Source organism: Urocitellus parryii, chromosome 9, assembly GCF_045843805.1.
Source record: "Urocitellus parryii isolate mUroPar1 chromosome 9, mUroPar1.hap1, whole genome shotgun sequence".
Classification (NCBI taxonomy): domain Eukaryota; kingdom Metazoa; phylum Chordata; class Mammalia; order Rodentia; family Sciuridae; genus Urocitellus; species Urocitellus parryii.
In genome coordinates this window covers 143,275,944-143,346,736 of record NC_135539.1, presented here as the reverse complement: position 1 = coordinate 143,346,736, position 70,793 = coordinate 143,275,944, and the positions used below count along the sequence as shown (strand labels likewise).

Sequence of the window (70,793 nt, the reverse complement as noted above, 5' to 3'; positions counted from 1 at the left end):
CCGCCCTGAAAAAAAAGAACATGAAGAACGTGGACAGTGCTCAGTGGACACTTCCTGAAAGCCCGCTGTGTGTGGCCTGGACATATAGGTGAGGAGCAGCGGCGGGGAAGGCAGACGGGCGGCAGCGGGGCTGGGAGTGGGACAGGCCAGACCTCCCAACTGTGAGCCGCGGTGTGTGGCTCTCCTTCCACAGGCAAGGCCCCTGGAGAGTACAGGGCCCACCCGACCAAGAGAAGAAACAACGTAAACGCAGGCCACCTGACCCTATGGTCCCCACCGCACATGTGAGCTGTGCCTGGCAAGCCACCTTGTTCCAGAGTCCGGGGACCAGGGACGGGGCGGGGCCCCAGTCGGCTCCACAGTGGAGAAGGTCACAGACCCAAGTCAGAGGGGCGAACAGGCCTCCTGAAGGGGCAACACCGACACCCAGGCCTGGGAAGGTGGGGGACACTGCCCAGGCCAGCCGGGCAGAAGGCGAGCCGGGCAGGTGTGCGGGCAGGTGGAAGGGCAAGCTGGTGCCGCTCTGTCAGGAAGGGCACAGCGGGCAGGGGTGGACACGAGATGCAGAGGGTGGGCAGGCGGCGGCGGGACGGCCAGACTGGACCTTTAACTGGGAATGGGCACTGGTAAAGGCCAGCCATGTGGTCTAACTCAGACCTCGGGGCTGGAGTAGCCCCGTCCAGACTTCCCTCCAGGGCACCGCCGCTTACGTGAGCAGGACTTTCCTGTGAGGACGGCGTGGGGGACAGTGTGGCCACACCAATGCTGCCCTAAGCAGCAGGATGCAGAGAGTGACCTCCAGGTCATCGTGAGACACCCTCCAGCAGCACTTTCTGCGTCACCCTTGGTCCCAGAGCTGAAGTGCCACCTGGCTCCAGGACAGGCTGCCTCTAGGAGAGGCTGCCTCCAGTGTCCCACAGCTCAGCGGGGCTGCTCGGATCTGGAGCCCAGTCAGGCCAACATCCGGCCTGGGGAGAGGGCCCTGCCGCAGCTGCCGCTGCACCCACACGTGGGTCTGCCTCTGCAGAGGGTGTGCAGCTGGGGAGGAGATGCCTGGGAGCCAGCTCTGCTCCCACCAGCTGTGCTCCACTGCTGTGCTCCCACTGCTGTGCTCCCACCAGCTCTGCTCCCACCAATGTGCTCCCACCAATGTGCTCCCACCAGCTCTGCTCCCACCAGCTCTGCTCCCACCAGCTCTGCTCCCACTGCTGTGCTCCCACCAGCTCTGGTCCCACCAATGTGCTCCCACTGCTGTGCTCCCACCAGCTCTGGTCCCACCACTGTGCTCCCACAGCTGTGCTCCCACCAGCTCTGCTCCCACTACTGTGCTCCCACCAGCTCTGCTCCCACCAGCTGTGCTCCCACTGCTGTGCTCCCACCAGCTCTGCTCCCACTACTATGCTCCCACCAGCTCTACTCCCACTGCTGTGCTCCCACCAGCTGTGCTCCCACCAGCTCTGCTTCCACAGGCTCTGCTCCCACCAGCTCTGCTCCAACCAGCTGTGCTCCCACTGCTCTGCTCCCACTTCTGTGCTCCCACCAGCTGTGCTCCCACCAGCTCTGCTCCCACAGGCTCTGCTCCCACCGGCTCTGCTCCCACCGGCTGTGCTCCCACCGGCTCTGCTCCCACCAGTTCTCCTCCCACTGCTCTGCTCCCACTGCTGTGCTCCCACCAGCTGTGCTCCCACCAGCTCTGCTCCCACCGGCTCTGCTCCCACCGTCTCTGCTCCCACCTGCTCTGCTCCCACTGCTGTGCTCCCACCAGCTCTGCTCTCACTGCTGTGCTCCCACCAGCTCTGGTCTCACCAGCTCTGCTCCCACAGGCTCTGCTCCCACCGGCTCTGCTCCCACCAGCTCTGCTCCCACCAGTTCTCCTCCCACTGCTCTGCTCCCACTGCTGTGCTCCCACCAGCTGTGCTCCCACCAGCTCTGCTCCCACAGGCTCTGCTCCCACCGGCTCTGCTCCCACCAGCTCTGCTCCTACCAGCTGTGCTCCCACCAGCTCTGCTCCCACCGGCTCTGCTCCCACCGGCTCTGCTCCCACTGCTGTGCTCCCACCGGCTCTGCTCCCACAGGCTCTGCTCCCACCGGCTCTGCTCCCACTACTGTGCTCCCACCAGCTCTGCTCCCACAGGCTCTGCTCCCACCAATACTGCTCCCACCAGCTCTGCTCCCACCAGCTGTGCTCCCACCAGCTGTGCTCCCACCAGCTCTGCTCCCACCGGCTCTGCTCCCACCGGCGCTGCTCCCACTGCTGTGCTCCCACCAGCTCTGCTCCCACTGCTCTGCTCCCACCAGCTCTGCTCCCACCAGCTCTACTCCCACTGCTGTGCTCCCACCAGCTGTGCTCCCACCAGCTCTGCTTCCACAGGCTCTGCTCCCACCAGCTCTGCTCCCACCAGCTCTGCTCCCACCAGTTCTGCTACCACCAGCTCTGCTCCCACAGGCTCTGCTCCCACCGGCTCTGGTCCCACAAGCTGTGCTCCCACCAGCTCTGCTCCCACCAGCTCTGCTCCCACTGCTGTGCTCCCACCGGCTCTGCTCCCACTGGCTCTGCTCCCACTGCTGTGCTCCCACCAGCTCTGCTCCCACAGGCTCTGCTCCCACCGGCTCTGCTCCCACTGCTGTGCTCCTACCAGCTCTGCTGCCACAGGCTCTGCTCCCACCAGCTCTGCTCCCACCAGCTGTGCTCCCACCAGCTCTGCTCCCACCAGCTCTGCTCCCACAGGCTCTGCTCCCACCGGCTCTGCTCCCACTGCTGTGCTCCCACCAGCTGTGCTCCCACTGCTCTGCTCCCACCAGCTGTGCTCCCACAGGCTCTGCTCCCACCAGCTGTGCTCCCACTGCTCTGCTCCCACTGCTGTGCTCCCACCAGCTCTACTCCCACTGCTGTGCTCCCACCAGCTCTGCTCCCACAGGCTCTGCTCCCACCAGCTCTGCTCCCACCAGCTCTGCTCCCACCAGCTCTGCTCCCACTGCTCTGCTCCCACTTCTGTGCTCCCACCAGCTGTGCTCCCACCAGCTCTGCTCCCACAGGCTCTGCTCCCACTGCTATGCTCCCACCAGCTCTGCTCACACAGGTTCTGCTCCCACTGCTGTGCTCCCACCAGCTCTGCTCCCACCGGCTCTGCTCCCACCGGCTCTGCTCCCACCGGCTCTGCTCCCACTGCTGTGCTCCCACCGGCTCTGCTCCCACCGGCTCTGCTCCCACCGGCTCTGCTCCCACTGCTGTGCTCCCACCGGCTCTGCTCCCACCGGCTCTGCTCCCACCGGCTCTGCTCCCACCGGCTCTGCTCCCACTGCTGTGCTCCCACCAGCTGTGCTCCCACCAGCTCTGCTCCCACAGGCTCTGCTCCCACCGGCTCTGCTCCCACCGGCTCTGCTCCCACCGGCTCTGGTCCCACAGCTGTGCTCCCACCAGCTCTGCTCCCACCAGTTCTGCTACCACCAGCTCTGCTCCCACAGGCTCTGCTCCCACCAGCTCTGGTCCCACAAGCTGTGCTCCCACCAGCTCTGCTCCCACCAGCTCTGCTCCCACCAGCTGTGCTCCCACCGGCTCTGCTCCCACCGGCTCTGCTCCCACTGCTGTGCTCCCACCAGCTCTGCTCCCACAGGCTCTGCTCCCACCAGCTCTGCTCCCACCAGCTGTACTCCCACTGCTCTGCTCCCACCAGCTGTGCTCCCACCAGCTGTGCTCCCACCAGCTGTGCTCCCACAGGCTCTGCTCCCACCAGCTCTGCTCCCACCAGCTGTGCTCCCACCGGCTCTGCTCCCACAGGCTCTGCTCCCACCAGCTCTGCTCCCACCAGCTGTGCTCCCACCGGCTCTGCTCCCACTGCTGTGCTCCCACCAGCTCTGCTCCCACCAGCTGTGCTCCCACTGCTGTGCTCCCACCAGCTCTGCTCCCACTACTATGCTCCCACCAGCTCTACTCCCACTGCTGTGCTCCCACCAGCTGTGCTCCCACCAGCTCTGCTTCCACAGGCTCTGCTCCCACCAGCTCTGCTCCCACCAGCTGTGCTCCCACCAGCTCTGCTTCCACAGGCTCTGCTCCCACCAGCTCTGCTCCCACCGGCTCTGCTCCCACCGGCTCTGCTCCCACAGGCTCTGCTCCCACCGGCTCTGCTCCCACCGGCTCTGGTCCCACCGGCTCTGCTCCCACCGGCTCTGGTCCCACCGGCTCTGCTCCCACCGTCTCTGCTCCCACTGCTGTACTCCCACCAGCTGTGCTCCCACCAGCTCTGCTCCCACCGGCTCTGCTCCCACAGGCTCTGCTCCCACCGGCTCTGCTCCCACACGCTCTGCTCCCACCAATACTGCTCCCACCAGCTCTGCTCCCACCAGCTCTACTCCCACTGCTGTGCTCCCACTACTGTGCTCCCACTACTGTGCTCCCACCAGCTCTGCTCCCACCAGCTCTGCTCCCATCAGCTGTGCTCCCACCGGCTCTGCTCCCACCGGCTCTGCTCCCACCGGCTGTGCTCCCACCAGCTCTGCTCCCACCAGCTCTGCTCCCACAGGCTCTGCTCCCACCGGCTCTGCTCCCACCGGCTCTGCTCCCACAGGCTCTGCTCCCACCGGCTCTGCTCCCACCGGCTCTGGTCCCACCGGCTCTGCTCCCACCGGCTCTGCTCCCACCGGCTCTGGTCCCACCGGCTCTGCTCCCACCGTCTCAGCTCCCACTGCTGTACTCCCACTGCTGTGCTCCCACCAGCTCTGCTCCCACCGGCTCTGCTCCCACCGGCTCTGCTCCCACCATCTCTGCTCCCACTGCTGTGCTCCCACCAGCTCTGCTCCCCACGCTCTGGCTCAGCCCACAGAGCTGCGGCGCTTCCTTCATGAGCGGGAAGCAGCACCCCATGCCCACCTCCAGGCCAGGCCCGCTCCTAGGAGTGGATGGCTCAGAGCCTTAGAGGCAATTGGCAGTGGGCAGGGCCTGCCCTCGCCTGTTCCCCTTGCCCCCGGCCCTCTCCCATGACCCTTGGGGACAGTGGGCCCTCTGAGCCCTGGGGTGACTCAAGCAGCTGTGCATCCTCTTTCCCCCGCAAAGTGCCCAGCTGAGCCACTGACCTGCATGACGCCATCCAGGCAACAGGAATGTGAAGGAGTTGGCTAGGGAGGGACGGGGACGCTTCCAGGAAGATTCCTTCACTTCTCGGAAGACACAGGCCAAGATTCCTGCTTTTCTCCACCTCTTTACAGAGTGGGGACCTCAGAACCCGGGGGTGTCAGCGGGGTCTCCTCAGAACCCCAGGGATGTCAGCTGGCTGTGGGGACCAGGCTGCTGCAGGCTAACTGTCCTGGCTCCTTGGACCAACCCTGCTCCGGTAGTCATGAAAATAATTGCAGCCAACAGACGGTCCTCTGCCGGGCTGTCCTGCGGGCCTCCACTCCGCCATGTCACGACTTCACGGCAAGCCTGTAGCACACGGCTCTAGGTCACTGCTTGACGAGGTCCAGCCACTGGCAGCGCCCCAACACAACAGTGCCCCTCCCTCCCGAGTGGCCTCTGAGGCAGGAAGGCCCTCGGGTCCTTCCCCTGAGGAGCCACAGGCCCTGGGGCCACCTGGCTTTTAGTCCTGATTTGCAGAGGGGTGTAGGCCTTGGAGCAGGAACCCACGGCCCTGTCAAGGTGAGGGCAGGGGCCCGCGTGCCCACTGAAAGCTGGTCTATGTGCCCTGAGTCGTCAGCAGACTGGAGGCTCCAGTTTAAACTGAAGCTCCTGTAAGCTCAAAGAAAATCGGAACAAAAGCAAGTCCCTGGCCCTGCGGGTCAACACAGGCCCCGGGAGAGGGCTGTCCCCTGCGGCTCTCCGTCCTTCTCAGACACCAGCCTGCACACAGCCCTTCAGCCCCCAGAGAGGCTTTCGGTTGTCCTGAGTAACGGAGGACCTGTGAGGAGCCCAGCTCCAGAGGGTGGCCTGCCCCCGCCACGGCCACAGCACTGTCCCGCCAGCCGTCCCCACTCCCAGCTGCAGCAGCACTCAGCTGCCCCCACGAAGGAGCCCTAACAGCACAGCGACCTCCATCCTGAGCCAGAGCTCCTGTCCTCGTTAGCTGCCGGCTTCAGAACGGGTGTCATGGCCCACAGTGTGGGCGGAAGGCCACCCAGCAGCCCAACCACCCAGGCTCAGATCGAGGTGACCACACGTGACCCCGGCAGCAGTGACTTGCTCACCGGGAGCCCTGCTGGCGGCTTCCACTCGCGAGTTTGGTGACTGTCACTGCATTCTTTCCACGGCCTGCCTCTGCTCTGTGGGCTGTCTGTCCACCCAGCCTGACGGATTTCTTCCCTCTCCCCGGCCCCTCCTGCCCTTCCTTCCCAGTGTCCTCAGATTGAGTGACCACTGAGCAGCCTGGTGGACTCCACTCATTGGGGTTCTCAGCGGGTGGGCTGGGGGCGTGGCTGGCAATGTCTCGGGGGTTGTGCGCTGTCACACCTGGAGGTGCTGCAGGAAAGCACCGGCTCCCTCCCTGAAAACAAGGCAATTCCGAGGGACACAGCCCTCAGAAGGGTGACCTGTGGAACCTCAGAGCCTCAAAGGCACAACCATGCACAGCATGGAGCACCTCACAGCCAGGGAGCACCTCACAGCCAGGGAGCAGCACACACCCAGGGAGCACCTCACACCCAGGGACCACCTCACACCCAGGGAGCACCTCACACCCAGGGAGCACCTCACACCCAGGGAGCATCACACACCCAGGGACCACCTCACACCCAGGGAGCACCTCACACCCAGGGAGCACCACACAGCCAGGGAGCACCTCACACCCAGGGAGCACCACACAGCCAGGGAGCACCTCACACCCAGGGAGCATCACACATCCAGGGAGCACCTCACACCCAGGGAGCACCTCACACCCAGGGAGTACCACACAGCCAGGGAGCACCTCACAGCCAGGGAGCATCACACACCCAGGGACCACCTCACACCCAGGGAGCACCTCACACCCAGGGAGCATCGCACAGCCAGGGAGCACCTCACACCCAGGGAGCAGCACACACCCAGGACCACCTCACACCCAGGGACAACCTCACACCCAGGGAGCACCTCACAGCCAGGGAGCATCACACACCCAGGGACCACCTCACACCCAGGGACCACCTCACACCCAGGGAGCATCACACACCCAGGGAGCACCTCACACCCAGGGAGCACCTCACACCCAGGGAGCACCACACAGCCAGGGAGCACCTCACACCCAGGGAGCACCTCACACCCAGGGAGTACCACACAGCCAGGGAGCACCTCACACCCAGGACCACCTCACACCCAGGGACAACCTCACACCCAGGGACCACCTCATACCCAGGGAGCACCACACACCCAGGGAGCACCTCACACCCAGGGAGCAGCACACAGCCAGGGAGCACCTCACACCCAGGGAGCAGCACACAGCCAGGGAGCACCTCACACCCAGGGAGCACCACACAGCCAGGGAGCACCTCACACCCAGGGAGCAGCACACAGCCAGGGAGCACCTCACACCCAGGGAGCAGCACACACCCAGGGAGCACCTCACACCCAGGGAGCACCACAACCCCAAAGAAGCTGCAGACCATGGAAGATGACAAAACAGGCCACAAAACCATGTGTGCAGAGCCTATTTCACAATCGACTGCACCACCCAAAACCGCTGGAGGCAAACACGGCAACAGGGACTGTCCCTGGCGGATCAGGTCCCTGGCACTGCTCCTTTTACTCTCTGTCTCATCGCTGGGAAAACCAGACACGTGGAGAAGCTGGCGGGCTCCTTGGCCGGACGTCCTCTCCATCCTTGCCCTGTGCAGAGGGCCCAAGGAGTCCGCCCAGGGGAGGCCTGTGCTCCTGACGGACTGTCCACCACCACCACGCCACCGAACACCCGAGGGTCCAGTGAGCCTGGGCACCAGTGCGGACACCCCGGTCTGCTGGCCACTGACCACATGGCACGAACCTCGACCCGCCCTCCTTCTCCACGTGGGGAGTGAAGGGCCAGGTGGATCCTGGCCAGGGGCTGAGACCTGCACACCACCTCTGCCAGGACAGGTTTGCAGCACCTGTGGGGCCCAGAGGGGCCAGCAGGGACGGTCCCCGCTGAACCAAGCACATTCAGCCGCTCCCGGTGCCGCTGTCTGCACTGCCCAGGCTGTCCTGTCCCCTGCTGCCCCTCCGTCCTGCACTGTGAAGGAGTGAGGGACCCCGTGTGGGCGCCACGGTCAAGCTGGGGCCATTGCCCAAGTGAGAGCCCACGGGCCACGTGGGAGGAACGGGCCCAGCCTGCTGCACCTGTCCTTCCTGGGCTCCGCGCTTCACGGGAAAGGAGGGCCCGCGGTCTCCAGGCCGGTCTCTGTTTTGTGCTTTTAAGCCACGGAGCTTACAGAAAACTGCAGTCACGCGTCCCTTAAAACAGGGCACCATGCTGAGAACCTGTCACCGGGCCATTTCGTCACCGCGTAAACACGGCGGAGAACACGGCACAGAACAGACGCGCACTGCTGCCGCCCTGGACGACGAGGACCCGGGTGTCCCACGGGGCCCACTGTCCACCTGAACCCAGGCAAGGGAAGCAGGGCTCCGGGCCAGGAGCCCAGAGCCGCGGAGATGGCTGGACCCCGCCCCGAGCGAGGCCTGGGAGTCGGGGACCAGGACCTGCCTCTCCGGGGCCCTGCACTCCCCGCGGCCAGCTTACCGGTCGATGGCGATGACCCCGAGGGTGAGCATGCTGGCCGAGCTGATGAGCAGGTACAGCAGGGCGGAGAAGTTGCACCACACGACCCCGAAGATCCATTCCCTGCGGACGGAGCTCGTCACCACGAAGGGCAGCACCAGCACCGACAGCAGCAAGTTGGACAGCGTCAGGCTGAAGACGAACTTGTTGCTGAGGGTGAGGAGGTAGGACTTCTTGTACAGGGTGACCACCACCACCAGGTTGCCCAGGCAGACGAACACGGCGATGACCACGATGGCCACGAACTCGGGGACACCGCTGCCCCCGGGCCCGCTCTCCGCCGCGGGGAGGTCGCTCAGCTCCTTCCTGTGGCCGAGGGAGGAGTTGAGGCTCATGGTCAGTGCGCCTCAGCCTGGGGTGGGCACAGCATGCTGGACGGCTGCAGAAACAAGACAGGACCGGGGACAGGAGGGGCCTCGTCACACATCACCTGCCTGCAGCTGGCAAGAAAGGCAGCAGAGGCTCGGCCGGGAAGTCCCAGGCTGCCCCCAGCCAGCCCCCAGCCAGCCTCCCCAGCCAGCCTCCCCAGCCAGCCTCCCCAGCCAGCCCCCAGCCGGCCTCCCGGTGTGCTCCCTCCCCCGTGTGTGGCTCCCTCACTCTGGCCTGAGGACTTCTGCTTCAGCCCCAAGTTTGGGTCTGCAGAGCCGAAAGGCCCCGTGCTAAAGGCTCAGCCTCCACTTGGTGCGACTGGGAGGAGTGCAGCCTTCCGGAGGCAGGACTCATGGGAGGATCAGGGCATTGGGCGTGCCCTGGAGGGGACCACAGAACCCCCGTCTCTTATCTTTCACCTCTGCTCCGCCACGGTAGGCTGCCTTGCTGTGGGCCCAAAAGTAACGCGGCCACCTCCAGAACTGAGAGCCAAGGTGAGCTTACCCTCTGCCCTTTTCCTTTTTTTCATACTGGGCATCTGACCCAGGGGCGCTTACCACTGACCCACACCCCCAGCTCTGCTTTGTATTTTATTTAGGGACAGGGTCTAACTTAATTGCTGAGTGCCTCACTTTTTGCTGAGGCTGACTTTGAACTCGCCATCCTCCTGTCTCAGCCTCCCAAGCTGCTGGGATGACTGATGTGCACCACTGGGCCCAGTTCCCCATTCCTTTTAATTTTTTATTTTGAGACAGGGTCTTGCTGAGGGTCTTGCTAAGTGACTGAGGCTGGCCTCAAACTTGCAATCATCCTGTTTCAGCCTCCCAACTTACTGGGAGCCTGTCATCATGAACGGCAGCACCAACATGGACAGCAAGAAGCTGGACAGAGCATGCACAACTGTGCTGGCTTTTTTGATTTTTGGCAGTGCTGGGGGTCATACCCAGGGACTCAACGTGTACTAGGTAAGTGCTCTACCCCTGAACTACATGCTCAGTCCCAAACCTTTTTTCCTTAGAAGTTGATTATCTCAGGTATTTCATTATAGTAACAGAAAGATGACTCACAACCGGCCTATCCATTTTCCCAAAGCCAGTTATTCAAAACCTTTAATGTGCTTAAGAATCACCTGATGTACCAATTCAAAAAGCCAGTTTTTAGGTGCCACCACTACAGATTCCTGTCCTGGAGATCAGGTACAGCTGGGAATCTGCACTTTGAGCAAGCCAGTGGGCGCAGTGACCCCATTACAAGTGTCCATGGGGGACACTGCAGAGTGCTGCTTTAGGCTCTGCTTCTCGGGGGGATACTGAACTGAAGAGGTGGCACCACCTCGGAGCCACCAGAGGTGCAGAAACTCAGAGCCACTCTGACCCACAGAATCAAAGTCTGCACTTGGGCCCCGTCCTCAGCTGATTCCTGCACCCGTGGGACCAGATCACGGCAGGAGCAGTTCTGGCTTCCCCAAGCAGCGGTCACGTACAGTCCGCGGGGGACGCTGCACCGCTCTCAGCAGCCATGGGAGGGAGGACGAGGACCGGGCACTGACCGCAGGTGGGTCAGCAGAGGCCCATCTGAGGCCTTGCCCATAGACGGCGAGGTGCAGACTCTGCGCTCAGGAAAGGGGCTCGGGATCCCGGCTGCCACTCAAGCCTCACACAGCTCCACGTCAGATCCCACAGACTCAAGTTCCCCCAAAACTTTCATCTACTTCAGTCAGCCGAAAAGCCCTTTCCCCACCTGCTCTCCTTCTCCACAGACAGAGGACACCAGGAAGAAGCAAAGACAGTGTCCTGCAAGCCACATGACAGAACCCCGGGGCCCAAACCGCCTCCACTTAGCCGCAGGACAACCCCCTTCCTGGCGGGCCTGTGGCTCTGTCCCAAGACCCATGGCCACAGGAGCCCACAGGGGAAGAAGCAGGCCTGCCCCTGGCAGGGGTCACAACACCTGCTGGACAGCTGCCCTGCAGAGGGCCCATCTGCCCACGCTGCTCCAGGCTGCACCAAGCAGTGGCCTCCCCGCTCAGAAGGACCGACCAGTCCCTGGGGATGTCTGCCTCCCACCCTCTACTCATCCGTGGCCCCTGATGTTAGTCCTTCATCTCTGATGTAAGTTGCAAATGCTTCTCTGGTCTGGTCAGGGTAGGCCCAGGGGGGCCACCTTCTCCATGATCGGGACAGTCTCCTTCCGGGTCACTCTAGGAAAGCATTTCTTGTACTTCATGTAAGTGTGTGGTCTACAAAGACCCAAGTTAATACATCCACGGATTTCTGGGAAGGCAGATGTCCCCCATCTTGAACATATGGAATCGATGTTTCTCAGCCTAAGTACAAAACATTATTTCTACCAAATTTTATTTTGTACACTCAGCTCCTGATTCCAGGCTGTTAAAACCCTCTGCATGTTGATTTCGGTTTCCCAACTTCTTCGTCGTTACTCTGGCTTTGCACCACGAGTAGACTCCATAAGGGCACTGCCCACCCGTGTCTTTGGAAGTTGTTCCTGTAATTGGCAAGCTCTGGATTTTGTGGGCTCTTATAACTAAATTATTAATTGGTACTCAAAATAAAGCTTCCACATAAGCCTGTTACTCCAGACTTGCCTTGCACAGGGGGAACAGCGCGATCAGAGAAAGAGACAAAGGAAAAACTGTCAGAAAACATTTGCAACTCACACCACAGATAAAGGACCAATCACTCTAATTTGTAAAGAATCCCTTCAAAATCCAAGAGTACAGGGCTGGGGTTGGGGCTCAGTGGTGGACGGGTCAAGAGCGCAGTCGGCACGGGCTCTGCAGCCAGCCCACGGCTGTGCATCCACGTCCCCCCTCAGTGCGTCCATCCCAGAGTAGGGGCTTCGGCCCAGCCTGACCTGGGCCAGGTCCGGGCTTCTCACCACCAGCCCCCCCGCCCGCCCCCCACGGGCTGGCTGCAGCTGCGTCCCCCTCCATTCTGCTTTCACCTCTGGGCCGGCCCCGTGGACTGTCCCCTACTTGTGGATGGATTAACCAGCCTTTAGCAAGTCGGACACATTTCAGTGAGACACAGTCTCTCCTGGGCACCTAGGGGCCTCCCCGGGCCTCCCCAGGGGAGGGAGGGGCTCAGGCCAGGTTTCCACCGCAGGCTCTGGGAAGCCCCTGCCCCGACCCGGGGTCCCAGCCAATCCCAGAGGCGAAAGGCCACTCCCGTGGCCCTGGCACAGCTGCCCGAGTGGCTGGGACGACCCTAAGGCCAAGAGGCTGCTCGGCAGGCCCTGCTCACAGGAGGGCCTGGGGCGCCTGCTTCCCGCGTCCAGTGTGTCCACAACCCACCCACTCTTCACTTCTTCCCCCGGCCTCGCCCATGGCTCCCGCCCTCCAGGAGCTCAGACCCGAAAGCCCAGGTCCTGCTGCCTCCCGTTCTCCCACACCCACTCTGGGCCAGCAACCTGCCCAGAACCTGACCACGTCTGACCACATCTCAGCCGCCACGCGCCAGTCCAGGCTCCGGGTTAGGAGGACAGCTGCCACCAGTCCACCTGCTGAGCCCTCCCCCACTCTGCACAGGTAGCAGACAGAGCCTGACGAGGCAGCCAGCGTGGGGACAGGAACACTGCCCTGCAGAGTTCTTACCTAGACCCGCAGCGCCGACACCCGCTCTCACTCCTGCTCCACGCGCACTGGTCTCACTGTTTCTCCAGACGTCACGCGGGCCTCACCCAGGGCCTCTGCGCTTGCTGACCTGTGCCCAGAATGCCCTCACCCCACATAACTCTGCGGGTCGTTCTCACGCCCAGGTGAGCAAAACCCTCCCAGGGCACGCTGCGCCACTCGTCACCTGGCCTCCCGCACAACACGGCTCGGCCCCTTCAGTAGGTTCTCTGGACAGCACGTGCGAGTGCTCCGGTGTTTATCAGGTTAACCTCTCCCTCTCTCAGCACTGCAGAATCCGTGAGGACGAAGGCGGCCTGGTCTGTGGACACTCTGGTCAGATCTAGGACAGCGGCTCCGCCCAGTGGCGTTCACTGCGTGATGGACAGACGTACAAGGGAACCACAGGAGACCCCTGGACACGGCAGGGTGTCCCGCAGCAGCAGGGCAGGCGCTAGTACTTCCGTCGGTGCCCCTTCTCCTCTCCCCACCAACAGAACTGACCGGCGTGGAGGACCACGGCACCTAGGGAAGGCTTGCAGAGGCTGCTGGCCATCAGGCCCAGCCCACAGGTGTGGAGAGCTGTGGCTTTGGCCCTGTTCCTTCCCGTTCTCCCAGGGGAACTCACACCCACGTGTGACGGTGAGCAGCCATTTTCTGGCTTCGCAGTGGAAGTGTCCCACAGTGCAGACAGAACCCCACAGCAGCCCGAGCCTGGATGAGCTGCGGAGCCGCTGGCCGGCCACGCCAGCCACCCCTACCAGGGTGAGTCCTGCAGCAGTTTCCTTTACACGCTCAGACATACCCCGAGTTCACACACCGTGGGCGTGAGGAGAGCCACGCAGGCGGAGGTGACTGCTGTGTGGCCGGGAAGCGCTGGTGCTGGGGCCTCGCGCCCCATCCGTCGTCCCAGCCCTGACCTGGTCAGCCTTTCCCAGCAGAACCCTAAACAGAATCAGAGATCCTGATGTCGGAAGGAGAGGGCCTCTGGGAACAGCCCCTTAGAAATGAATCGAGCCCCAGCCAATGCTCTGCAAGGGCTCGTCCTGGAGGGTGGAGCTTTCTGAATTGGTGGGTTTCACCACTTAAAATGCCAACTCTCTGTATCAAAGTTTTAAGCAAAATTCATGCCAATCTGTCATAGATTCATCTATATTTTAAAGCAAAGTCCACAAAATGGTAATTTGCATAATGATTCAAGGTCATTAAGTTCCAAGATGCATGGCATTTTGGTTCAGCGAAGACCTGCGCTGTCAATCGGGTGCAGCTCTTTCTTTGGAACCTGGGAGGAGGCTGCAGGAGACCTGCAGCAGCGACCCCTCAGACTGACACAGGCAGTGCCCTCTGGCTAGCACCGACTGTGCCCTGCACGGTGCCCATCTCTTTCCAATGCTGAGCAGTCCCTCTCCCTCAGCAAAGAGTGCTGCTCAGGTGGCAGCAGGTTGAGAGGAGTGTGGAAGGAGATGGTGGCCGTGCAGGGCACAGCTGGTGCTGCACCTGCAGAGAGGTGGGCATGTGGGTGCAGTCGGTGCCAGCAGAGTGTGCTCAAGTGCCAACTCTGCCCATGGAGGAGGGCTGCGTGGGACTGCCCAGGAGGACAGCATCCCCACCCCTGGGCCACCTCGCTTCCCCTTGGATCCACCTCCTCTATGAACCATCCTGCTGCACATCCTCAGGTCAGACGCTCCCAACCGTGGGGGCCGGTGACTGTGAGCGGCCTTCCCGACCAGGACGCCGAGCACTGTCCAAAGACCAACAAGTGACAGGACACAAATCTGCACGTTGCAGAGGTCCACGGATGCTCTTTGGGAAATCCACTTTTTACACTGACATTGATTCAGCTGCTTTTCATAATTAGGCACCTTCTCCAGTTTGGAATACCAAAAAGGGCAGGAGAGGATCCACGGCCCAGAAAGCTCCATCCCCGCGTGAGCCATTCCCGGTCCTGGGCACTCGCCTCCTTTGTCACCGGTTCAAATACCATCAGCCTCAAGGCCACCTGAGGAAGACTTTCTGGAACATTCTACATACAATGACCCTTACTACCCCTACTGGCTACACTCTCCCTTTTATATTTTAGCTATTCTTTCAGAGAAGCGTGTCTTCTCATAGTACGAGGTTCTACTCTAGGCGAGGATGCTTTTCTTCCTTCCAGATGTTGGCAAAAGCTTCCTCAGTTCCCCTCTGAATTCCCAGCAGCACTCTGCTGTTGGGAATATAAATATTTATACTCCCCGACGCACTTAGGTCCACTTAGGCCTGATGTCAATAGAGAGAACGCGGGCTTTGGACTCCTCTCCGAAGCTGGATCGGAATTCCGCGTGACCTTGTGAGTGTCTCTTAACCTCTCTGAGCCTCGGAAGACAGAATTAACGCACTTTCAGGACTGCTGAGGGATGTCTGCGCTAAGGTAGATAAGAGCATCGGCCTAGCGGCGGACAGAAGATAAACCGCAAAATGTTTCAGTGAGTCCCTGAAGACGGGAAGAGAGAACTCAATTCCCTCCCCCCGACTTCAATTTTTAAATAAAGCCAAAGCGGTTTCTCCGACCACTTACCTGGGTGGAAGGGAGAGGGAAGGAGCCTCGCAGGAATGTGACGCTCCGCTGACTCCACTGGGGGCTCAGGGCCCGGGGCTCGAGGTGAGGGAGAGAAGCACTGCCTTGCCCAGCTGAGGCAGGTCCCCCAGGTGCCAGCCTCCCACGACACCTGCACCTGTGCTGGGGGCTGGTGTCCCCTGCTGGCTTTGGCCACATGAGAGAGAATCTCTTCACTCAGCAGAAAAGCTCGAGTGACATGAGTGAAGAAGACCAGGGTGGCGGGGAGCGTCTGAAGACGTCCCAGCAGGAGACTCCAGGGGACATCTGGGAATGACTGGGCACGTTCTGGCTTGTCACACAGCTGCAGGTGGCTGCTAAACACCCTGTGCCCGGGGACAGTCCACGTGGCAAAGGTGAGCAGCCCAAGGTGTCGCTGGTGCCCAGACTACAGGGGAAAGGTCTCCCTGTGAACCTTGGTGGACACGGGGGAAACACAGTGTCCTTCCATACCAAAGGCACCGCCCCAAGGAGGCAAGGGGTGGAGAGCAGGGCGGGAGACCACCCGCACCACCAGGCGGACCAGTAACTGTTCTGTTCACGCCCTCGCACGGCCACGCGAACGCACACCCGTTTCTATAATTTAGAATATCATTTTTAAATGGCTTCTGGGAGAAGTTCTCCCAAGTACATCTTCTCTGACGGCCATGGTGAGACAGATGCAGGAGGAAGGCAGGTGTCCACTCTCTCCCTCCTCGTGGCAGCCACTGCCACTGGTTTCTGGACCCTCCCATATTCTTATCTTCCAGTTAGCCTTCCCCTTCTCATTCCTCACTGAGCGGCCCCAACGATATTCACTGACCCCTACTCTCTGCTCAGCTCCACTCTACAACTGGGGCATAGCATGGAACAAGACATGCCAAAGCTCACATTTAACGAGAGGGGACACCGGCAGGCAGCAAATAATAAAAATGCAGAATAATTCTAGGTCAGCAGGTGCTATGAAGGAAAATAAAACAGGGTGCATTAGCCTGTTTTCTATGGCTACAATGAAATACCTGCAGCTGGGTACTTTATAAAGAAAAGAGGTTTTTAGCTTGCAGTTTTGGAGGCTGGAAATTGCAAACAACACGGCACTGACTTTGATTTGGGGTCCCTGACTGTGTCATGTCATGGTGGGGGGCACCTGGCGGAAGCACATTAGAGAGGAAGAGATGACGTGGAAACTCTGGGACAGGTCACTCTCCAGGGAACTACCAGGGTCCCACTGAATGACACTGATGCCTTCCAGGGGCAGGCCCCCTGTCCTCACTACTTCCTGTGGGGCTGCACCCCTGAGGACCCCAGCCCTGAACATCCCCACACCAGGAACGAGCTTCTAAGACCTGAACTGTAGGGGAGAACCCACCCCACCTACAGCACAGGGTCCGGGAGGGAACGGGTGGGTGGGTTGGGACTGGGCAGTCAGGGAAGGCTCTCAGGAGGCAACACTGGAATGGGGACCAGAAAATGCTGCAAGGGACTTCAGGCTGAGAAAGAGCTCTGTGAAGGTCCCGAGGCCGGGGCGCACGCGGCCTCTCTAACGAGCAAGAAAGAGGGGGAGCTGGAGGAGAGCCGAAGACTCCCCAGACACTGGAGCTGGCACACAGCCGCGTGGCCGCGGGACGGGAAGCCACTCTTCTGCTCTAACAGGGGCTCACACTGCTGCTGGGTGAGGCCTGCACCCAGGAGGCCAGCGAGAGGTGGAGGCTTGGTCGGGTGGCAAGGGGTGACAAGATGCAGCAACCTCCCAGAGCTGAGAGGCCTCCAGGTAGCTCCTTCCTCGGGTCCATCTCCAGACAACAGGACGCCTGAGAGGGTAAGTGCGCTCCCCACAGTCACAGGCCTGATTGCAGCCCATGCCCATGCTTCCTGCTGGCCTTACCCAGCCGCCCCAGCCGTGACGGCAACTTGGAAGACTGGCGGGGAGGGAGCCGCGGAAGGTGGTCCTGGCCAGGTTCCAAATAAAGACCAGACCCAAGGGGCTTCCCTGGCTCTCTGCAGCATGGGACACCCCAACTGCTGTGGTCTCCCTCTGAGACTCCCCCTTCCCGGGTCCTGGTCCTGCTCCAGCCCCCCTCCCTCCCCAGCTCCTCCCCAGTCTCCCTGACCCCCACCATCCTGCCATCTCACTGTGTCTTCTCGGCTCACCCTCAGAGGAGACCAGGAGCAGCCTCCTCAGCTGTCCACCCCACACTCTGCCTTCGCCCTGCGTTTCCTCTGGAGAGCCCCAACTCCACCCACCCACTGCCTCGGTGGACATGGACACATGACCTCTGCCCCCCATCAGCCTCATCCAACTGCCTGTCACTGGGGCAGAGCGGAGGGGCCCAGCAGACCACTGCTGGTGGCCCGGAGAAGACGTTCCAGTGGACAGGCACCTGCAGGTCCCCTTGCCCTCTCGGGGAGCCCGAATGCCAGGGGCCACCTCATGGAGCGTTAGGAAGGTCGACACAGAAGGTGAGAACGTGGGTCCCGAGGAAAGCACTTGAACCCTGAACCCACCAGGAGCCAAGCGTAGTGGGGCCCCTGTGGCAGCCAGTGACCTTCCTGTCGGCGTCAGTCCTTGTGGACTGGCTTTCCTACCTCTTGTCGGAGGAAGGGGCCTTTTGCATGAGATCCCGCCTGTCTCCTGAGCTCCCTCGCTCAGCCCATTAAACCCCAATGACTCCAGACTCGCCATCGACATCCTGGGCAGCACGCCAGCGCCCAGAGTCAAGTCACCCACCTGCTAGATGTCTCCTCCCAGGTGCCACCCGGGCACCCGGAATGAGACTGGTACAAAGCGGAATTCGGCATCTCTGCTTCTACCTTCCCAATAGGCTCTTCTCCATGTTCTTGTCTGTCCTAGAAAAAGCACCACCAACCACCCGGACTCTCCAGACAGACAGCTAGGGTGTCCTCGACGGTCTTGCCAGGTAACCCCAGCAGAGCTACGGCCCCGACTGACACTTTCTGACTGTGTGGCCTTGGGTAGACTAACGAACCCCTCTGAGTCATGAATTTCCACGCAGACTCTCCAGTGGTCTGTTCCACTCCCGTCACAGATGTCCAGGCCACCACTAAATTCTAGCTCACAACTTCGTGCTCACCGCCATCACCCAGCTCAGAGCCTCACCCTCTCCCCGCCATCAGCACCAGATGTTTCCATCCCGTTGTCTTCACTGGCGCCCCCACTCAGTCTGTCCTCCCCACTCTTGCCAGACTGAAGGTTCCGCTCAGCCTGATCACGCACGCCACTCCCCACACCTGCAGAAGGTACTCACTGGGGACACCCTGCCCCTCTGCTGCCCCACCACGCCCTGGCCTCCAAGTGCTCGTGTGGCTGCTCCTGGGCCACCCGGGACGTGCACTGGGCCGTCCAGCCCGCACCACCCTAGCTTCTGCTCTGTGTGCCGGGGAGAGCAGAGAAACCCAAGAAAACAGACTGGCTACAGAAGCCCATGGGCAGACGCAAACCCCATCTACCTGTGGTCCCAGAGCAGAGGGAGACCCACAAAGGAAGGGAAAGCGGCAGTAGTGCAGGATACTGTAGATGCAGAACAGCGGAGACAGGAGAGAGAGGAAGAGCAGATCAGGGAGACTTTGATATAGGGAAATCTGAAATAGGAGACTTCCCTAAACAAGCAGAAAACTTGAAGCCACAAAGAAAAATGACACCGATTTAACATCATAAAAATTAAATAGTTCTGCACCATAAAAGGTACAAGAGGTAAACTGGAAGACATAGAAACAAGATGCCTGATTTACTAACAAGAGGTGAGAATGCAGAAAGAGCCTCACAAATTCATGAAATTCAACAGAAAAATAGACAAATGATTTGACCAAACAATTAGAGAAAATATAAATTGATTCAAGGTTTTTTAAAAAGAGTAAACTTGGAAGACTCTCAGCCTTTAAAATGCACATGACTGATATGGCATAGTCTCCAAGATCTAGATGAAGCTTCTAAAAGTCTATATTATTGAAAGAGGGAAAAAATGAAAGATCCTTCCCCCCCCCCGTAGGTACATGGATTCTCTCTGAAAGAATAAACAAAATCTGGCAAGATTAATTGTATCCCCAAAGGAAAACAGAGGGCTGGTGAACAGGAGGGGAGGGGGATGTTACCTTTCATGAACTTTCAGTGTTGTACCTTTAAAATATACTATCTCCAAACAAGTACTAAACTAAATAAGCTAATTAATTAAATTTCTTTTTCTGCACAATCTCTAAGACATCAATAAATAAAGAGAACTCTGCTTAAATAATAGTTTAAATGTGCATTCTCTTCAACAGCCAATTTCACTGCTAGGAACAATTTCTACCTGGAAAGACTCTCTGCATGCACATAGATCAATAATGGTACAAAGACAGGGTTGGAAACAATCTAAGAGTCCATGGACAGGGAATGTTTAAATAAATTATAATGAATCCATACTATGAAATACTATATTGCCATTAAAAAGAATGAATGAAAACATCTATTACTGATACTGAAAGACTTCCAAGTTATATTGTTAAATTGAAAAAGCAAACCACAGGGCGTTATTATATATGTCCCACATTTATGTATGTTTAAAAGCATATATTCAAAGTATATATCCACTACATTCCGGTTGGTCCCACAGTTATAACTGAAGATAATATTATTGTATTATGTCCTATCTAACCAGGTGTGGTGATGCACACCTGTAATCCCAGTGACTCAGGAGACAGAGGCAGGAGGATTGCAAGTTGAAGGCCAAGGCAATTTAGTGAGACCCTATGTCAAAATAAAATTTAAAAATAGGGCTGGGGTGTAGTTCAGTGGTAGAGCACCCCTGGGTTCAATCCCCAGCACTCTGCGATAAAGTAAAATAAAGAATTGAGTCATGAGGTCAACCCTTCTTTGCGCAGCAGAGCTGATGGCTATCTCTAAGTTGTTGGTTTTCTTTTTTTTCTTAAAGAAAAGCTGCATGAAGACACCATTCCTTCCCTCCAGTCAGCCTTTAAGGCAGTTTGGAAAGACAGTGCTTCCAAAGGGTGGACCAGAAGCTGCCCACCGGCAACCTGCGGCCGGGGCCAGCCTGCGCACACAGTTCAGTTACCCTGTACGTTCTTCAGAATGTTGAGTTAGTTGACAGATTTAAAAATATGGAACTTTTTTCCATAAAAAAAAAAATTCGCAGTTTCTCTGAAACTCTGAGCAGGGAACACTGAGCGTGGAACCCAGAGGGCAGGCGCTTGGGCTGCGTGGGTGGGTGGGCCGTCCTGCGGGGAGCCTCAGCACCACCCTCACTACCTACTGGCGAGGGGTACCCCACAGAACGCTACCTCCTTTGGCTGCCGGTTGGGTCGGTTCCAGTTCAGCCCATTCTGTGTTCCACAACCCAGACGCAGAACGCACGCCCCTCTGACGGCTGGGCGTCCCGTTGCCAGTGCGCGAGCCTGCAACACAGAGAGATGGATTTGGGGTACTCTGAGACCTTGGATTTAGTTTCAAAATGCCAAGAGGGCTTCTTTCTGAGGGGTCACTGTTTCTGGAAGGCAGGGAGAAGTCCTGAGTTCAGGGACCCCCTTGTGAAACCCGAAGGCCAGCAGAGCAGTGCCCAGTCAAAAGTCCTGGCCTCCAGGGCAAGCTGGGCAGTTTCCTTGGCCTCTCCCGAGTCTCAGTCTCCTCGCCCACGAAAGAGCTGGTGGGACGTCAAAGGTCACAGGGCTGTCCTGAGACTGAATCAAGAAGCTGTAGCCGAAAGTGCTTTTCAGCACCTCACAGGTACAAGGAGGCGCCCTCGGAAGAAGTGATGAGCCACGGCTGGCCTCCAGTTAGTGGATGAAGAGCCCTGTCCGGGGCCTTCACCTCTCCACTGGCCTGCGGTGAGCACGCTGTCCAGAGCTCCAGGGGAGGCCGGGGTCCGGAGGCCGGGCCGCACTGGCTGCCGGCTCTACCGGGAAGGGGGCAGGGATGCGGTGAGACCCGCTGGTCTCGGTGTCCTCCCTGGACAGATCCTGCACACTCACACCACCTCCCTACTTCACAGCGGGGGGTCGGAAGACCCGCTGTTGGAGCACTGTGCAAAACGGAGGGAAGGTACAAAGACAAAATGCAGCCTTTCACAGCCCTGAGCGGTGCCACCGCCCGCTGCGTGGTCACTGGGAGCCGACCCATCGGACGCTCCAGACATCACCCCAGCCCTCCAGCCCCCGTTCGCACCCCACGCGCCTTAGGCCGAGCGACCCCGACCCCCAGCCCACCGAATCTTCCGCGAAGTAGATCTGGGGGGCGGAGGCATCCACCCCGGCTCCGGGCGACTCCAGGGCGCTCTCGCCGCCAAGGCTCGGGACACTGAGCCCCTGGTCCCCTCCCAGAGAAGGGGGCTCACCTGTCCTCGCGGATCCCACCGAGGGCCGCGGCCGCCTCGCCCCACGCCCGATCCCGGGGCGGAGTGCGGAGCCCCCGGCCCCGGGGGGCGCGACCCTCCTCGCCGAGTCCGGGCGCGCACCAGCTGTCCCCCTCCCCGAGGACTTGTGGGGGCCCGGGGGCGCCGGGGAAACGGCGGGCTGCACCCGCGGGTGGGTGCGCCTGGGCGGCCCCTGGCCGAGGGAGGGGCGCCCCGGGCCCCACAAAGAGCTGCAGCGCCCCCGGGGCCCGGCGCGGCGGCCGGGGACAGCCTCCGCGGGGACCCTCGCCCGCTCGGCGCGCTGCCCGCGGCGTCCCCTCGGCCCTGGTCCGGCCCGCGCTCTCCCCGGGCCCGGCCGCCGCTCCCTCCCGGGCCGCGCGGGACGCGGGTCTCGGGTTTCAGCTCCGCCCGCCGCCCCACGCGCCCGCCGCCCGGAACTAGGCGGCTGCCCGCGCCCCACGCGCCCGCCGCCCTTTGTCTCCGCGCCTGGTCCCTCCCGCCCCGGCGCCGCGGCCCTTCGGACTCCTCCCGGGCCGGCTGCCGCCCATCCCCGTCCCCCGTCCCCGGGCGTCGCGGGCCGCTCACCTTCCACGCCGACCAGTCGGTGCCGTCCGCCCGGCGCTGGCGGGACCCGGGGACACGGCGCAGGGCCGCCGCCGGCCAGTCCGGCAGGAGGTGGGGGGCCGGTGGTGTAAACCGAGTTACGACGCGGCCGCCTCCCCCCGGACCCGAGGCCTGCTCCCAGGCCACCAGGGCGCCTCCCCCCGTCCCCTGCCGCGCCCCGCTTTTCTGCCTGTCCCCAGCCTCCGGCGTCCCCGACGCATCGGTCTGGGGGTGGGGGGAGTTGAAGCCAGCCGTGCAGCTGCTACGAAAAGAGAAAACAGACCAAAAACCTGAAAACGCAGCCGAACAGTCAGCTAGGAAGTTCCAAAGCCCAGCCCTCAACTCCAGCAGAAAAGGGCTGCCTGCTCTGGGCAGGGCTTCAACTCCCCCGGATCCGTCGGCTTTAATAAACGCATTAATTATGCTCTTGTCTACAGAGTGATACCATCCGTTGGAGCGGCTTCCTTGTTATTATTGGGCCACTGAGGCACCATTTAGAACAATAATTTACTCTCTAGCACCTGCCGAACACCCAGACTGCTTAAGGGACAATCGGGATAATGAGGAGGAAAAAAGGAAACGGATGCCTTACTATTCCCGTGGGATAGATGCTTTATTTGGTCAGAAGCTGGAGCTGAGCTCCTTTTAAAGTCTAGGTCACCCAGCAAGCCAGATGCTTGAAGCAGCTCAAAGCAGGCTGTTCTCAAGAGTATCTCAGACATTTGTTCTGAAATCCCTGGTTATTGATTTAATTTACACTGACTCAGTCGCCAGCTCAGCTCTGGGGGAGTTCCTTAGCCTTCTTGAGTCTCACCTTAATCATTTATAAAATGGGGACCCTCATACCTGCTTATTGGTGGGGTTGAAAAGGTTAAATGAGATAGCACAAGTAAATCTCCCAGTGTCATGGAGTCTGAGGACTAAGTCCTTTTGAAAGTGAGTATTCAAAGGAGACCAGAAACTATATGCCACAGACCAGCGCTGAGGAAGTGAGAATCCAAGGCAAACAAGCCCGGCTCTTCCAGCTCCCACTCCCTGCGAGATGCGAGAGATGTCCTCTACACTCAGCAATCTTCCCAGCTTACTCTATTTCATTTTAAATCCTTCAGTGGAAAGCATATTTTTCCTCCTGCTCATTATCAAATATATTATTAATCACAAAGATGTTTTACCCCAGAGCTCATGGCCTCAGAACTCACCATGCATTCAGGGATAGAAATTGCTGCCAAAGAACTCATGTTTCCATTGCTCTCTTAAGATTGTTCCTTTTTTTCTTCTAGAGCTAATATCAAGCTATGAGCAGCATTTGGTTAGATGCAAATGGAAGAATTGTTATTAAAGTGTTTCACTATATGTGTAGGTGACTATATATAAGTAACTGTTGTGTGAAAAAACACAATACTGATTTTGTGCAAGAATATAATTTCTTTTTCAAAACAAGAAACAAGGGCTGGGGATGTGGCTCAAGCAGTAGTGTGCTCGCCTGGCTTGCATGCAGCCCAGGTTCAATCCTCAGCACCACATTCAAAGATGTTGTGTGTGCCGAAAACTAAAAAATAAATAAATATTAAAATTCTCTTTCTTTAAAAAAAAAAAAAGAAAGAAACAAGAAATTCTCCTCCCCCATCTTTTTTTTTCTTTTCATTTCTTTTCTTTTTTTCGGTACCAGGGAATGAACCCAGGGGCATTTAACCACTGAGCACATCCCCAGCCCTTTTTATGTTCTATTTAGAGACAGGGTCTTGCTAAGTTGCTATAGGGCCTTGCTAAATTGCTGAGGCTGGCTTTGAACTTTCAATTCTCCTGCCTCAGCCTCCAGATCTGCTGGGATTACAGGCTTGCGTCATTATACCCAGCTCCAAAATTGGTTTTAGAAGCCATTCTTTTGAAGGATCCTCCAAAGACTTCTTCATTAGGATAATAACAGGCCTCGTCCAACTGAATCCCAAGTGTGTGTTGAAGAATCCACCTTTGATGAGACTTCTTATTATATAAAATGTCACTTCAGTCCCTCAGGCCACAAAAACTAGCACGAGTACCCCCCATCCGCTCTCCAGGCCAAGGCATCCTCCCTGACCCCATGGCAGCTGCAATGTGCCCTCCCCAGAGAAGTCTTCCCTGAGCAGTATGAGAGGCTCCTCAACACCCTATCCCCCCACCTTGGCTCCCTGTGCTTTTTCTTTATAAAACGCCTCCCAATTTACAATCTAGTCCTGTTTGTTTCTGAGCCTTGGCTTGCAGGAGGCGTCCCCTGGTAAACTGCGGGACAGCAGGTCCTCCCCGGAGTTTGCACAGAGCTTTCCCTCTCGCCCGGGCAGAGCCAGGGCCCAGCCTCACATAACTTTTAAAATGAATGATGACAAAAATAAAATAAATGCTATCTTCAGGAACCTCTGGTCCGTAAGCTGCAGGACATGGAAGAATCGCCTGACATTTCTCAGATCAACACCACAGGCACGTGCAACAGAGAGACGTTTAATAAGTTGGACTCCATCGTCAAGAAAGTGAAAAGAGAACCCCCTGCCCTGGGGGTGGTGTGTGAAGCGGGTCCCAGGCCCCATTCACAGGGCGGTGCTATTCCGCATCTGTTCCCTCCCTCCTTCCCTCTGCCACAGGGAGCACACCCTCAAATTTCCTTTGGGAAACCACTGCTTCCTCTGGGGTCAGCCACTGGGTTCGCACCATGTGGGCCTCTCCCCAGCTCCAGAGTTGGGCTCTGCGGCCAGCGTCTCCTGTGTTCAGCCGCCTTGGTGGTTCAGGTTAGGAGGCAGCCTCCAGACTCTCTGGGCAGAGGGAAGCCTCAGGGACATTTTGCTGAGGACACTGGACAGCTGGACGTCTTGTCTTGATGGCTGTAAATGAAGCCTGTGGCTCTAGCTTTGGGCAGCCACTGTTGGACTACAAGGAGAAGCCAGCCCGAGCAAAGCCCAGACTTGCAGAGCACAGAAAAGGAGGGCAAGCAGAACCACTCTGCCTCGGGGTGTGTGCAGTTGAGCACCGTTTCTCGTTTCTCTGACAAACCTGGCCGCTCAGGGTCAGGGCCCAGAACACTGCATCACACCCCCGGGGCCCACGGCTGGTGCCGATGCCTGGGACTCCATGTTTGACCTTCCAGGGGATCCTTTCTTCTTTCATCATATCCTTTATGTAAGCAGTTTTCTGTTCTTTCTTGCTTCCAGAAAATGCTGGAGGAATCCTACAAAGAAAGACACAGACCCAATGTGGCTGATGAAATAGCTCTATCGAACTGAGACCCAGGCACGAGGAAGAGCGGGCAAACGCACCTCTCGGGGAGCTCCTCCCTGCTTTAGGATCTGTACCTCTTACCTGGAATCATAGCTGTACCTAACCCACTGGATGCTGGTGAAGACAGGCCCACACAGTGCAGGGAAACAGCATACACAGCAGGCATCCAATAAATGCAGGTGCCCTGGGCACACGTGGGCACACATGAACACAGGAACGGGAGGTAGACTGTGCACTAGCTCCTACAGGAATCAAATGATTCCAGAACTACAAGGCATTTAGAATAGGGACTGGCACTTAGGGCCACATCAGTGTTAAATAACAAAGTAGGGGAGGCAGGTCAGGGAGATGGGGTCCTGCTGAATTCGTGAGAGGTAGATATCTGGCAAGAAATAGATTCGAATACTTCCAAGTCTAGTAGAGAAACTGAATAAGGCTGTTAAAAACCACTAATGGAGATCACTTTTGGAAGCGACTCCTAATGGAGATCACTTTTGGAAGCGAGTCAAGTTTCTGCACTGCAGCCTCTCCGGCTCCTCCTAAGTCAGACCTGTGTGTGCAGGGCACACTTCTGGGAGCTGGCAGGAGCGCCTGGGGGGCAGGAGTGGACTCACTGAAAGAGCACTGAGCTTTCCCCCAAAGCTGGTTCAGCCAGTGGGAAAGGATGGCCTCTGAGGTATTTCCTTAGTTTTAAAGTAAATGAGACTTCTCTCTTACTGTCTTTATTAGTAATATGGAAATACTTATTTTCTAAAATTGCACATTCACTAGTAATATTATTTACAAATAGGGCTGGGCCTAGAGCTCAGTGGTAGAGTGCTTGTTTACTATGTATGAGACCCAAGATTTGACCCCTCAAACTTCCGCCCCACACAATTTACAAATAACTTGCTTCACAATTCCTTTCTTTATAATTAAAGGCAAACTAATCCAGTTCCTTTCCCAAATATGTCAAACAAATTAAGAAATTTTGCTAGAATAAAAAAGAAATATCTCTAGGTAGTTAACATCTCTAAAAACCAATGAAATAAGAGCTATGTTGACATGAAAAGTTGTCCATGATATAGTAAATGAAAAAGCTCCCCAAAATGTAAAAATAGTACAACTGCACTTTTATAAAGTGTGTGTGCACCTGTGCATGTTCTGTTGTTTTGTTTTGTGTTGTTTTGTTTTTTGTGGTGCTGGGGATGGAATCCGGGTCCTTAGAAATCCACTAGTAGAAAAAATGGAGACTGAGACAGAGATTAACGACGAGGGTCAGAGATTTGGTTGGTCACGTTGTTTGCTACGTCGTCTATTGGTCATCCAGGGAGGGATGATGGAAAGAGGTATGAGACAGATGTAAATGCGGGATCTTCAGGGGAACTGAGTTGTGGCTCAGTGGCAGAGCGCTTGCCTGGCATGTGTGAGGCCCTGGGTTTGATCCTCAGCACCACATATATATATAAATAAAGATCTATTGACAACTAAAAAATAGTAAAAAAGAAAAGAAAAAAAAACCTGCGGGCTCTTCAGCGTACAGATTGCCTCTAGGTTACTGGACTTGGTGAGGTTATTCATGACCTTGACAAGAGGGTTTTGCAGAGTACGAGGACCAAAGCCCAGTTGGACCGAGCTTAATAGTGATGAAAGGAGAGAAAGTGGATGAGCACAGAAAGTGTTTGAGGAGTTTTAAAAGTAGTACGACTCCATTTTCATAAGGTGTGTGCGCGCCTGTGCAAGATCCCAGGTATGGCCTGGCGTGGAAGGGGGCGCCAAGAGCAGGTTTTCCTCCCTTCCTGCCCCTGGAAATGGAAGCCAGGGCCCCCTGCATGCGAGAACCGGTGCTCCTGCACAGAGCCACAGCCCTGGCCCTTGTTTTCTTCTTACAGAGAAGACAACAGCATGTTTCCGCACTGATAGTAACAATCACGGAGAAAGGATGGAGGAGAGAGAGGGGAAAGTGCTGGCAGGCGGCCAGACTGTGTCTGGTGCAGGGTTGGCTGAGGCAGGGCAGGGACAGTCATCGGGGTGCTGGGGGGGCCCTGGGCACTGGTCTGCGGACATTCGAGGGCTTCCATCTTCCTGGTGTCACTGATAAAAATGGAATTATTTGTGATTACAGGAGATTGAGAGGCCCAAGCATGCGTCAATAGGGGGTTGGCTGACCAAGTTGTGATCAAGTTGCACAAAAGAACGGACAATCTCCATAGCCCAACCGTAGTGGCCTCCAAGCTGCCTGGCCCAGTCAGAAAAGCCAGGCACTGAGCAGCGGCAGGTCACCTCCAGGGAGAAGAGAAAAGCAGATGAATGTACAGGTGTTTGTTCACACTCAAAAGCAGAAGAACAAACCCCAAACCAATACAGAGATGATTTCCAATCAGGGAAAGGGACAAGAGGGTGGAAGGAACCCAAGAGGAAGTCCTTGCTTATGTGATTTTGACTTTGAAACTAGGTACATATTTTACAACATTGAAAAAAGTTAACTCAAAAAAGAAGAATTAACCCTAAAATGGGAGAAAAACTAGAATAAATAGGTGGCATAAGAACCTTATTATTTTTTCTTTCACTGCATAAACACTATTACAAGTTTACCAGCCCAGAGCTCAAGAGTTACCTTGTGGTTTGGAGAAGACCTACGGGGCTCCATGGGTTCCCAGTCCCCCAGTGTCACAATGCCAAAGCCACCGCTGGCTAAGCAGGGCTCCTACACGGAGGGTCTGGTGGAGACTCTGCTTCTAAGCACCTTCAGGCTGCTGTGGAACTCAGCTCCCTGCATGGCGGGACTGTCTCCATTTCCCTGTGCTGTGGGCCCCTGCTGCTGGATGCTCCCACACCCCTCCCCACGTGGCCTCCCTCGATGCACAGCAGCAAAAGTGGGCCAGTCCCGCTCGGCTTGGATCTCTCTGGACCTCCTCACTCCCTCTTAAGCCACGGAGAGCTCCTTGCCTTGAGGTGCTCCTGCCCTAAGTGCTGAGACCTACTGGGTAATATCCCCATTTAAAGGCCCACGGAGTCACATAGCACAACCCAACCTCCAGAGTGACAGCTCGTCATCCTCACGGTTTGGGGGATTAGAATGGACTTCTCTGTGAAGCTACCTTCGCCTTCTGCCCCAACAACATGGAGAAAGGATTCCAAGTGTGTTTGGAGTGCAGTCCTGGGACTGTCTTTCCCCAGTGGGGTGTGTTCTAGGGTCAGAGAGAATCTTAAAACAAGGGCCAAAGCCCCTCAAGTCCACTCAGCTGTCTTACGTCAGTGGTATCTGGCTATCGTTGTTTGAAACACCTACGGCGATTGCTTAGAAAAGGCAACAAGTAATTATGTTCCCATCGCAGGACCTGCGATTTTCAGTGAAGAAGAGATGGAATGAAGTTGGAGCAGATACATCAAAACCTACAGAGGAATTTGCACGAAGAGTCTGCGTGACCTTGTGGCTTTTCTTTAGACTATTTCCTAACACTTCTGTTCAAAAGGCAAAAAGAAAAGACCACTCAGAAGCACAGGGACTCTTGTAGCGATGAACACCCCTAGCAGCCACCTGTGGCCCCCAAATATCATTCCTCCTTAGGGGTGAGAAATGGACCTCGCCTTTCAGATCCTTGCAGAAACGGACCAGGAAGGGTAGGAAATGGATCTGGAACATCTTCTTGTTCCAGAAAAGAAAATAAATCTCAAATACCAGTGGGGTCATTTCAAGAAAGATAAAAGAGCTGATCTGGAGGGACAGACAGTTCCAGTTTCACAAAGAATGATAATTACAATGGATGGGATATATTCAACACAGAAGAATCTTTGAGCTTATGTTTGATTTTTTTTTAGACTATTTGTTACCATTGGTGATTGCTAGGCAACCAATTTATTCCTCTGAGAAATTAGTAGATAAGGAATCAAACATTTATTCTATTTTTCCTATAGGAATTGCATTTCACTGTAATCAAAGAGTAGTTAGAAAAAGTTTTCCTCAATAAAAAATCCCAGCAAATAAATGCAGAAGGACAGAATTTTAGAACCACCATTGATTTTTGGTACCGGGAATTGAACCCTTGGGAGCTTAATCACTGAGCCACATCCCCAGCCCTTTTTCATTTTTTATTTTGTGACAGGGTCTCACTGTGTTACTTAGGGCGTTGCTAAATGGCTGAGGCTGGCTTTGAACTCATGGTCCTCCTGCCTCAGCCTCCGGAGCCACTGGGATTACAGACATGTACCACTGTGCCCAGCTAGAATCACCATTTTGCAACCCTTGATGAAGTAGTGTCATATGCAAGGCAGGAAAGAGAATTGTCCCTTCTTCTCCCCAAGTTCTTGTGTGGCCTCTTTGGCTAGATCTAGGAACCCAATTAAGGTAAGAATTGATTCCCAAGAGAAAGTAGAGAAGTTCCTTACTTTTGTATGTACAAGGGGATCTTCCTAAGAGAGTGTGGTCCAAAGAAGTGATCAAAGTGTGCTTGAATGCTTTTTAGACAAAGAACGATAACTCTGTGAAGGAATGACAGACGGAATGGCTATCTGGACCAGGAGGTAAGTGATAGGGATGTCACCAGGAGACACGCAGGAAGGCGGGTGGAAGCTAGTGGAGATAAGGGTCACTCCAAAGAGCTTGTTTATCCAGGATTGAGGCTGTTTTCCAGCCTTGGGCCGTGAGGCTCGTGGCTCACAGAGACTCTTCGTGGCTTGCCCTAGATGGACGTGACCCCTGCTGTGGATAGGCTTCCTGGGGAGTAGAGCTTGGCACAGTGACTGTGCCACTTTGGCTCCTTCGGCCGCAGTCGTCTGTGTCCCCTGCAGTCACTGGTGAATGGTGGTGGAGACCCATCCATCCTTGTGTCGCACACACTGCGGGACAGGGAAACATTCCACGGTACCAGGAACATCCCGCATGCATCTCGCCTGGGGAGAGACGCTGAGCAGGTCAAAACATGTCCATGCTCAACTCCACTCGAGTCTGGACCTGGAATCTCCCAAAGGTGCTGTGTTCCAGCCCCCAGCTTGCTGCTGTCAGGAGGAGGCAGGAACTTTATCAAATGGACCTCTGGGCAGGTAGTGTGCACCTGTGGTCCCACCTACTTGGGAGGCTGAAGAGGGAGGATCACTTGAACCCAGCCTCAGCAACATAGTGAAACCCCATTTCAAAACCAAAGAACAAAGAAGGGGGCCTAGTGGGAGGTTTTAGGTCGCTGGGGCAGTCCCTCAAAGGGAGTTGTGGGTTCTGATCTCTCCCTCTTTCTCTTCAATTCCTGGCCCCCTGGAGGCAAACGACCCCCTCCATCACACACTCTCACCATGAGGTGCTATGCCGCCACAGGTGCAAAGCAACAGGATGATCAGTCATGGACTGACCTCTAAGACTGTGAGTCCAAATAAATGTTCCTTCTTTATAAGTTGATTTATATCAGGTTTTATGTCATAGTCACAGAAAATGACCAACACAGGCTTCAGGCACCAATACTGACAGCTGATCTCTAAGACCCGACAGAAGTCAGGGTTATCACTGGAACTTTCCCACTCGTATCAGGACTTTACTGGGAGCAGGCTTTCTCACCCCTGTTTACTGCCATGATACAATGCTGATTTCAAGTTGTCTCTTGGCACTTGACTTGGCCATCGTGGGATTGAACATGGGAAGTACCCTGCAGGCTGACCCATGTGAGTTCTTGAAAACTAGTACATGCCAGCTGGAGAGAAAGAAATTCACTGAAAACCTGAACCACTGGAGAAGGCAGAGTGTATTTATTTCCATATATTTACTTTGTTCAGCCTTAGAACTCAAGATCGCTTATAATTATTCACATATTAAAATCATAACTTTCTATTCTGGTTGCCATTGCCCTCAAAAAGAAAAAAGTCACCTCACGCTTGGCCCTTGGAGGGGGGATTATGGTATAAATGTCAGCCCCTGGCGGTAAAGGACCTGGATTCTGGCCCTACCGCGGCCAGGCCTGCTAACGAGGGAGCCACAGGGGTGAGTGGAGGCAGGACTGCCCAGGGAAGGGGCTCAAGAGGACAAAGCTTCCCACGCTGACGACCGCGGGGACTGAGGGCAAAATGGCCAGCCTGGAGCAGGTAGCCCAGATTTTCCCTGTGGGCCAGTGGACAACCAGAGGTCACATGGGTGCAGAGGAGATCTCCCCAGGGCAGGGGCCCGGCTGGGCCTTGCTCACGCTCAAGTCATGGAGGTTTAATTTCATCCTGGTTGTGCTTCCTTAGACGGAGGAGGTCGACCAAGGCTGTGCCCATCAAGACAGCAAGGCGTGGGCTTTGGGCACCTTAAACTTGAAGACCATTTTGCCCTTTGGAGCACCTTTTGTCTTTCTTTTCCCTTGGGTTTTTTTTTTGTTTGTTTGTTTGTTTGTTTTGAGGGTGGGTAGGTGGGATTTGCTTTGAAAGGAGCCAGGAGACTTACTCTACAGAGAAGGCAGGGTCCCTCTCCTCAGGTCAGGGACGAGGCCCCCAGTGGCCAGTGTTGAAGCTTCAGAAGCCGCCACCCAGGACCCAGGCTGCTGGTTGGTGGGGAAGAGCTGCCCTGAGAACCCGGACTCCCTGCCCTTCCTGGGCCTCGACAAGTGAGGGGAGGTTGGGGAGCAGGAAGGAGAAGGAGGGAGGAGTCCAAAAAAGAACAGAAGAGCCAGCAGAGGGTTATAAAACATCTGGCGGGGGCTGGGGATGTGGCTCAAGCGGTAGCGCGCTCGCCTGGCATGCGTGTGGCCCGGATTCGATCCTCAGCACCACATACCAACAAAGATGTTGTGTCCGCCGAAATCTAAAAAAATAAATATTAAATAAATTTTAAAAAATTTAAAAAAACATCTGGCAGACTCAATATTTACTTTTAGCAAATACATACTTTTAATAATCTTCTCCACTACAATGCAATAATTTGTTTCTCAGAAACATCAGACTCACTGAAGTATTTTGATCTACATAGATTTTTTTTTTTTTACAAAAAATAATATTGTTGAAAGATTTCTTCCAACTTCAGCTTGAATGGTGGCCATATGTTACACATAAGAATTGAATTTAAAATGCTCCACACAGATGGCCATGTTCTACCATATAACTGTGCTACGAGCACAAAATATATGAAAAGACAAATATTAACAGTGGGGTGGGTGGGCTGATAAGATGTATGTTTAAGGTTGAGTTTTGATTATTTTCTTTTTCAGTCTTGACCGGGCGTCTCTGTTCTTTACAATGTTGTTGGGTTATTAGGTGAAACATTTAACTTTGAAGTCCTTTGGCATCAAGGGTTCCATAAATGGCTCTCCTGACTCCTGCCCCAATTCCTGCCTTTTCATAAACCCCCCAGGAAAGTGGATCTCACATTCCAAAGCCTTATTTTCTATTGAAATTTCCTGTAGAACTCTGAAGATTCTCATGGGAAACTCCTACTCACTCCTAAATGGAGCTTCTGGAGGTGGGTTGGCCTCAGAACTAGAATTTGAACACGGAGCCTGCAACCCCATTCAGTGCTGTGAGTTTATGCTTTTGTGGTCATTTACAAAGCAACTGGCAGTATCTATTAAGTTAAATAAATACATGACCTTCACCTGAAGCTCTAGTCTTGCAAATCTATCCCACAGAGACAGAGCACCAGAAGAAATAGGTAGACAAGAAAGGTCATTGCAACATTGTTGGGAAAAAATATAAACAAAGCAACACTCAAACATAGAGGAGAGAATGAATAAAGTGTAGACTAACCAGACGATGGGTTATGGTATTAGGCGGGAGAGAGTTAAAGTGGCATCAATCTGGAAGCATCTTCACCATGTATGTTGTTAAGAAAATAAAGCAATATCAGAAAAATTTTATAGGCATGTAAGTATACGAAACTGTATATTTAAAAAAATATAAAATAAATAATGGCCAATCCCTCAATTCTTGTCTTATTATATGATTGTATAAGTGGAGAGAAATCAATGAGAAAACACACACCAGGCTGTAAGTGTTTCTGTTTTGAGGCGAGGAGAGGGCAAGGATGTTGTAAGAGAAAAAAAAAAAAAAAAACAGCCAGATCACGGCAAAGTACCCGTGTGTATGAAGTAAAATGGACACATAGGATGTATTCACATGTAATATATAAAATACGTAGAATGCACAAAAATGATGAGATTGTAATGATATACTGGCCTTTTAAATGTAGACTACAAATTTTACTTCTGACATTGTGTTAAATGTGTAAAAATTTAAGTATGCAAATGGAACATTCTAGAAGATGACAAAGAACAAGTGAAAATATTTTATTTTTATGAGACCAAGAGTAAATTTCTTCCTGGATTTTAAAATTTAATACATAATCTATAGTTATGTAGTGTTTTTTTGTTTTTGTTTTAAGAGAAAGGAAAAAAGAAACCACTCTTTCAGACTCTAGAGAGGATTATTCCTGCACATGGTGCAGTGGGAGGAGTCAGGTCTCTGGGGTTTGATTCTGAGTCCAGCACTGACCATCGCAAGTTCTAGTTTCTCCAACTGCAGACTGTGACAGCAGCTGCATCTCCCTTGAGGGTAGAGGGCTCTGGGTAGCCCCTCCAAGGTGCAGACTCCTGAGAAACGCTGAAAGGGCCTTCATCTTTTCCTAAGGAGGGGTGAGGAGTGTGTGGGTGGGTGGAGGGAATGTCTTCTCTACTTGCCTAGGGCTCTGAGTAGGATATGTCTTCTGCTGCTGCAGATATCTGACATATTCTGTTTTGTCTTGAGCCATAGGGGTGGAACCCGAGGCCCCAACATGCCAGCGCTGGACCACTGAGCCGCACCCCAGCCCTCCTTGTGATCTTGCTTGGTCACTTTATTTCTCTGTGGCTCTGGTCATGGACTCTCTCAGCCTCAGCTTCCCCGTATGTGAAATGGGCAATGACACACAGCTCAGAGCTGCTGACTGAAAAAGAGCAGGTGTAGGCCAGCATCTACACTGTCCCCACTGACAGTCCCTTTTCCCATTTCCCTGGACCTCCCTAGCACTTGGCCTCTGAAGGAGGAGCTGCAGCACTTGGAGTCCTTTGAATCCTTCGTCCTGCCTCAGGTGCCCTGGGTTCTCTTCCTCCCCTGACTGCAGCCAGCCCTTGCTCTGACCCTGAGGGGTCTCCCTCCCCTCCTCCAGCATCTTCTAAGCAGCCTCTAAGTGGCAGGGTTGAGTTCTGGAAGCAGACTCGTTCCCTGGCAGCGCTGAGGGACCATCTCCTCCCCCTCTCCTTTCCCGTCCTACCTACCCGCTTGGCGAGATGGGAAGTGATGCCTTTGGTCTCACCTGCAGAGAGCCTCCAATGGAGGTGAGGGGCCTCTGGGATGCATGGTTACTGAAGCTACTCCTCCTTTCCTCCTCCACCTCCAAATGCCCCTGGCGGTTAACTCCAGCACGGCTGCTCCTGGGGGCGGTGACCCTCCTCTCCCGTCTCTGCCCTCCCTCCAGCAGGAGGCAGGCCCAGTCTGCCTGGAACACACAGAATCACGGGACATTTTGTGGGGCACAATCCAAATCCCAACCCGGCCCTGTTTTTCACCTGCTCTGTCACCTAAGCTGACTCCAGAGTCTCTTTAGATTTCTGGCAGAGCACAAAACGAAAATCAGGGGGGGTTTCCAGAGCACTGTCAGGGTCAAGTAATGGAACCCTTCACCATTGCAATCCCCACTCAGACACCACGGGTAATGAAGGGACTTCACCTCACAGGCAGGCCAAGGTCAGCAAGACTCTAATTTAGTATTGTGACTATTACTTTTATTATCATGTTTCAGAAACAGCGATTTGAAAACACCATCTAAAGTGGAGCCGCCAGGAGGCAGCAGGCTTACTGACTTCACATCTGTGTGTTTTACATTTCACCATGAAGTTTTGTCTTCACTGTTCAAAGGTCTCAGAAGCCAACCTCCACCAGCCTCCAAGACTTTACTAGCATTCAGGGAGGGAAGAGGCCCGTTCACCCAGTCACTTCTCAACAGACCTACTTGGTAGCCATTTATTTAGGAAGGGAAGCTCTGTGACTCCCACACGGCTTTTTTCCAGGAGGAAAATTAAGAGAAAAGAAAAAGATATTTCTTAGGGATAGTTAATTGGAAAGAGATTAGGAAACTTAATGTGATATTGCAATTGAGTTGATTTGCTAATTGTGCCTTTTAGGAAAGACTTATTAACTGAATTATGGTTAGGCAGAAATCAATTAACACCAGTTCTGTTAGGAAAAGATGATTGTTTTCATGTTGACAAAATAACGAAGTCCATCATAACCTGGGCCTGATTGTCCTCTGCAACTTTTGATGGTGACCCTGTCTCTCTGAGCATTTCAAATGGCTGCTTCTCCTTGACTGGTGGGTCACTCTCCTTTTCAGGAGGTGCCACCAAATGAAAGTGGGCAATGTTTTTTTTTGTTTTGTTTTGTTTTTAAAAGTAAATTTGCCTGGCCGAGCATGTCACGCACACCTGTAATCCCAGCAATTTGGGAGACAGGAGGATGGTCTGATGGGTCTCACCCATGATAGTAGTAACCCCTGGGATCTTTTCTTCTCGTCTTAACCTGAGTGATGGAACTCAGGTGGCAGCGATGCGGGGTGTGCAGCCAGGCCTGCAGCCCACCTCCACGAGTGGCCTCCTGCTTCTGCTCACCATGAGAGGGGCCTGCCCCCACTGAGGATCCACTCAGATCTCAACCCTTGTCCTCCACCAGCTCATTCCTGGCTCCAAATCGTGACCTTCGGCTTATGATTTCAGAAAGGCTTTCTTTGCCATTTAAGTTCCATTCAAGGCAATTGCTCATTTCTTTTATCCATTTTCCTCACCAACAATATGTAGGGAAAAGAAAGAAAAACTTTTTGACCATAGAGCCTCTCTGGACAAAAAGAGCACAAATTCCAATATTGTTCAGTTTGGTTTTGTTTTAATCTGTTTCTCTGTCAGCTGTTGTTTTAATACTGGGTTCATCCGCTTCATCTCTGACTTCAGAAGTTTGCATTTAAAGGTTTCCTTAGTAATATTTTGCTCATCTCCTGGAGTTTTAGAGTTGGGTATTTTGAACTAGAATTAAAGTTCACATAAAAGTCTGTCCTTTACTAAAGGGTATTGCTCTTAAAGACATTTTTAATAGTATCATATGTCTTATCGGGAATTATGTAGTGTACTCACAACTTTAAAGCAACACTTGACTTGAGTCAAGGTTTTTATGTGTTTAAATTTTCCCAAGTCCCAACCCCTGCCCCAAGTCATTCTCAAGTCCCTAAGTGAATGTCCAGTTTTTACTAAAACTACAGAGGTGCTCTAAGAAGTAGGCACGGTTGCTTCCTTAGTTGATGTTACCTCTGGTTAGGATGGCGCGGGTCAGTGGCTTCCCTTCACAGGCATTTCCGACACAGGGCTGTCTCCCATGGCCACCCGGTGCCCTGCACGGTTCCTTGCTCTCACAATGGGAGCCGTTTGTTATAAACACACTACGAAGCCTCACCACGTTCATGTATCACAACTTCAGTGCCCCAAACATGACATCAAAGACAAGAAAGTCAACACCAGTAATGCCCTGAGTCCAGAGATGGTCTCCACCACAAGCCACCAAGTGCTGAGATCTGCCCACACGTGGCCTGGGCCTCCTGCTCAGCAGCTCTCCAGGCGGGTGACCATTGTAAGAAATGACTTAGAAGCCAGAGTAGGAGAGTTAATTCCTAAGTCACCCCCTCCATATGGGCGAATACTGGTTATGACTTAGACACAAGAGAACCAGAGACACGATTCCCAAGTAGGTAGTTCCCTGCTCTGCGTGTCTGGTGAGCCCACATACACTAGTGTGCACTTTGACTTTGGGCTGCGGTTCCTCTTATCCATCCTTCTGGGTGTCCTCGACCCTTGCCAGGGTGGATCTCCCAACTTCTCTTCCAGTGTCTCTTTCGCCTTCCATTTTCTGCTCTGTCTCCTTCTGCCCTGCCCCAACCCCAGCTCCTGTACTGGCGGTACCTCCTGTCCCTCCTCTCAGTAGCACAGAGCTGCGTCTTGGCCCTGGAGGCAGGGGCATGTCCACTTTGGAGAACCCCTCTTCAGAGTCCATGGACTTGTACCAACAAGCCGATCTCTCGCAGACCCAATCTGGAGCCAGCGCGATTGTCTCCGCCGGGAATTTGGGATGTGAGCCAGGAGCTAAGCCAGCCTGCGCCCCTGGCATTCCAGCCCTGCGGCCTTCCTTCCTGAAGACTGGCCGCTCACGTTCTCCTCACACGCCAAGAGGCAACTCCAAATCCTTAAATGCAATCTCAATCTCTCTCTCTCTCCTTTGCTGAATATACTCCTTTGTATATAAAAGATACACTTTATATATAAAGAATAGACTCCTTTGCTAAAGCTACTTTGAAGAGGCTTTTATTCTCAACCCAGAGCAACTCGAGCCATCCCCTTCGGAGATATGCTTTGTGCCCAATATTCTCATCATTACTTCATGAAGGGTTCTGAGGCCCCTTCACACCCTCACTTCCCAGAGACCCTTCTAGACCTCCCTGTGTGCTGCCCCTTGCTCCCACTCTCCCCTGGGTCCGCCCACACCGGCTGCCTCTGTCTGTTACCTCGGCAGTTTTCTCCTCTGCAGAGCAGAACAGGTGTTCTGACTGCTGTCTCCATGGTTTTGTTTTGAGATAGGCACAATTCCTTTTGAGGAATTTTTAAAATTTTTCAGTTCAGTTAGTGGGAACAGCAAATCAGAGAGAGGATTTTTTAAGACATGGAAGAAAAATAACAGTAAGAGGGTGATCAGAGATAAAGCACTCTAGGTCCTTATGCCATTTGAGGAGAAAGTAGTAATGGACAATGGCTTTGTTAGGTGTGCAAGGGAACATTTTCATGGGGCCCCTAAGCAAATGGAATCCTAATACCTTGTGATCCAGAAAACCAGGGACTTTGTATGACCACCTATACAAGTATCTCTGGCCTCGTAGCTGTAAGGTGGACAGAGCAGAATGTGAGTTGCTGAATTTCAACATAGGTTAGATTTTCAGGATTGCAAATGCTGTGAATTTAGGACACTTTTAGTACAACAGTAGGAAACAGGGTTGTAGTGAAATCTGGGAGGACCAAGTTACCTGACCCCACCATCCCAAACCCTGCCTCCCCTCTCTGATGAGGTTGGTTCTGACTTGCTTGAAGATTCTTCTTGCTTGAAGGCATGGCCTCAGCTGAGGTAGCTAATTTGCAAGAGGATGCCGGTTCTCCTTGTGTCCCAAACCTAGCACTCCTCATTGACTGTGTCCTTAACTGTACTCACTCTCAGAGGACAGGTGACAAGGTCAAATACAGGTAGAACACTTGTAAATAGCAAATGAATCTCAATATTTTGCTAATTTATATTGGCAAAATCTTGGAAAACAGATGTGGGAATAAAATAAAAAATAAAAATAATAAAAATGTGAGAAATGTAATTTTAGAGTGAGCCAAACGTATTAATATGTTATACTTAGAGATTCGGGATTTAATGCACGGGAGGAACAACTGGGACTTGTCTCTCAGTAGACTCAAACCTGAATTCAACCATGACTTATGCTGAAAGAAACAGATACAGATTTGACTTGGTCTAATGCAGAAGTAACTCGAAGACACAGATTGATAAGAATGTAGTATGTAATCTGCTCACCAACCTTGTAATTATGTTCCTTGGGAAGTCTAGAGGACATGACCTTGACAATGAAATAATTGTATTAGTGAAAAGGGAGACAACATCCTTGGGAAATGCTTCATCGGCTGGCCTTGGTAGACCAGGGATACAGGTGAATGATGCTCCATTGGAATGATGATGGGCCACACACTAAGCTCGTCTTGATCTGTATTACCAACACAGCCCTCAGTAGAGAAAATAAAAACTTGGGTTCACTGGAGACACAGCCCCTCTCCTAATTCCCAGATCTGACTCAAAAAACTCAGAGTTCACAAAACTCTGACCCTTTTGAGTGAAAGGAAGATTTGTGGAGGGGCAATTTGGTCAAATCATTTGCATTTTCCGAATTACTCTGTCTGAATGCTATACTGTTATGCAGAAAAGAATCATTCTGGGGTAGAAGAGACAGTTAAATCAAATCACAACTGATGCAGTACAGGATCTTGAATGTTGATGTTGGGGACCGAGGCCCACATATTCCCCTGCAGAGGTCACAGTGTAGTTATTGTTCCTTGTTCAGGTGCTCTGTGTGGGAAACTTCACATTTGGGGGAAAAAGGGGGCTCAAGCAAATCTGATTTTTTTCCCCACAGGACTTTTACTCAGGAAATCCATGTTTCCTCTCTCTTTTTACATGCCCCTGTCTTTTGTTTTGGTAGTTCCTGCCCTTTGTCATCGCATGACCATCACCCCGATTATGGCCTTGTGATCACCTGGCCGCACTGGACATCTCTCCCCCATGCTTAGTCACCTAGTGTTCTTCTGTATCTCTCTCCTCTTTTACTGTCTTGTTACAACGATCCACAGTTTTGATCATGTCATTAATATCTGTAAAATATTAAGCATGAATCCCAATATTGTTTACCATAAAATGCATGTGGAGGGTGGGGATGTGGCTTACTGGGAGAATGTCTGCCTAGTGTGCATGAGGCCCTGGCACCACCGAGAAAAAAAAGGCATGCCAATATATGATATATTGTGTGCATCATCAAGCAAGGAGAGCAACTGACTTAAAAGGGTGAGATAAATGCAAGCACTGACATTTTCTTCCTCCACCCTGGCTCAGTTTGTCCATACCGTGGGGTACATGTATCTCACTGTGAAGAGGTAAGTTGGGCCCTCATCATGACCTCTCATGTACACAGTGGCCCCCAATCACCCAATGGGAAAAATTCTAAGTTCTTTAGCTTGGCACTTGTTCCTCCGTGATTGGGCTCCTGCTGACCTTTCTAGACTCTTGCCCCACCACCTTCCTGGGGTGTTTATCTCTGCAGAACCCCACACTTGGTGCTCCTTACTCACCCAGTGCTGGTCCACCTGTCCAGCCGCTGCTCCTCATCCTTTGTGTAGACGGACAGCAGGGGTCTAATCTCCAATTGAATACACTTCCTAATGTGGGATCCGCTCCCCTGTGAGCCATTCCCAACCTCTACCTGTCCCCTCTGCAACATTCCATGTGCAAACATCTTTTTACCCAGGTGTTATGTGGCATTGTTGCATTTACTTGGTGTTTCTTATACTTGGGAGCACCCTCCTTGAGATTACAGGCAATGTGCCCAGTTTCTCTGCATCCCTGGCACTTGGCACAGATGACCTGAACCAAGGTGCCTGGAGTTGGGGAGTATCTTATTTTATTCATATCATCCACTGTAACACTGTTACATACTATTCTTCTAGCTGAGAAATGTAAGCATTCATTGAATGAATAAGCAGATGGGTGGTGGGGTGGGTGGATGAACAGATGCACAGGTGACTGGGAGAATGAGGAGAGAGGGAGTTGTAGAAGAAGATGTCTTGTGGAGAGAGGAGTATTGCTGAGAGCCATAGTAGTAGGAATGACGCATGGCATTTTTGGTTGAAAGGTGACACCAGCAAGCCATTGAGATGATAATGTGATGTTAGGATGTGTATTCAATTGGAGATTAGACTCCTGCTGACCGCCTTGGCCCGCTACTTTGGAGCGCTCTCGGGACTCCCAGAGAGTTCCCATTGGTTGGGGAAGTGCGGTAGGAGGGATTTCTGGAGGAGGGATTTCCTGTTGGTGTGGTGTGTCCCTGGAGAAGGCCTTGCGCCTGGCGTTCCCGGGAGTTTTGGAAATAAAGTTTGTTCCTGCTTGAGTGGCTGGTGATTTTGTGCCCAGCCAGATTGTGGCAGAGTATGCTTTTCCCATGACTTCAACACTTTTCGTCTTCAACAAATTGTTGGATTGGAGGTCATGAAGCTAACACGTTTAATTGTTAGATTTGAAATTTGAATGAAGATACCCCTATTAGAGAAAGACTTTATCATATCTTAGTTCTGGGTAAGGCACTTTGGCACCTCTCCATCAAGGCCCACTGGGATGGAACTGTATGATAAAATGCATTAGACTAACCATACATAACTGATTAAGCCAATCAGGGGCCTGTTACCCTACACAGAAGCAGTTGAGGGTGGGAAATATCATAATTTATGCACATATTTATTATCTAAGATAATGTTGGACAGATGGAAAACACACAATTTTAAGGGGTAGGGAGTCCAGCCTTATATCACTAAAATCATGTCTTGGAATTCTACTGCCAACTCTGTCAAAAGACAGGATGTGAGTGCTATTTTGTAATAAAACAAACACTTGGCAAATAGCAGATGCTCAATTTTGTACATTTATTTGGATGGAGAGTGATAACTAGAATAATTAAAGTTGATTTGTATCAACAAGTTGGTCACAGGAGGAAGGATTAAATCCAGCTCTGGGGTTTAGGAAAAACATTTTGAAGATGTATCAGTGCAGGGTAGATTATTCCAGGCAGGTAGAAGGCACGGGGTGTAGAGAAATCTGTATTTTAAAAAGGTTGCCAGGTTTCAGGAAGTGCTGAGTGCAGGGGGAAGCCCTAAAAGGGAGTTGTTGTAATTGGAGCCAGAAAGACATATTTGGGAGGAACGATAAAAATCAAACGATTCATTTTAAGTCTAAATAATTAGCTGTGTTTTGCCCAAAGATTGTGTTGCAAAGCACCTAACACGAGGTGTTGGGTGTTGTTTTCACTATACCTGGGGCCCAGGTAGCACCTGAGTCATGAAAGTCTTGAAATATCTCAAGGATGACATTTTTTTAAAAAATGTTTTTATCACTGCCTTATAGTTCTATACAACCATGGGGTTCATTTTGACATAATCATACATGCATGGGATATAATTTGCTCCATTTCAGTCACCAGGGCTTCCTCCTTCCCTCTCCCTCAAGGGGGACATTTTGTCAACAGTAGCCACATGGTCACCTGAAGCTGGCCCTCCTAAGCTCTACGGAATTAGTTCTGGTCTCAATGTTGCGCATTCTTCCCCAGCACCGCTCACCCACTCTGGAAGCAACACCGCTTTCCCGGCGCCTAGGTGGCAATCCGACCGGGTCTCTGGATGACGTCACCCAAAGCTCTCAGGAGGGCGGTGCGCACTGACCTGGCTCCGCCCCCTCCGCGGAAGCCCCGCCCCGGAGCTCGCTCCTTTCCCTTCTTCCTGTGCGTCGTAGCGTAGGACGTGGATCACGCGGTGTTTGCCCACTGGCCCGGAAGCAGAAGGCGAAGGGGCGGAGCGGAAGGCGGGAAGGCGGCTGCGTCCGGGTCGCGGCGAGGGGCGGGGCAGCGGGCATGGTAACGGCTCGGGAGCCGAGCGCGAAGGGCCGCAGGCAGCGCCGCCACGGGTGATCGCTGCCGCTGCTGCCTTTCCGCGCTTCCGGTGCGGCCTGCGGACTCGCCTCACCATGATGATCCACGGCTTCCAGAGCAGCCACCGGGACTTCTCCTTCGGGCCCTGGAAGCTGACGGCCTCCAAGACCCACATCATGAAGTCAGCGGACGTGGAGAGGTGCGGCGCGGGCGCGGGGACCGCGGGGCCGGGGCCTCAGGACGCGGCCTCGGGAGGGTCGCCTCCGCCTGCCTCCTGGTCGGAGGTGGGGGCTGTCACCCCGCTGGCGCCCGGCCGCGGCCCCGGTGCGCTGTCTTCCCGCCCCGCGGGCCCGGCTCTGCGGGGCTGCGACCTGTGGCCGGCTGCGGGCGGCGGCAGGTGCGGGGCGCGCGCGGTTCCGGGGACCGGCGCCGAGTTGCAGCGGGGGCGGCTGCTGGGGACGCGGTGCACCCCGGGCCGCAGGGTCGGGGCGTCCCGGAGATTGGGAGGCCGACCCGGCTCGCCAAGCCCGGTGGGTGGCGGGGGCGCGGGGCCCGGGGGCCGGGGACAGCGAGCCCGACCGTCGGGCGCCGAACGGATCCTTGAGCGGGTCTTGGGCGCGCGGGGAGGGCGAGCGCGGCGGTGCGCTGGGGAGCCGTTCCCGTGGGCGGAGGCCGCGCGAAGCGGGGTCGGTGCGCGGGGAGTCTGTGCCGGGCCAGGAAGTGGTCACTGGTACCTGACGGCCACCGGGCGTGCTCTCTGCCCCGAGGAGCTGCCTGACCGACGTCCCTGGGGTTTTCCTGGGGGACGAGGTGGAGGTGGATTGGAGGCTGCGGGACGGGAGACCAGGTGTAGGGGAGGCGGGCGGGAGCGGTGTCGAGGGTCCGCGGGTCTCGGTGTGGTGGAGAGGTGGCTGGCCGGGGCGCGGGGCAGCGGAGCGCGAGGGTCGGGTCGACGGGAGGCGTGCGTGGGTCATGAAGGGGAGATGATGAGTGGGACTTGGATATGCTTGTCTTGTAGCTCTAGGAAAATGCCGTCTGTGGGTTTAGGTTGGAGAGTCACCAGCTTAGAGTTGGTACCTGGAGCCTTGGAAGTAAATTAAGATCACCCAGAGGAAGAGGCAGATAGAAGAACCCGAGGGAGCACTAGCATTTTAACATTTAGGTGGAGAGTGACTAGGGAAGAGATGAGAGTTGTAAAACCCATGTTTTCTTTTCTTATTTAAATAAAAAATAAAGATGAGTTGTAACATTTTTGGAGACTCACTGAAAAAAATTAGGAAAATATGGAAAAGTTCCTTTCATCACACCACAAGTTGAAATACTCTTTGAATTTTTTTCCTCTTCACATAACTTTCTTTTATATATTGCACCATATGTAATCGTGCCATAAACCAGAGAGCTTTAAATTGTGATAACCATATAACTTACTTGAAGACTTTAAGAGATGCTGTGTGTTGGAGCATTTTATTCTAGATCAGTAATCTCCTTATCTATTATTTCTGATTGAGTGTACTAGTCCTTTTTCCATATGAAAAGGAGGTCGTCCCTCACCAATCCTGAGTTTTTCATGATGCATCTCTCTAGGGTGTAAAAACCTGTAGAGTACTAAGAACATTGATTGGGTAAACTACTGGATTAAAGAGGTTTCTTTTAATGAATATTAAAGGGATCTTAAAAAACCTTAGGAGCATCCTATCTTCCTGTCCTTTAGCTGTTTTTTCCTAAGGTCAAGGTGAAGTTTGACATTAGATATGGGTATTTGGTCCTGTGTTTAAGATACTTTGAATTTAGAACATTTGAAGCAATATAGATTAGTAGCAGTGATTTTTTTTTATGTATATATCTGGAATATTTTGTTGGACTACCACAGTTTTTCAGATAAATTGGGTGAAACCCAGAGAATCCCATTGTATTTATTATTTTATATTTGGTATGAATACAGTATGAATTCAATAAAGTAGTTAAAATATGTCTCATGGAATCTCCTAATAAAGAAGAATAAATTTTACTTAAAATTTATAATGAAAACTTACCATTGTTGGTTATGATCCTAAAAATGTGCAACTCACAAAAACATTATCTCACTGGTACTTGCATACATACATACCCAGATGTAATAAATATACAGTACATGTCCAGTTTTTTCCTTACTACTACATCATAAACAGTTTTCTATATTATTCTTATATTTTAAAAATGGTTCCATAGAATTTCATCATGTGAGTATACTCAAGTTTACATAATCATTTATTTCTTTATGGTTGGGGCATTCAGAGTATTTTCACTATTATAAATAAGGTTGTTATGAGTCTCAGTGGGAATGCCCTTTTTTCTGTATTTGGGATTATTTATTTTGTACAGATGTCCAATGCTGATTTTTTGTTGATGTTGTTTTGTTTGTTTTGGTATTGGGGATTGAACCCAGAGGTGCTTAACCCCTGAGCCACATCCCTAGCCTTTTATGTTTTATTTAGAGACAGGGTCTTTTTTTTTTTTTTTTTTTTTTAAAGAGAGAGTGAGAATTTTTTTTTTAATGTTTATTTTTTAGTTCTCGGCAGACACAACATCTTTGTTGGTATGTGGTGCGGAGGATCCAACCCGGGCCGCACGCATGCCAGGCGAGTGCGCTACCGCTTGAGCCACATCCCCAGCCCTAGAGACAGGGTCTTGCTGAGTTGCTTAAGGTCCTGCTAAATTGCTGAGGTGTGCTTTGAACTCACAATCCTCTTGCCTCAGCCTCCCAAGCTGCCAGGATTAGAGGTGTGCGCCTGGCCCAAAGCTGATATTTTAAGTCACAGAGTATAAATTTGGTAAAATTCTTGTAATATTTTGCTTGACGGTTGTCCTGGGGTGGCAGTGGCCCAGTCCTGGAGAGCCATTTGAGCAAGTGCTGGTTTCCTTATAATGTCAGGTGCTTTTGCTTCTTATCATCATCACTTTTTGAAACTTATAACAAGTTGAAGATTTTACTGGAAAAGGTGTTTTTTTTTCCTTCTTACAAGTGTTGGAATCTTTAATTGCTGTCTTTTCTTTGCTATTATTAATATAGTTATCTTGTAAGGATGAAAAGTTCACAGACACCATGCTTATGGGAAACGTGGAGCTGTCTCCTCTGCAGCCACAGTGGAATTAAAACTAAAATGTTTTGTTTTTTTTTTTTAATATTTATTTTTTAATTGTAGTTGGACACAGTACCTTTATCTATTTTTATGTGGTGCTGAGGATCGAACCCAGGGTCTTGCACGTTTTAGGCAAGCGCTCTATTGCTGAGCCACAACCCCAACCCCAAATGTTTAGTTTTTAACGTTATGGGCCTTTGATGATCAGGAATGAGACAGATGTTTCCAATAAGGACCAGTATTTTTTCCATCTGGAACTTAAATTTTACAACTTGATCATGCAGTGGTTTTTACTCATCCCCGCCCCATGTATATATCAAAGACCTGTTTGTTATATTTAATTAGAAATATATTTAAAGTGATTGGAAAAAAGAGGGCATTTGTAGACTTGGGAATATATGTGAATCCTTTGTTGATTTTATGTAGGAATGTATTCTTTAAAATGGCATTTTTTTACCTTACTGAGTTATTGTAGCTAATTAGCTGTTCAGAAATCCAGAAGTTTTAAAAAGGAGAAAAGTCAAAGAAAACTTTTTGTGTGCTGGAGCAGCTGTTTGCATTTACATACTATAGATATAGATATGGATTCTGTTATGGCTGCTTTTAAATTATCCAGTGTAAATTGCTGGGTTTTCACTCGGCATGGGCTTCATTTGACTGTACTTCAGATTTCCTGTCGCACATGCACTAAGATCCTACACTTTGTAGCATTGGGGCGTTGGCACTTAGTGCCTTGAAGAGAAGAGTTAACTTGTGGTCTCTTTTCCCTAAGCAGGGCTTATTTTTCATGTGCTTTTTATTCATTATGCAGTTTTAAGAAGTGTATTTATTTGATTTTCCTGTTATATAGATGAGAAATCAAATGAAAAGGAGCGAGGGTGCTTCAGGGCCCATACCTGTCTTCTGGGAGTGCACACACTCATTTGAAATAACATGAGGTCATTGTCCTGTATGGATGATATATGTGATGATTACTGATCATCAAGAAATAATAAAGGGGCTGGGGTTGTGGCTCAGCGGTAGAGCGCTTGCCTAGCATGTGTGAGACACTGGGTTCAATTCTCAGCACTGCATATACATAAATAAAATGAAGGTCCATTGACAACTAAAAAATACTTAAAATGTTATTTTACCATTTCTTTTTTATTTTTTATGTTTTCTGTTTAAGGACAGCAGAAAACCCAGCAATTTACATTGGATAATTTAAAAGCAGCCATAACAGAATCCATATCTATATCTATAGTATGTAAATGCAACATTTTTTTCCCAAAAAAATTCTTGAAAGGAAAAGTTTTATCATTGCTAACAACTTCCCTGCCCAAATGAGGAAAATAGACAATTTTTGATGTGTTTTAATTAGTGAGCAAGACTTAATTAAAGAGATTTTAAAGATTCCTGTCATGAGCCATTTCTTTACAGAAAATTGAAATCTCTGTGCTCATTATTCATGGTCATTAATCAGCTGGCTAAGGGAGTTGGTCAGTGTAGGACTTGCTGGCATGATGGAGTGAACATGCCTTTGTAATTTAAGCTATTGACCTGCATGTATTTAATTTATCCCAGTTTGTTCCTTTCAAGTGTGTGTTCTCTCTCTTTCTCTCTCTATTCCCCCCCCTCCCGCCCCTGTGTTTGTGGTACTGGTTCAGCACAAGCCAGGAAAACCAATAATAATGTTATCCAACTATATACGGATTACTTCATTGTACATAGTGTTGAACAGTGGTCAATAAATAGTTTTATATTCTTAAAAAAATTGAAGCCTATAAACCATTTTGAAAAGTTCCCCAAATCAATAAATTTGACACATAAAGTAACTGGAAAATGTACTTGCATGGAAACCTCTGTGTTTTTTTATGCTTTGCCATTGCAAGAGGTGGAGACCTAGGTTGCTGAAGTAGTGAGAGTTTAATACTCTGTGAGGAAATGATTAAGTACTCCTGTACTTAATAACCTCTGAAACTGGGGCACTTTTTGTGCCCCACAACTGTAAACACTCCACTGTCTTGTTACTGTTATTTCTGTCTTTTCTTTACTCTCCTCATTTCCCTTCCTGTTGCTTAGCAGATTTTCTCTTCCCTTTTCTCTGCCTCATGGCTTTTGCCATCTCACTTGGCATGGGCTTCATTTGATTGTCCTTCAGATTTCTGAAAAGAGCATCAGAGTGAGTTAATTGGTCATTATTTTATTTAGAGTACGCTCTGGGCAGAGTTCTCAGGCTAAGAGTCAGGAGTTCTGGCCAACCAGGTGGTAATTGCTTTTGGTAAAGGTGTTGGACTTTCCTCCCTGAATTGAAAGTCCAGGTTGTAACTAAGGTGATCTGATCATAAAATATGGTGACCTCTGTGTACAGCCACCTTTTCTGAGTACCTGGCTGCCACTTAAAGACTGCAGGGGCTGAGGATACAGCTGGAGGCCCTGGGTTTAATTACCGGCACCAACAAAAGAAAACAAAACATCCCCTTTGCAGCAAGAATTAAAACTCAGCTTTCTAAGGGGCCACAGGGACTGGTGACCTGGAAAGGCCATGCCCCACTTAAAGGGGGGCCACTTCTCCAGCCTGTTGAAGCCATGTAATATATAGATCCAGTGTTAGGCCCTGTTTTTTTTTTTTTTTCTAACCAGAAATCCATATTTAAAATTGCTTTGTTTTTGTTGGCAACTGTTCCAAATATTAAAACAAATAAACAGAGACAAAAACCCCAACAGTGTTCAGACCAGCAAGAACACCTGTGGCTTACTGATTTGTGGTCAGCTCAGTAGAATGTCTGATGGGGCTGTCTTTTCTAATGAGACTGCCCAGTGAGGCCCCAGCACATAGAAAGCAGTCTAGTGTGTTGGAAAGAGGCCTGGTGTTCCCATTTACTCCTTCTCCTAATCTTGAGTTAGCCACTTAAACTGTTGCATTTGACATTCAGATCTCACTACTCAGAAGCACGTTTGATCCTGCTACTAAATAATGTCTCCTACCCAATGACCTTGCTTTGTTTTTTTGTATCACTTGTCTCTAGCTGACATCATGCTGCATATTCTTGTATTTGTTGATCTACTACCTACTGCCATAAAGATTAGATAATGAAAGCATTGTATAGATTTTTACAAATGTCATGTTTATTAATCATATGTTGTTTAACTAATTCAGTTTTGTAGGAAGAATTATGTTGTGTTGAAAAGGACACACAAGTGCCACCTGTGACATGAGATCCTTTCACCTGACTTTTGGTTCTGTGTAGGTTAGCAGATGAATTGCACATGCCTTCTCTCCCTGAAATGATGTTTGGAGACAATGTCTTAAGAATCCAGCACTGCTCTGGCTTTGGGATCGAGTTCAATGCTACAGATGCGTTAAGATGTGTGAACAACTACCAAGGAATGCTCAAAGTGGCCTGTGCTGAAGAGTGGCAGGAAAGCAGGTGAGACGCCAGGCATTCATGGGTTAAAAACAAAGATATTCTTTTTATTTATATTTGTGTTTTATTGGACTGAAGGGCTAGTGTTATTATTAAAGTTTATATCTGGATTATTCTAGAATTCATTTTTCTCAGCCATAAAATGAAGGTTAATTACCTACTGCTTGAATATTTGTTGGGTTAAATTGAAATACAATTGAGCTGTTCTATATAGGATTTACTTTTTCAGACTTTTGAGTGTTCCTTAGCCAAGAGGCAGTAAGTACATTGTCCTTTAATGTTCTTGTTTTTAAAGACAGATGTTTACTTGTAATTTGCATTGATTATTTGTGTAGTGTTAAAACTAAGGGAAAAAATGTATTTTTTTGATGATCAAATTAGCAGTTATTTACTTTATGCCAATTATGTACTAGGTACCTTGGAGGATACAAAGAAGTGTAAGCCTTTAAATGAAAGACGACACTAGCACGACAAGTTAAATAACAGTAAATGTGCAGGAATAGGGTAAGAAAGATCTTATACTAGTGAATTTGACAAGTGTATGTATTTAGTAGGATTTTTCGTATTCATTGAGTGTAATTTGGTGTGATTATGAATACAGATAGTCTATATTCTGCATCACTAAATCTGACCCTTTTCATTTTGGTATATGAGGTCGGAGGGCGAACACTCCAAAGAGGTTATTAAGCCCTATGATTGGACCTATACGACAGATTATAAAGGAACGTTACTTGGAGAATCTCTTAAATTAAAGGTAAATTTTGCTTTTATAAGTCATTAATTGTCTTGGACAATCTCAGCATTAGAACTTTCCACTAATGGTTTGGGTCTTTTTGTTTGTTTGTTTTGTTTTTGTTTTTGGCACTACTTTCATTCTTCTTGTTTTGGTTGTGGCAGGATTTAGAACCTAATGTGAGGGGATTTTGCTTATTGAAAAGAAAAGAAGGACATAATTGAACATTATTATTATTATTATTATTTTTATATGAGGTCTCCATATGTTACGCAGGCTGGCCTTGAACTTGGGCTCTAGTGATTCTCCTGCCAGCGTACCTGGCCTGAAATAATGAGACAGTGCCTGAGTAGTGGAACAGTATTTATTCTTGAAAGTGTGGTTGGTAGAATGGTAACTGCCTTAGTGTTAACGTTATCATGACCAAGAAGATGATTTAGACAGAACTTGCTAGTAGCTTAGAATTTTACACATGAACAGATGCATAGACAAATAGAACACTGGTCAGACAACTTCATTTTGTGTCCTGTCTGCCCTGTATAGGAAGCTGGTATAAATTTGAGCACTCTTCTTAATCTATCCAAGTCTCTGTTTTATCAGCAAATTGGATAAACAAATATCTAACCACCCAGCAGAGTTTTCATATAAAATAATTCTTGGGAAAGTCCTCAATACATTCTAAAACTTTATATCAGTGTTACGTTGCATGTCTGTAAGCTCTGCTGAAGAAGAGAAGAGACTTCATGGTAAATGGAACGTGGAACTGGTAGATCTTATTGGGACTTAAGCTGTATTTTAAAATCTTGCAGTATGACTGAAATGAAACAATTTGACTTAGATTGTGTGTCTTTAAATGTTAGATCATTTTAAAACCCAAAAATATTTCATTGTAAACTATTTTCATTAGAAGTTATTGGAGACTATATCCCATTTTGGTGCTTAGGTAGAAATGTTAAGAAGGTAGGGTTTCTGGGTCTCTGCAGAGATTTTTAGTCTCAAGAAGATAGAAGTTCATAGCAGGAACTTAATTCTTGTCATTAGTTTCTGCCTCTGTAACATTCCAAGCTTTAACTATTTCTTGGTGCTTCAAGGATCAAAACATAACTTTTGAGATGACATGCTTCATTCATTCATTCAGCAGCTATTTCTTGTGCTCTTTCTGTGTGCCAGGAACTGATCCTAGGAATTGGGTTCAGTACAACTAAGAGAAATTGCTCCTTTATATCTAATGAGAGAGCAAGCTTATTCCAGTCCCCAACAGAACTGCATAGATTAGTATTTCCCCTCCTCTTTTCTGATGAAAAAGTTTGCAGAAAGCTTGGGTCATTTGATATTTTATTGCTAGGAGTGAGGAAATAGGAACTTATTTTAACCTCATGAAATAATGAGGAAGACTAACTTTGTGGGCTGACTTAGGAAAAGCCTCCTGGAGGCTATGAAGAGGCACTAGTCATGGATGTTAGCATCGGGAGCAAGAACCATGGCAACAGAAATGAAGACTGAAAGTAATAGGAGGTGGAAACTGTTCAGTACTCTCTTATCGACACTTCAGCTTATAATGTGAGTTATTCTAAGGTGTTGCTGGTGAATGTCAATGTGATCGCTTACCCTGACAGTAATGAACTCAAACTTTGGCAGAACACAGACCAGGGTTCAAATCAGCACTCTTTACCGTCTTGGAAAAACAATTTGTGTGTGTGTGTGTGTGTGTGTGTGTGTATGTGTGTGTGTGTATGGTGGGGATTGAACTCAGGACCTCACATGGGCAAGCCATGTGCCAACTGAGCTATACCCCAGCCCATTGGAAAAGCAACTTAATCTTATAAAACCTGTCTCTCACTTTGGTGAACTGAGGACAGTTCCAGTTGTGAGGTTGTAAATAAGGTTATACATGTGAAGAGTGGAGTGCAGGTCTGCTCCACAGTAAGATGGCAGCTGTTTCCCTGTGGTAACGTCATGTCTCAAATATCAAGAGGAACCTAGGTTAATACTATTGAAATACCAAGAGTAAAAGATGTATTGTCTAAATATTTACTCTTGCTTTATGATTTAGAGTTGATGAAGGCATTCCCTTTATTGCCTTTAAAAAACAATACAAGGGGGCTGGGATTGTGACTCAGTGGTAGAATGGTCACCTAGCACGCGTGAGGCACTGGGTTCGATCCTCAACACTATATAAAAATAAAATAAAGGTATTGTGTCCACCTACAACTAAAAAATAAATGTTAAAAAAAATACAAAGCAACACAAAAACAAAATGACTATTTTCCAGGCAAAATTATTAAGGTTTTGTTGTTTAATTCTCACAATAACCTTGCAGGGTAGGTATTGTTAGCCTTGTTTTGTAGGTGAAGAAATGGCTTTAGGATCTCAAAGCGTTCTCTCTTCATGATGAACTGCCAGTGACACACCATGGTAATATAACACTGTGTTGTAGCTTGTGTAGGCACATCTGTCATGTACAAGATCACTTCCAGAGGAACCTAAGGGCTGTATGTTTTTTTTAACCTCTAATATTGGTTGGGATTTTAAATTCTGTAATTCTTCAGTCCTTCCTCAAAGGCCCTACTATATACAGGAAGTATATGTCTGTATAGGCAAATGTATATCTCATATGGACAGTAGGAATATAAAAAAGGAGGAATTAGAATGGAGCCTTTCTTTTGCTATAAAATCCTTGCTTCTTATTTGCTGGAGGCTGTGTGTGTGTGTTTTAGTGTTTTCTCGCTCTTGGGTCATGATGTAAGAAAAGAGAGCCCCTCACAGAGTTCTGCTGACCTGTGTGGATACAGTTCTAGTCCTGCCATTTTTTAATCAGGTCACCTTAGGCATCTGAGATTATAGTAGGAGAATGTGATGAGAACATGGGGCAGATGTTCAGGACTGTACTTGGCATGTGGTAGCCTAGTCATAGTTGGCTGTCTTCTTTTCTGTTAATGCCACTCCTAATTGTACTGCCTTTTTGTGATATATGCGTAGTGTCCGTGTGTTAAAAAGTTTTTTAAAAGCCCTTGGAAACACTTGTCCAGTTTGTTCACTGTGATTTACTATCTTGGTCATAAAATTTACCATCTTTTCTAAGTGTATAGTTCAGAAGTATTAAGCATATTAACATTGTTGTGTGACCAAGCTCCAGAGTGTTCTCATCTTGTGAGACCAAAATGCTGCATCCATTGGAAAACAGTTCCCTAACTCCCACCCCAGACCCTGGCAGCCTCCACTTTGCTTTTGTTTCTGTGAGTGTGTTTACTTTATATGAGTGAATTCATACATTGTCTTTTTGTGGCAGGCTCGTTTCACTTGGAGTGATGCCCTCAAGGTTTGTCCGTGTTGTAGCATGAAGTAGTGTTGCCTCCTTTTCTAAGACTGAATGGCATTCCACTGCACGTTTTGTTCCTCCATTCATCTGTTGATGGGCGTCTGGCTGCTGTTGTGAATAGTGCTGCTGTGAACATGAATGTGCAAATATCTCCTTGAAAGTCTGCTATTAGTATTTTTAGATAAATAAACAGAAGTTGTATTGCTGGGTCATGTGGTAATTTTGTTTTTAAGTTTTTGAGGAAACCACTGTACTGTTTTCCACAGTGGCTGTACCATTTTACGTTTCCACCGACAGTGCACAAGTGCACAAATCCAATTTTTCCACATCTTTGCCAATGCTTTTTCTTTTCTTTTTTTTGATAGTAGACATTCTAATGTGTTTGAGACGATCTCTGGTTTGGATTTTTATTTCTCTAATGGTCAGTGATATTGATCATCGTTTCACATGCTTTTTGGCCATTTTATGTTATCTTTAATATCTTGAGCTTTTAAAAATAAATTTATGGGGGAAATATGCTGATGTAAACATTGGAAAGGAATAAAGTTTGTAAGAATAAAGGCAAAAGAAACTGCATGTGATTCTGAAGCTCGCTGATATACTGCTAACCCACACCTCCATGGACAAGAACTGTAGAGGCGTGGGTTAGCAGTGCTGGTGCTGTTACACCTGTGCATTGTCATTAAGAGGATGGCAGATGAGGGAAGTCGGGTTACACGGTTGGAGCAGGAATGTGTAGTCCAGCAAGGGGGAAAAGCTGGAGTGATCCGGTGTAATGGATTAGAGTCGGAGACATCAGTAAGAACTCATGTTTGGCTAAATGTGGGTACAGTAGTTACATATAGACATATTTATAGATGTGTGTATATACACACTGCGCAGATTAGTATACACATGTATTTCTTAGCTATCAATTTCAGTAAGTGAAATTATTTAAAAATTATTTAAGATTGTCAGTGTGTCATGAAAACAAGTTAAACCTAGAGGAACAATTGCAAAACTGCAGGGGGGTAACGGGTCAGCTGTAGGTGAACACAGAAGAACTGTGGATATTTTTTTCCTCTCTTGGGAATCATGTGTTACTTATTTTTTATATTTATTTATTTAGTGTAGTTGAACACAGTACTTTTATTTGTTTATTTTTTTTATTTTTTTTTTTTTAAATATTTATTTTTTAGTTTTCAGTGGACACAACATCTTTTTTTTTTAAGAGAGAGTGAGAGGAGAGAGAGAATTTTTAATATTTATTTTCTAGTTCTTGGCGGACACAACATCTTTGTTGGTATGTGGTGCTGAGGATCGAACCCGGGCCGCACGCATGCCAGGCGAGCGCGCTACCGCTTGAGCCACTTCCCCAGCCCTATTTGTTTATTTTTATGTGGTTCTGAGGAAACTTTTTTTTTCCTTATACCTTTTAGTACTCCCTTGGATTTCCCCCTCCCCTAAATCTTTGTAGTTTCTTGAACATCCTTTATAGTTTTCTTCTAATTCCTATACAGTTATGTCAAATTACTCTTTTTCTTTCTTTTTTTTTTCATTTTTCTCATTTAACTTTATTTTTTTATTATTAGTTGTTCAAAACATTATAAAGCTCTTGACATATTTCATACATTTGATTCAAGCAGATTATGAACTCCCATTTTTACCCCGTATACATATTGCAGATTCACATCGGTTACATATCCACTTTTTTACATACAGCCATACTAGTGTCTGTTGTATTCTGCTGCCCTTCCTATCCTCTATTATCCCCCCTCCCCTCCCCTCCCATCTTCTCTCTCTACCCCATCTACTGTAATCCATTTCTCTCTTGTTTTTTTTTTCCCCTTTCCCCTCACTTCCTCTTATATGTAATTTTGTATAACAATGAGGGTCTCCTTCCTTTATCATGGAATTTCCCTTCTCTCTTTCTTTCTCTCCCCCCTCTCCACCCTGTTTAATGGTGATCTTCTTTTCATGCTCTTCCTCCCTATTCTGTTCTTAGTTGCTCTCCTTATATCAAAGATGACATTTGGCATTTGTTTTTTAGGGATTGGCTAGCTTCACTTAGCATAATCTGCTCTAGTGCCATCCATTTCCCTGCAAATTCCATGATTTTGTCATTTTTTAGTGCAGAGTAATACTCCATTGTGTATAAATGCCACATTTTTTTTTATCCATTCATCTATTGAAGGGCATCTAGGTTGGTTCCACAGTCTAGCTATTGTGAATTGTGCTGCTGTGAACATCGATGTAGCAGTATCCCTATAGTACGCTCTTTTAAGGTCTTCAGGGAATAGTCTGAGAAGGGGAATAGCTGGGTCAAATGGTGGTTCCATTCCCAGCTTTCCCAGGAATCTCCATACTGCTTTCCAAATTGGCCGCACCAATTTGCAGTCCCACCAGCAATGTACAAGTGTACCCTTTTCCCCACATCCTCGCCAGCACTTGTTGTTGTTTGACTTCATAGTGACTGCCAATCTTACTGGAGTGAGATGGTATCTTAGGGTGGTTTTGATTTGCATTTCTCTGACTGCTAGAGATGGTGAGCGTTTTTTCATGTATTTGTTGATTGATTGTATGTCCTCCTCTGAGAAGTGTCTGTTCAGGTCCTTGGCCCATTTGTTGATTGGGTTATTTGTTATCTTATTGTTTAATTTTTTGAATTCTTTGTATACTCTGGATATTAGGGCGCTATCTGAAGTGTGAGGAGTAAAGATTTGTTCCCAGGATGTAGGCTCCCTATTTACCTCTCTTATTGTTTCTCTTGCTGAGAAAAAACTTTTTAGTTTAAGTAAGTCCCATTTGTTGATTCTTGTTATTAACTCTTGTGCTATGGGTGTCCTATTGAGGAATTTGGAGCCCTACCCCACAATATGTAGATAGGAGCCAAGTTTTTCTTCTATCAGATGCAGAGTCTCTGATTTGATTTCAAGCTCCTTGATCCATTTTGAGTTAACTTTTGTGCATGGTGAGAGAAAGGGATTCAGTTTCATTTTGTTGCATATGGATTTCCAGTTTTCCCAGCACTATTTGTTGAAGATGCTATCCTTCCTCCATTGCATGCTTTTAGTCCCTTTATCAAATATAAGATAGTTGTAACTTTGTGGATTAGTCTCTGTGTCCTCTATTCTGTACCATTGGTCCACCCGCCTGTTTTGGTACCAGTACCATGCTGTTTTTGTTACTATTGCTCTGTAGTACTCTTTTTCTGATTCTGTTTGTAGTTAAGGAAATGACCTTACCATGACTGTTAATAGAGCAAAATAATAGCTGCCATTTACTGAATACCTATAGTTTGGACAATCATTTTTATGTTTATGATAAACCATGTCAATAACAAATAAACTGAACATTTTATGGTGGAAATGGGTATAGTAGTGATCCCATCATGCCAGTGATCCCATCAACTTGGGAGGCTGAGACAGGAGAATTTCCAACTTCCAGGCCAACCTAGGCAACCTAGTGAGACCTTGCCTCAAACAAAGGGCTGGGGATGTAGCTCAGTGGTCAAGTACCCTGGGTTCAATCCCCAGTATTACTCCCTGTGTCCCCCCACAAAAAAAAGTTGAAAAAAGAAAGAGGGGAATGACAAATGCCAAATAATTTTGGTGCTACTATTATGAGACACTGGGTTTAGTGAGCTCCTGATAACAGTATGCATTGGGATTATTAATGCTTTTGTTGGACAGAGAGAAAGAAAAAATGTGTGTGTGTGTGTGTGTGTGTGTGTGTGTGTATGTGTATGAACTACAAAATAGTATATTGAAAAGATTGCCAGTATTGTTCAAAGTCCTGTGTGGTCCAGGATTTTACCCTCAGGGTTTCTCTGAAGTTCTTGTTTATCTCATTATTCAGAGTACCTTTCTTTGTAGGTTTTGAGAAATTAGGCTGGGAATTAAAGATAGAACATTTTAATGGGAAAATATTTTTAAATTCCAAAAAAATATTTATAAGCCTGCTTTCATAGCTCAAAACTTCTGTGATAGTTAATAGTTCAAATTTCTTTGTTAGTTGTAGTTCATCACATTTACCAGTTTTTAATTGGTTAATTTTCTTAGTCGTATTATAACACTTGATTTTCATCTGACTTGTATGAAGGGTGGGGACTTTTGACTTTTGACTTTTTGACTTTTGAAGCTGGAATACTGAATGTAGTTAGTGTCTTCAGTTTTTCCAAGTCAAGGCACACCCATTCTTTAAGGTGTACTGATGACTCCCATATCAGAACTGTACACTCTGGCCATGTAGGAGAGGCTGGGAGGAAAAACGTCTTTCTTGTGACTTTGTAGCTCTTTAAAATTTTTTTAATGTGTTTAATTTTTTTCTTCCAGGTTGTACCTACAACAGATCATATAGATACAGAGAAATTGAAAGCCAGAGAACAGATTAAATTTTTTGAAGAAGTTCTCCTGTTTGAGGATGAACTTCATGATCATGGTGTTTCAAGCCTGAGTGTGAAAATTGTGAGTAGTGTGTTGTGATTTTTGTTAAATTGACATTTTTATTCCATTCTTGCTGTTGGGCAGAAATGTAAGACTGACTTGGCATCACACTGAGTCTTAACATAGTGCCAATGTACAGTTTCATTTGGGTCTAGAATATATTGAATATCTGTTATACATTATTAAAAAAAGTCTCAGTATATTGTTAAGACTTTACTTCAGTAAAGCATTTTTTTAAAATACTTGCCTGTACTTTGTATTTCATTTGCCTATTACTTAACCTGAATGAAAACAATAGCTTACTTTTCCCATTTTGCAGACAGCAAGGTGGATGGCCCATGTGTAGGATACTAGAGTATCCTTAAACTCTCGTCTCATTTTTTAGCATAGACGTAGAGAAGAACAGTGACTTGTAAATTCTATCAGTGGAGCCATACAACTCCCATTAATAATAGTATTGGTGAAGCATGCTTTAAAGAAGTAATAAATAGGCCACTAGCAGTTATTCATATTTATTTACTACTGGATTATAATTGGGTTTCTAATACATTCCAAAAAAAAATTAACTGAAACTTTTTACTAAATTTCTTAGCCTTTAAGTCCCAGCTACAATACTGCTGCCTCTGTATGGACTTTCACAATTCCCTTAGGCAAAGTCCAGTATGCCTTTTTCTTTTTCTTTTTTTTTTTTTTTTTTAGAATATTTCTTTATTTTTTAGTTATTGGCGGACACAACATCTTTGTTGGTATGTGGTGCTGAGGATCGAACCCGGGCTGCACGCATGCCAGGCAAGCGCGCTACCGCTTGAGCCACATCCCCAGCCCCCAGTATGCCTTTTTCATATCCCTGTAATAAGTACTTTTATTTCAAACCTCATGGTTATATAAGCATGATCAAGAGTCTCTCAGAGAGAGATACCTCAGCATCGGGCATTATTCTGGAGCACAATGATATGGGTACTGGGATTTGAGCAATAATAAAGAATGAAAGCAGTAATACAAAAGGAACAATATATTTGTTTTAAAGTCAGGTTTTTTCCTGTGGAATCATAGAATTTTGCAACTGAAATGAATTTTTAGAGGCTCATTAAGTTCAGTCTGCATATTTTATAAACTAGGCCCCTAAAAGATCTGTTTATCTAAGACTGTGAGACTAATTAGCTGCAAGATTTTCTTTGTACCATCTAATATATACCATTATTCTAGTATTAGGTAGTTGTTTTGTAGCACCTTACTCCCTTGCAACTCCAAATTTCCTTTTTTATGTTTTTATTGGTACATATTATTTATACAGAAAGGTGAGTGTCCTTGTTCCATGTTCGTTTATATAGGAAATGTGATCAGTTTGTTCCTTTTCATTTAGATTTATTTACCACCAACTCATCTAGTCATGTCCCCTTCCACTTGTCTACCCACCCACTGAATTAGCAGTGTTGGCTGTGGTTTGCATGTGTGTTTGTGTCCAAGTGGTGGGTGTATCTATGCGTGTTGGAGGAGCATGTGTATTTTGAGGATGAAAGTGTGTACCAGAGTGAATAGTAAGTCTCAAATTGATGAGTAGCGTCATCCTCAAGTGTTCTTTCTTCCTTCTGAATGTAACTTGTGTTAAGTTAGGTGACAGGATTGCATTTTTGAGAATGCCTGGAAGGATTTTATTATACTAGTGCTCTTTCTGGTTTGCTTTTTTCCCTAACAATGTAACACATCTGTTCTAAATAAAATAAATGCCGTAGTATCTGGCTTAGGGGCAGTGAGGTGTGGACAGTGAAGTTCCCTTTTACAGAAGCAGACTAGACTGATAAATACGGATGTAGGCAGGACATTGGGATGCTGAGAAAGTAGATCTTTTCGAGAAGGAGAGCATTGAGGTCAGTGTCATGTTATAGAGAGGGCTTGTAAGCTTAGATTAGGATGGCGTCCATTAGACTAAAAGGTTTGTATATTGGTTTTAGCAATTAGAATATTGTTCACTTTGGCAAGAACAATTTAAGTTACATGACTAGGCAGTAAATGAAAAATGTAGCAGTGGAGCTAAAGTATAAATGTAGAGCAAATATAAAAAACAGAATTACAGGAGAAGAGACAAAGGCATGGGAAATAGAGAATATGAGTTTTGCAGCCGTATGTGTGTGAATGAGTGATTTTTTTTTATATGGGGAAGATTTTAGCCTGTGTGGGTGCTCACAGGAAGATGCTATGTGACTCAGAGCCTTCTCTCCACATATCATCCACCCTCTCTCTCACTTGGCAAATTTAGTGAGCACCTGCTATGTGCTGAGTACTTTTCTAAGCAGTGAGATTCAGTGATGAAGGAAGCAGATTCCCTCTGTAGTGGAGCCTCCAGTCAAGTGGCAAGAGGTGGGCATTAAGAAGTAAAACCATCAGTGAACACAGGCTCAACCCTGTTGATTTCTAGTGCTGTCCCATAGAAGAGGATAGCAAGGGGAACCTAGATGTGCAATGGTAAGAAAAGCCTCTCTCTGGGAAGAGGTATTTATTTATACAAGAACTAAAGGGCAGGCAAACCTTAGCCAGAATAAGGGAACAGGGCGTGTAAAGGCCCGAAGGCAGGAAGGAGCTTGACCCGTGGCTGGTGACCAGAGGTAGCTATGCCTCTGTCATTACTGGGTCGTCCTGTTACTTCTTCATTAAGGTAGCCATTTGCTTGTCTGGAATTAGAGGTAGTTCTCTTGAGTGTATCTGTTTCATGCCTCAAAACTTTCTGAACATGCTTTTTCCTGTCTGGAATTCTTTTCACGGGCAGCTCGAGAGTTACCTTCTTTGACTTTTTTGAGTAGACTTAAATTCTTCCTTCTCTGCTTGTTGATTCTTGTGCTTACCTTTATCATAGCAGCAATTACGTCATTTTATCTTTTTGACCACTTTCCTGCTTGGTAAACTTTTTAAGCCTTGGGATTTTTATCTTTTCATTGATATAAATCTAAGACCACCTGTAGTAAGAAACTTGGCACTTAGTAGACAATAAATATTTACTTAGCAAATGGTCAAGCGTATTCTTTTTAAATAATGAAACGCCTTCCACCCCTTCTACTGCCCCCTCTCTGCCATCAAGACACGTCTTCTTACTCTCAACTGATTATGGGCTTCTTTCTTTGGGAATTAGATTTGGAAAGCTTGGGAGTTTGTAGATGTGCCACAAATGAAAACTGTTTAGAACATGTTATATCATTCTGATAAACCAGATATTTGGCAATATGAATTGTGCTTAGTTGAGTTCATTGAGCTGAAATGTGCGGTTCAAGGTCTCTTTATTGTGTGTAAAGTGAATACAAGTGAGTAGCAGCAAGAATCCAGGTTGTTCGTTCATTTTTGGTTTTACTGGTGTTTGATATTTACTATCAGTGTTACATTTTTTAAAGTGAACATTGTAATTTTCACATTACTTGGAAATAAATCTTTTGTATCTCAGTTTCTTTTGACCTAGAAAAACATTATTCTACTGTAGGAAATTGAAACCATGACATTGGGTAGTTTGCACAAGGTTTTGAGGCCAGTTGCAACCAGGACAAAGAGCCTCTCTAGTTTAGAGATTTTTATATACAGACAGTTCCATTTCCTGACTTAACAATGGTTCAACTTGTGATTTTCTTTTTTTTTTTCTTTTCTTTTCTTTCCTTTTTTTTTTTTTTTTTTTGGTGAGGGGGGCTTCGTGGTGGTATAAGAGTGAGATGCATTCAGTAAAAATTGTACTTGGAATTCTGAATTTTGGTCTTTTCCCAGGCTAGCAGTATGTGGTAGGGCACTCCTGATGCTGGGCACAGAGCCTCAGCTACCACTCAACTGTGTGGTCAGCAGGGTAAACAGCTGATACTGCTGCTTGCTGCATGTTGCTCAGCTACCATGTTGGCAGGCTGGGTGTGTTCAGTGCATTTTTTTTTTTTTTACTTGTAGATGGACACAATACCTTTATTTTATTTGTTTATTTTTATGTGGTATCAGGGATCAAACCCAGGGCTTTACACATTCTAGGCAAGTGCTCTATCACTGAGCCACAAACCTGGCCCTGTTCAGTGCATTTTTAAATTTATTTGTTTCCATGTGGTGCTGAGGATCGAACCCAGGACCTCACATGTGCTAGGTGAGCGCTCTAGCACTGAGCCACAACCCCAGCCCTGTTCAAATGCATTGTTGACTTAACGTTTTTTCAACTGAAATGGTTTGTAATTAAGGAGTATTCTTATTGCTAATTTAGCTTTCTTCCAAGGCCTTCATTTTTTTTTCTTTTAGCAAAGTAATAAAATATTATTTTCATTAAAATATTGATGTTTCTTTTTGCCCCCAGAGAGTAATGCCTTCTAGCTTTTTTCTGCTGTTGCGGTTTTTCCTGAGGATTGATGGGGTGCTTATCAGAATGAACGACACGAGGCTTTACCATGAGGTACCTGTTCTCATTTTAATGAACGTGCCAGTCGATATGGGGCTTGTTAATGTTCCACTTTCACTCTGGGAATTGGAAATTAAATAATTCTTTCTGTGGGTTTGTCTCAGATTCACTGTTGGCTACACATTGTTATCAAAACATCACATCTTTTTTTCCAGAAGTTTTGGTGACTGAAAATGTTTTCTAAAGATACTGTATTTTTTTTAAATACATGACAGCGGAATGCCTTACAATTCTTATTACACATTGTATGCACTTAATCTATGTTTAAGAAAACTTCCCTTCAACTTTTTCCTTTGTATATAGTACATATTGTTCATATAATGTCCTGACGTTAGAAATACCAATCAGATGGCCTCCTGAAATCCGTATTACTTAATTACATCGATAGCTATTTTAAAGTTTGAAAACTTATGGTCTGTCTAAAGTAACTGTTAGCATGCATTAAAAAAAAAGTGTTGGGAGGGCTTAAACTATCAAGAAAACTCTTTCCAGTAGCTGCATCTCAGCCTTTTCTTTCTGAATGAACTTTTAACTTTGGGTTTATGATTATGGAGAGGAGGAGTTAGAGAATAGACTGCTGGTATTAGTCATGGCAGTCACAGTGCTGTACCTTTATATCTTATCACGGGCACTGGGAATCAATGCTATTACCACCCATTCTATAGGCGAGGTGCCCAAGGCAAAGAAGAGTCAAGCAGTGCCCCCAAGTTCCAGAGTTAGGAGGCAGCAGAACTGGAATTTGAACCCAGTGGTGTTTTCCTAAATCATTTACTTAGGATTTTTTTTTTTTTTTTTTTAAAGCAGAGGCATACTGCATTTTTCTCCTCCAGAGAGAGTGAAATCTAAATCTTAAGAATATTGTTTTAACTTAATTAAAATCTCTTGCATATCTTATTTATACACATACCTGTAATTTTTCAAAGGAAACCTCTGCTTGTGTTTCTTTCACCTGGTAATATTAAATTTGTTTACATATGTGTATTTAGCATTGCTGTGACTTATAGGGATTGGAAATAAGTAAATCAATGCAAATAAATTTATTGCAACTTTAAACATTTTAAACATAGGCAGACAAGACCTACATGTTACGAGAATACACATCACGAGAGAGCAAAATTGCTAATTTAATGGTAAGTATTTAAATTTCAGTTTTTAGAAATTGAATTTTGTTTTAAGTATGGTATCTTTGTAACCATGCCCATTCATTAAATTTACATCTGTAGATTGTCCATTCATTCATAGAGCTCCATAGGATAAATCCTACTTACTGGAGCATAGCATTTTTTTCCTACATTTTTTTATTGGTGCATAATAGTTGTACATAATGATGGGATTTATTGTTACATATTTGTACATGCACACAAGATAATGATATAATTTGGCCAGTATTGCTCCCCAGTACTTCCCCCCTCCATCTCCTGGAGCATATCATTTCTGAACTTGCCTCAAATACAAGAACATTTGGATGTGTTAGATATAGGCCATCATTCAGTCTAATTTTCACATTTTATTCTGGAGAAACTGAGATCCGGGATGTGACTTCATCTGAGCCATATAGCTGGTGGTGGAGCTCCAACTGGCATCAATTAGGTGTACTTTCCTTGTGTACCTGCTACTTGAGAATTCCTTTCCACAGTCTCCTTTTTCTTCCTAAAATGTGATAATTCTTTACTGTGACATACTTTGGTATAATTTTCCTATAGTTTTTGCTCTTTGGGGACTTGGGAAGAGCTTCCTCAGTACTTAGGGATTTATAATGAATTGCTTGAAAAGTAATAGTTTTCTACAAACTTTGGTATTCTTTTTTGCTGTGAGTACTTATTTCTGTCTGGGTATTTTGAATACTGGGTTAGAAAAGTTGCCCAGATTGTGTTCTAGACAATATAATAGGCTCTAACTGAAGACTAATGCTTTAAGTTACCAAAGTAACAAGAATAGGGGATTGAATTAAGTTGTATTAAATTCTTATGACATTTATGGGAGCTTTATAAATTATGTAATCCTGTAGTCTTTGCATTCAATAAGAGAGTTGAATGATTATTTTTAGTAGTACTTAATAATATTTCTTATATGCATATGTTGCACCTGATTGACATACTTTGAGAATATTTGAGCCAGAACATTTTCAAAAAGTGACAATGCACTGAGTGTATACTAATGTAATTTATGTATTTCCTAGCATGTCCCACCTTCCCTGTTCACGGAACCTAATGAAATATCACAGTATTTACCAATAAAGGAGGCAGTTTGTGAGAAGCTGATATTTCCAGAAAGAATGGATCCTAACCCTGCAGACTCACAAGAATGTACACCTGTGGAATAGAATGTACTACAGCATATACTCACCATGGAATCTGACTGAACACTTTGGCTATTTGTAAGGGGGTATTTTTATTATGAGAATTAATTGCCTTGTTTATGTGCAGATCTTCTGTAGCCTTAAAGGAAAAAAGTTAAAAATAAAAATTGTTGCAGGCAGGTCCACTCAACCGCTGTTTGTACTGTCTCTCCAAATTCACACTTCAGATTTACACGTTCTGGAGTTAAGTTTGGATTTATGAATTATCACAGAGTGGGACTTCAGAGTGGGGGCATAATCTGCAGCCATCATGAAACACTGACTTCTGCCATGAAGAGGTTACTTTGGTCATTGAATCTTGGATTGTGCATGTTCATGTACTGGCTTTGGCTTTGGGCTTTCCAATGTTTATTTGCACTTATGGAGTTGTGACTTGCCACAGTTTAATGATCTTCACCCACAAAAATTTTCAAATGTATCTACCCCCTATTATATATACCAGTTTCTTTTGAATTACCTTTGAAGTTTTAGACATGGAATTGAAATCCATCCCCCTAGTGTTTTGGAGAACTGAAACTGTTATGTACGTGGAAACTTGAACCTAGGGTGTCAGAGCTGTCTCTAGGTGCTTTTCAGCTTGGGACCTAGCTAGTTCAAAAGCTATATAAAAATAAATTTAAAATCCATTTGTTTATTTTGATGATGACCCTTTAAACATATTATTTTCTGCCTTTCTAGATTGTTTTCATAAAGAGGAAAATTATGTAAGCATCAACTAAGGGATTACTTGAAATGGATTTTTACAAATGATTTTTTAAAGGACAGGGAAAAATCACCCCCTTTGTTCTTGAAATAACTGTTGTGCATATTTCCATTTGATGGAAAACCCGTTAAATAAGAATCTTTAATTGAAAGCATTAGCAAAGCTCAACTCTTCAAGTATTGGCCTGAAGATAAATTTTAGTGAAAAAATACACTTGGTTATTAATCATTGCTCAAATTTTGTACATTATTGTGAGCCAAACAGGGTAAATTGGTCACATGTAGTTTTGGTATGTGTCTGCCTTCTGCATTACCTCCAAGGTATAGGAAATCAGAATTTTGTGTTCTGTGTATACTAAATATACCTGTATTTAATGCTTTCTTTTAGGATGGGAAAGTATGTACATATATACGTACATTGTACTCAGCTTTGTTTTATATACTGTGCAGATCTAAATACAAAAGACTCATAAGAAATGAAAAACTTTTAAGAATATTCATTAGTTATAGTTTCTGGGCAACATCATTTCACTCATTGTGTGAGTGTATACACATGTGTATTTTTTTTAACTTTTTGATATAGATGTCTTGTCCCTGAGTAGATTTAGATTACTTATTTTGAGAATCCATTGTTAAAAATTATGAAGAATTAAAAGAATTGACTTTTTTTCCTTAAAGAAGGTGGGAGGGGTGGGTGAGTGTGCTTCTGAAAATTTCATTAGTTTATTCCTGTGGGGGATAACAAGAAAATGTGTATTTGGCCATTGATAAATATGATATATACCATTTTATATTTATTTGTTCCAAGTGTCTTTTTGTAAGAGGAGAATAAACAATAAGGAATTACTGATCTGTGTTTTGATGTTTAATTTCTTTCAGCTTTTTTTAGAGCTTAATGGAAGAAGCTTTCTCCATTTGAGTTTGGTGTTTGGGGTATAGCTTTCTCATTTGTTCCGCATGTTTTGAACTTGGTCAGCATGGCAGGCAAATTCTCCGTGCAGATGATAAATGAAAACCAAACAGGTAGTTCAGAACATAAACCAGTAGTTTTCCTTGAGGTTTTCATACCTCTTTGCCTCTCTGTTCCCCAGTATTTCTGTGGATATTTTGATTAGCTAGTATTTTCTGTGCATTAGTTAATGTTCTCTGTTTTTGAAAGAGGAATGCCTATCATATGTGTCATTCTGTTTTAGTTTTGAGTACTGTGTGCCCATATGATTCCAGATATAAGGAATTACAATAATGAAAAGATTCAATGTTGTTAGCTCTCCCTGGGTTCCGTATGTGGCTTCAAGTAACCATGAACCATGGATCAGCAATATTTGAAAAAATATTGGATCGCACTGAACATGTACAGACTTTTATTTTTGGTGCTAGACCTTTAACCCAGGGCACTTCACCACTGAGCCACATCTCCAACTTTTTTCATTCTTTATTTTGAGACGGGATCTCACTAAGTTTCTCGGGGCCTTGCTGAGTGGCTGAGGCTGACTGTGAACTCATGCTCCTATCTCAGCCTGCTGGCTGCTGAGATTGCAGGTGAGTGCCTCCGTGCCTGGCACCTGTTCAGACCTTTGTCTTGTCGTCATTCTCTGGGCAGTACAGCCTAACAGCTTCAGGCATGATGACTTACTTGGGTATAATAGAAAATTTAGATATGATTGAAAGTGTATGCGAGGAGGCTTGTAGGCCAAATGCTAGTGCTAAGCCATCTTAAAAGGGACTTGACCATCTGCATGGGAATCCTGGACCCAATCCTTTTGTTTTCATGGGAGTAAAGTCTACTGGTGGAGACAAAAATAATTACAAATTTCAGTAGGTACAGTGATAGAAAACAAGCATTAACTGACTTAATAATATAAAATCAACTTTAGTGTAGGTGATTGGGATTCTGCTTCTGAAGAAGTGCTAGAAAGCCTCAAGATACTCTTATTACTGACCTAAGGAGACAAAGCTGGGTGATCTACAAAACCACCTTTCCTTGAGCAAATCAAACAGACCACACGACCAAGCCAAATTCCAAAGAGTGCTGTGTCCTCCAAGGAGAGAGGACTCAAACTGTAGGGAGAATAACAAGAAAGAGTGGCCACTGTGGAAGCAGGTAAGAACACAGCAAAAAATTCAATTCATTCTAAAGACTGTGTGGATTGGCGTATCAGTTGGGAGGAGCTGAAGGCTCAGTTGAAGAGACTTCATACACCCTCACAGTTCTTTCCCAAAGGACTTTGGCCTGGTGCTCATAGGAAAGATTGGAGCAGACCAGGGACCAGAACACCCTGGGCAGTAGTTCAGACATGCGATAGGTAACTGAGGTAGAAAGGAAACCTTGCCCACTTCCCCAGGCCTTCTCTTAAAGGATACAAATGTCTAAGTTTGCTTTGGGGAGGAACCACAAACCCTACCACCCCCAGGCAAGACTCCATTGCTTCTGGTGGAAGAGTATTGGCCAAACGGTTGCATCTGTGGAGGGGTGGCAAGGAACAGGAGCTAACAGGACCTTGGAGGAGGGCCAGGGTTCCACATGTAAACAGAGTTTTGCCCCCAGGGGGTGGGCATGGAATTCTGTCTCACACAAGACCAACAATAGGTTTAAGGTAGAGTTTGGCTGCTGTTGGGAAATGGGAAAGGACTGTTGACCCCTGAAGGTCAGACACAAAGACTGCCTAAGACTGAGGCTCACCAAAGTCAACAAGATACCTTCTGTCCCTGAATGAGCCTGTGCCCTAGGTAATGAGGAGCACCAAGAGTGTAATTAGGACCCTCTGGGATGCAGGGATCCCTGAAAGTTGTGGTGGGCATCAATCTTCCTGCCCTCCAGGTGTGCTGTAAACACGAGGTGAAGCTGTCAGCCTCTGAAGGGATTTGAAGCCTGCAACAGTCCAGTCCCAACCCACTGAATTCCTGTCTGCATCAGTGATCCCAAACCAGTGATCTGACAGAAGGGGACACATTGCCAGTTATAAACAGTTGGCATCGTTCCTTCTGTTACACACGTGATGTCTGGCTTTTAATATAAAAATCCAGTTCAGAGGTCAAACAGATATTGCACTATTAGAATTTAAGATGTATATTAATATATCTAGTGAGAAATCAGAAACTAGAAACTTGAGCAGAGAAATGGATAAGAAAAGAGTCAAATGGAAATTAGAAAAATAAACCAAGCAAGTCTACTATATCAGGGAAAATCCTTCACAAAACTTGTTACAGCTAAAGAAACAATTGGCAAACTTAAAGGTTCCTAACAATTATCTAAAGCGAGGGATGAGAGCAGAGGTGGAGAAACAGCACAGAGCATCAGAGAACTGTGGGACAAAGTAAATAGTCCATGTTTAAAATCAGTCCCCGAGGAAGCCGGCAGGCAAGGGCAAGAAATACCAAGTGAGAATGGCCAAGAACTGTCCAAGGTGAAAGAAGTTGTAGGTGCTAGAATTTCACACAAGTCCCACACACCATAAGTCAAACAATTGAGACCAAAGTAGTGGTAAATGTCTTGATGACAGAAGAAAAAGAATCATTATAGGCAGGAAGAGAAACAGTTAAGCAGACTTCTTGGTAGGAACTATCCAAGCAAGAACACAATGGAATAAGTGTCCGCCTGTATGGACTTGGGCAGTCCCCACTCTATGCTAACAAGGGAAACCGAACCAACTGAAAAACCAACCACTCTTGGATTCAAAGTGATGTCACAGGCAAATTGCTACCCCCAGAACTGGAGAGACCTCCAGGTGAGTAGAGAATCACAACTGAAAACAAACTACATGGTTGGGAAAAAGATCCCTGAACATGTCCCCGACATGAGGACATGTCAACAGGGATTTCCAAAGCAGAAAAAGAATAAAAGAGAGGGAAGTATCCACAGACCATCCCAGGTGGCAGGACAGCCTTCTACAGCAGGAGGCGTAACGTGAGCATAACGGGAATACCAGAAGAACACAGAAAGGAAGGAACAGGAAATGATTAAAGCAACAAGGATTGGGCCTTCAGACAAATGTAGATCTCAAAGCACAGCTCCCGGAAGCTCAGAGAGTACCTCACAGGATAAATGCCAAAAGACTACAACCAGGCCTGCCATATTTTAAAAGTCTTGAAAGAGGAAAAAGATAACTACCGTGAAGATAAAATTTGCAATCTTTTTTTCAGAAACCATGCAAGCAAGGAGTGGAATAAAATATTTATGGTTGAGAGAAAAAAAAATGACAACATGCAATTCTATGTCCTTTCAAATTAGCCTTCAGAATTATAGAAGAAATATGGTCTTTCTTAGAAAAACAAAAGTTGGGGGAATTTGTCAGGAGTCTTGCCTTATAAGAAATGTTAAAAAGTTCTTGGAGTAAAAAATAAATAAATAAAAATGATATATCAGAAATTGGAGCTACTTAAGGAAGAGTATCTATCACCATATGTTATAAGGAATTGGCTCGTGTGTTATGGAGGCTGAGAAGTCTGCAGTCAGCAAACGAGAGACCCAGGGAGCCTATGACGTAGCGTTTGTGGTCCTGAGAGCCCCGAGAGTTGGTGGTGTGAGTTCCAGTCCACGGTCCAGCAGGCTTGAGAGCCAAGAGCAGCCAGTGTTTGCATTTGAGTCCAAAATCAGGCCAAGACGGTATACAGAGTGCAAGTGCCCAGCTCCCTCCAGGCCCTGTTCTACCGTGCGAGTTCAAGTAGGTTTCATAAATGTCTCCAGGGGGTCCTCTGTGCCACACCATCCCCAGAAGGACCTTTGAAAAGCCAAGTGTGACCAGACCATTGCCCTGTTTTCATTCTCTCAAGGTGTGGTAAACTTGCAGCAAAACATCCCCAGAGATATTCACAGTGGATGGGAGTATAAACGGATCAGGCTCCTCTCCTGTGTGGGACAATCTGAGGCCTATAGGTAAGTACAGGCCTCAGTGACAAGTGTGTTGTCCTGGGACAACTGGACTTGTGTTCCTAGGAGAGACTGGGGAAAGGTTGGTATTTCATGAATCACTGAGGGAAGCTGCGCGGTTAAGCATGTATGAAAAGAAACTAGGGTCGTTTCTTCACATCTACTGTCCGGCCCTGGTTCAAACAGCATCGTCACCAGCCAGCCTTCCACAACAGCCTCTGGAGGATTCCAGGTTAGGGGAGAGCCTCAGAGACCCGGAGGAAGTGCTTTAACTGGTCAAGACCCCGCGTCGTCATTCATGAAAACTCAATTAGGACAATAGCCTCTGCTTTTCCAGCTGCAGAGGAGCAATCTAAACCTGAGCCGTGAAAGGACAAGCAGGAGAGACATGTGTGACCCCAGGACAGGAGACTTCCACCCACTGCCTCTGAAGCTCTTAACCCGAGATGGTCTGTGGACAGCACCAGAAGGACTCTTGGTTCCTAGTGCGATCAATGCTGAAATCCTGCGACTCCCATTCTCTTGGGCTCCCAGTGCACACCAATGACTGGAGATCTGAACTTGATATGCATGAATACATTTGAAATTTTAACGTGTTTAAATTCCACTTGTAAGTGTTAGTTGAGCAATTATGAGCAAAACAATGCCTAAATCACGGGGTGCGGCATTCGAAGGGTTCCAGGCCAGCCTTCAGTGACAGCCAAGGTTTTAAGTGAGGAGTGGGA

At 48.2% G+C, this 70,793-nt stretch overlaps 2 protein-coding genes across 5 annotated transcripts in view; one reads left to right on the top strand and one right to left on the bottom strand.

The window, feature by feature from the left end:
* Gpr161 (G protein-coupled receptor 161) overlaps positions 1-22,624 on the bottom strand; it is a 36,748-nt gene extending 14,124 nt beyond the window's left edge. Inside the window, exons 1-3 of one of the 3 annotated variants that reach the window (XM_026405262.2) lie at positions 22,237-22,624; positions 20,585-20,698; positions 8,676-9,093 (exon numbers count right to left, since the gene is read on the bottom strand). In XM_026405262.2, the coding sequence (XP_026261047.2) occupies positions 8,676-9,049 (374 nt within the window). In that variant the 5' untranslated portion in view covers positions 9,050-9,093; positions 20,585-20,698; positions 22,237-22,624. Of the gene's footprint in view, positions 1-5,070; positions 5,122-8,675; positions 9,094-20,584; positions 20,699-21,633; positions 21,724-22,236 lie in introns of those variants that run through there. The other 2 variants (XM_026405261.2, XM_026405263.2) reach the window with 2 other exon arrangements.
* Positions 22,625-42,670: 20,046 nt separating this feature from the next.
* On the top strand, positions 42,671-66,049 carry Tiprl (TOR signaling pathway regulator). Of its 2 annotated transcripts, XM_026405244.2 has the most exons (7): positions 42,673-42,932; positions 49,083-49,262; positions 49,914-50,013; positions 57,625-57,756; positions 62,039-62,134; positions 63,208-63,270; positions 64,320-66,049. In XM_026405244.2, the coding sequence occupies exons 1-7, from the start codon at positions 42,829-42,831 to the stop codon at positions 64,461-64,463; spliced, it is 819 nt and encodes a 272-aa protein (XP_026261029.1). In that variant the 5' UTR covers positions 42,673-42,828; the 3' UTR covers positions 64,464-66,049. The 2 variants fall into 2 exon arrangements, with proteins under 2 accessions (XP_026261030.1, XP_026261029.1); XM_026405245.2 differs by lacking the exon at positions 57,625-57,756 and having other exon boundaries at positions 42,671-42,932.
* The last annotated feature ends 4,744 nt before the right edge of the window (positions 66,050-70,793 follow it).

Excerpts from the sequence above, each read along its gene's own strand:
- Tiprl (XM_026405244.2), top strand. The coding sequence starts at position 42,829 with ATGATGATCCACGGCTTCCAGAGCAGCCACCGGGACTTCTCCTTCGGG. Across the intron at positions 50,014-57,624 it reads GAGAATCTCTTAAATTAAAG|GTTGTACCTACAACAGATCA; the intron begins GTAAATTTTGCT and ends TTTTTCTTCCAG. Across the intron at positions 57,757-62,038 it reads CAAGCCTGAGTGTGAAAATT|AGAGTAATGCCTTCTAGCTT; the intron begins GTGAGTAGTGTG and ends TTTTGCCCCCAG.